Raw genomic sequence first — 72089 nt, forward strand, 5'->3', positions numbered from 1 at the left:
TTTTGCAGGCTTCACAGGTTAAGAACTCATGCAGGATTCTTTGAGTTAACACCTACATGTACATGTTTGGGGATTTGCAATTTACCTGTAGTTTAAATTACATGTATTTCTAACCCTAGTAATATTGTGGGCCTTTTCCTTATGTTGACTAAAAGTCCATGTGAGTTTACACCATAATTTGCATTAATTTAAATGTCAGGAAACTGAGACTAAGTTACTACTTTAAATAGGAAGGGAAAAAATCGTGGTTGTATAATGGTACATGTATGTTGCTGTTAAAGTCCATGTTGTCAACATTGTGTGTAGACACTTGATTTTCATTCGATAACTTGAATATTTCTTTATTGATCTTTATGACATTTTATAACAGAGTTCAGAATCTGTCTTTAGAACTTGGTTTTTGTGGGATAACTTGAGTATTAGTTGGTTGATTTTTATTTAATTTTATAATAAGGTCTTAGGTTTCAAACCACAAAGGAACGTTCTTATTGATTTTGAGGGTTATAGTCCTAACCATGGCCTTAAAGAAGCATATGAGTGCAGTCAATGATATTTTTTCACAATATTCTATACCACAATGGTCAGACGTGGATTGATTTTGGGGGTAAAGTCTTGAATTTTCAAGAAACTATGGGCCAGAAACATGGATTTTCCTGATGTCAAGAAAATATCTTGTTTATTTTTGGTTCAATTTTGAGACTTTTTTTTAATTGAATACCTAATAAAAAAGCCCTTCCTGTATTGTTTGATCAGATTCCAGGTATCTCTGATGGTTTCAAGTTATAAGGGGTCAAAGAAAGGGGCCACACCCGACAAAATGACATTTCAATATTTTGGCCTGATTTTGATTTTTTTCAGGTTTTGTGCCATAATATCTCTTCAAACTGAAACAAGTTGCTGTGTCTATAATGAATCGTAAGTTCCTATGATTATGTGTATCAAATCCCAATATTGTGTCCACACTTGCCCAAACTGCTCAAGGTTTGGCCGCTGCTGTTGTACCATGCTGCACTCAGGGAAGCATTTTATTAGCATTGTGACTTGAGCAAAGTAAGAATACCAGTAAAGGGTTTCAAAAGAGTCAGGAACACATATTTTTTTTCTGATTTCTGGACAATGATTTGAGTGGAAGTACATGGATTTCTTCGGAATTGTGCCACAAGGTACAAGGTAGGATTGATTATGCAGGTTTTGACTGGAATTATTTAGGGATAAATGGCTGAAGTGACCACTTTAGTTCTGATTACTTTTTTATTCTGTGTCAAATTTCTAATTGTAATCAAATTCAAAGCTTTGTTAAGTTAGTATAGTGTGTCCATACTTTCCCCAACTGTCAGATCAGGGTTCAACCTATGCGGTAGTATCAAGCTGACGGTCGCTATCATGTACATGTATGTAGATTTTTGGTCTGGTTCTTAAGTAGTGCGTGATTTGCTAAAATTTACATCTATAAGGTATTTGTTTTTACATTAGTCTTAGTTAATCAGTTCTCTAGCAAAAAAAAAATAAAATTGCATAATGGAAAAATTTTTCAGATACAGTCATGTACTCAACAGAAAACAGCTTTTAGTGGAGTGCGAGTTGCTCATTTGCTTTTGTTACTTTGTATGTATGATTTTAGTTACTTATGTTCTTCGTTGTGTATGTCTGTTTTCCATGTCTGGTCTTAGTCCCGGGATTACATACAAAATTTTAGAATGGTGATCGGAAGCATAACATTATATTTTCCACTGGAAAGTGTTGATCATATCCCAAATAGTATTTTTTCAAAGATTAAGCAAATGCTGTAGGCTGTACAGCGTACAGATTACAAATTGGATCACTAGGTCACGGATCGACATTAAATCACGTGCTTTTAATGAATTTAATGAATGAACGTGGTCACTTGACAGCTAATGTCCCCGAATACACCATGACCCACATTTACGGGTATGAATATGTCCGGGGACTATATAAACGCTTTGATGCTTTACTTCGTCCGTGATGTACACTTAATGATAGCCAAGGGCATCAGAAACCCCTCAGTGTCCGTCATGCATTACAAATACCACATATAAATGCCGACTGGGTCTAACAGTATTGAGTATATATGTTAGCACGAAAACGACAATTAAACCAAGTAAAGGAACAGTTAGATTCACTCATATCGTGCAGTTGGCTAAAACTGTGTTACGAAAGAATTTTTTGGGGGGTTTAGTGGTTTATGTCTTACAAAACAGTCAAATTATCTGCTCGAAGCCACGATATCTTAGCTTTGAAGGGTGTAACTGATATACGGAAATTGCTATCGTTTTCAACGTTATTGTTATAGTGTTATTTAATAATGTTGCACATAATTCCAAAGGGATATTCATTAATGGGGATATTTGACACCCCACATTCCCAGACCTGTGTGACATTGACGATATACATGCCATGCATGTACATGATACATACAGGACAATATGAAGAAGAGTGCAACAAAATGAAAATATGTGACACCCTTCCTTTTTTTAATCCTCCAGGGAAAGTATTTAAGCCATAAAAACGTGAAAAGTCATCTACACAGTCAATATCAAGGCACATAAACATAAAAATGTGTAGAATCTGGGTATATGTTGCATTGAAAATAAAACTCTCAATCCATCATGTCCTGTTAATTAGTTTATTTTACTTAACAGGAGAAAGCAAGTAAATTTAGATTTTGACGGAGAAATATAAGTTTTTTTATGGAGGATGAATTCAAATGGTAAGATTAATGACCTGCTAGAGTAAAATCTGTCAGGACAACCCCTTCTGTCATTAAGTTGCAGTCTAAAGACAGGTGGAGTTTGAAAAGAAGTGTTATTACATAGGAGAAATAATGCCAATATCAAATGGTCTCTCTAAAGAGGACAGTCTTGTTGGGAGTTTTCATTGTGTTTTGCCTTTATCAAGTCTGTAACCGAAACGAAATTATGCTTTGTTTACTATCCATTGTAAATCACCTTCTCTTTTCGAGAAACCTTGCATAATGAAGGAATTATGGATTAATTGAAATATATTTTAATGATGCATACATTGAGTTAAGCCATTTACTTACAATGCACTTACATTGCACAGTCAGTATCATTAAAGTTTTATGGTCGTCATCATGAACTCGTGGATTGTTATGGTGTATCCATCAGCACCATGAAAACTGATTTATTCAACGGGTCTTAGTTTTCCTTTCCTCGTTTGTCTACCCCGGACTTGACTTTTTATGAGCAACTCGGCGGGTGTTTCTAGAAAAGCAGAGGACGCTTACCCTACCGGTGCACCTGGTCCATGCTCCCAGTTTTTAGTGGAGTCCGGGTTGCTCATTTACTTTTGTTACTTTGTATGTATGATTTTAGTTACTTTATGTTCTTTGTTGTGTATGTCTGTTTTCCATGTCTAGTCTTTGTCCATGGATTACATTCTTTTGATTACAGCTATAACCACGGTTCCCTTGATTACTCTTGAACAATACTATTCAACTAAAAATGGCACCGATAGCTTTTCTATATTTCAGAATGTTTTTTTTTTCTTTTTGGACTTGCCGATAAAGAGTAAGGCTCACGAAGAGTTGATTGAACTAGTCAGATAATCTACTATTAGAGGTAAATATATCAAACAGTATGAATATGAGAACAATACATGAAAGTGTTTAAAAAGAGGGAATATTTTAACCTTTTAAATGATTTAAACTTTCAATTGATAGTTAGCAAAACAACTATATTTTAGGACAAATTAAATCATTTGATAAGTTTTAAATGTTTCCGTTATCATTTTCATGCTCAAATTCATAGTTCTCTGTGAATTTAATTTTATCTTCTAGGCTGACATTTTTTGGCAATTTTCAAATAAAATGTACATATAGTTATTTACATTTTGTTTCTAAATTTGTTTGGTTTAGACAAATTCTGACTTGGGGTTAAAATTCGGTATGATGTAATCTAATAAAATGTACACCTTAACTTTTGAGTCCACAAGAAGTGCTCTGATACGAATGAACGTCAGAATATTAGATTTATACTTAGCACGAATGCTGATTTAAAAGATTGTAATAACTTATTATATATTTACATCACAGACAAATTATAATTTTTTTATCTTGTCACTGGTGCATTTGTATTAGTTTAAATCATTAATAAATTAATTAAGTTATACTTTCAGATCAATTAATCAAGTGGATTTTTTATTGTTATATTTTTACTTCATTATATTATAACAATTGGTGTATTAAGTAATTCCCTTTCTATGAATCAGGCAAAATATGTATGGGTTGTGGCACATAAAGAAAGGATTTTGTTGCATTATCCAAGTATTTTCTCCTCATAACCCCCCCCCCCCCAAGAAATTACACTAAAATTGTTAATAAAGTTACATTCTTAAGCTATTGATTCGTACAGAGGTAGTATGCATAATATGTACAGTTTTACAAAATAGAGTATGTATTTAGCCAGGAGGGCACACATTCTTAATAATAACACGTATAAACTTATATATTTGGACCAATTGATTTTTGTTATGTGAAGACATCAATTCATTAAACAATAAAACATATGGTTTAGTATAAAACTTTCTATGGATAAACTTTTTTCGATACTCTAGAAAATAAGAACAAGTCATTCTATAATTTACAGCTTTAGCACTTTTATGAACCATATCATTCCACTCTTGTTGAAATTGATCTAATAAACATGTTTTAACCACCGCCTTTAACCAAGTTTCACTACGAAGTCTGAGTAATCCATACATAAGAAAGACCACACTCATCAAGTACCTTTTAAACATAAAGAAGCTATGGAAATGAAATACCACGGTTTGATTGTATCTTGTACAATAAGTCCAGTATGTTACCATTCTATTTTTACATTTAAAAGTAATGGATGGCGACCCAATCCACCATAAACCATAACATTTGGAGTTGAAGACTTTAAACGACTTTAAATTTTGCAAAATTTAAGATGAACCTTTTCTACTGATTCAGTATTTCTGAAGCCCAAAACTTCTGAACCATATAGTAATATAGGTTTTACAATCTTATCAAACAGATCTAGTTGACAAGAAATCGATAGGTTATGGCGTCTACCTCTTGAGTATCTCATACATAGCCTTCAGTCCCTTTTCTGTCTGTGATTGTATTGCTTTCGCGAATTTTCCTCTATTTAACAGGAGAACACCTAAATAATTGAAATCCTTGACAATATCGATATTTTGGTTATTGAAATTAAATGTTAGATTGTATTATATTTCACAGTACTGGAGAAAAATATCTAATTGATTTTGTAGGTCCACACTGGACAAATATGTTGTCGATTAAAAATTCCAGCATTTTGTAACATCTTCCTCTGTATACTTGGAAGATGATTGGGAATTATTTCTTACAAAGTATGAGGATTCTCTACCAAGAACGATATATTTGTATCTTGGTGTACCATCTTTTTTGGAAAAACAACGATGTACAATGTTTTAAGTCGGGATTTTAACTTAGTATGTGGAATAAAATATACAGTGTTGAAAAATCATAGGTTGTAATGCTATTATATTCAGATAATAGTCTTGAAGTGATTGTCTCCAAAATATCTTTCGAAATTTTCAGGATCCACATTAAATTGATACCACTACGGGAGTAACAAGTGTTGTGGTAGGACTGCAGACCCTCTTTGACAGTTGTGAGTATCGAAGTTATGAAAGAGGTTTGGTGGTACATTTTGCAGATCAAGCTATGAGACGTTGTTTGTGGATTCTCGTGGAGTTTAGAAATCCAGTACATAGACGGTAAAACACAATCATCGTCCTTGGTAGAGAGACCAAAAGAGGATATCACAGATTTATGGTTTTCCACAATCTCTTCTTTGGATAGAGTGGTGGCAGTAAAGGTCTTATCACTGCCATTATTTTCTACGTCTACCTCTGATAATAAACATTGGATGTAAAACATTTTGCAGACAAAAAATGTTGTTTTGGGCTTTGTCTGCTGGTACGACAACATATTTGTCATGTTTAGTAGACAATGCTTTTGCTACAATGGGGTCTTTGAAAACTGATGTAGCCTTGGCACTCATTGACCTACTTAAAACTTTCATTTGTTTCAAAATTAAAGAACTCAAGGCCTTTAACCACTCTGACAGAGAATCAATGTCTTCTTGTTCTCGTTTTATCCATTTTCTTCCATAGTCCTCGACGGCCTCCATAAGAACGTTCAAGTTATAATTCCAATTATGGAGCGTGGTTTACGGTACTTGGGACCTGTAGAAAGGATATTACGAGATTCGTTTTCGATAATGGTTAAATCTCCCGTAACGACGTGACCAGTAGGACCATATTTAAATGAAGAGGTTTTGCAAGAACAGTCAGGTGGTTTAGCCTCGAAGTCCTCAATCTCGAGGTTCTGCAATAGCCTTTTATAATTGAAAATAATTTTGGATGCAATGGGTGAAGTATAGGAATATGAAATAATTGGTATGGATTTGTCTTTGAAATATGGGGGAATTTTGTTGGTAACGTTTTTGTGATGGAGGATGTTAGCCAAATTAATTGCATCTATACCTTTGTTGACAAACGGTAGTGGAAGAAATGATCGTTTTTCTTTATCTTGACTTTTTACACAAACTAGTTTAAAGAGTCTGTAGAAACCAATATCCAAAATGATGGCAACAAGTCTGTATAATGATGAGGTGGTGTCAGAAACAGAAGTGTCAAGACTTGTTTTGTAAAGGGAGTGTAGTAGAATGGGAGGTATAGAATAAAGTTTGGTTCTAATGTGATGAAGTCTAAGAGGTTTTAGTATGAAAGGAAGGAGACCATCTATGGAGACATCAAGTAACTTAGGTGACGTATAGTGGCAATGGCCATGACTCCTTTCCCGTCTTGGAATTTTGTCAAATAAATTCATCACATAAAACTCGATATCATAATTTGAGACAGCACAGCAGGTCATTAGACCAAGATTAGATGTAAATAATATTACACTTTTATATTGTGTTTAGAACAAAAAGAAAAATGAGAAAAAAGGAAGATAACTGCTAAAAGATTTTAATTTTCTTTTTGTTTGCATTGCATGAAATTTCAAATTCGAGAATATTGACTTCTTTAATTTGTAAAAAAGTCTTTCAAAATCCTTTTTTTTAAATAACTTTAGATTTTGTTTTCAATTAAATTGAATGGTCTCTTAAATTGAGTATTGTATAGAAAAAAATATAATACATCAGCAGTGTCAATGACTTAAAAAATAAAAATTATATGTCCTTTTGTTTTCATTATTATCTTGTGTATATTCCATTTAACAGAAATGTAAACTTCACTTACAAGTAAAAAATTTTCACAAACACATTCATCATTTTCTACTTGTGACAAACTGTACATTCTTCACAGTTTTAAGGTTGTTTATCGAATACTACATAAGATCAAGTGCCACATTAACATCATAATTAGTGCTGCCATCTGGTAATTTTGCAGTAAAGAAGATTATCTTATAGCTAAGATGGCTGCCTCCTGTAACCATAGATTTAGAGCAATTATCCTCTCTAATTAAATAATTAAGCCCAATATAGGAAAATGAACTTCAGATTCTTCTTGTATTCCATAAAGACTATCAAAATATGTTGAAAGGGTTCCTATTCCCTGTAAATCGTTGCTAAATCTGAATGAATTCATCATTTTGAACATTTGCAAACAAGGGAATGGAAACCTCATTATTTTCAGATGGAACATAATTTAAATCTTTGAAATATTCATAGAGGGACTCAATACTGATATTTGGTTGTCTCTTTCTCCTTCCCTGATTAAGTACTTTTCAATATTCCTTAGGATTTTGTGATCTCATTGGCTTAAGTTTTCTGGTCATGTCAGCTATATATTGCTTCTGACAGGTACATGTATCAAGAGTCTTCTTATATAACTTTTCAGCATTTTTTAACTGTTCCTTGTTTGCCAGTGGTCTTGACGTTGTAAATCTACGTCTAAATTTTCGATAATTTGATCTTGCAAATTTGCAGTCTATATTGAACCAAGGCTTATCATTCACGGTACATCTATGGTTTGCCTTGTTAGTATGTCGAGGTATATAAGTCCCAAAAGTGTGCTTTGCACTGCCAATGAATACATCGCATATCTTTCCTACAGGATCATTTAAAATATTCAAGTTAACATTCTCTCTCGGTAATTATAAAATTTGGGTGATTTCATTCAGCTTAGCCTGATCCATATTACATATGAAATAATTTTCTTTATTTTCATTCCATTTCTTCGCTTTCTATGTTTCGTGTGACAGATCTTGTACATTTGTAACTTTCATTAAATTGTCTTTATACTATTATACATACTCATGGAAATACTCAAAGGACAATGCACATCTGAATATAGTTTCGAAAACTCTAGAACTTTGCAACTAAGAAAACTACTCAATAAATCAACAGAACGGGTGCAATACTCAACAAAGCTCGCATTTTTACAAGTAAATTTACCCTCTTGATCACCATTCACCTTTCCGTTAAGTATAAACATGCCGTTAGATTTACAAAAACTAAGTAACTGTTTGTCAAATCTGTTTTGCCTTTTGACTGTTAATTCTATCTGTGGGGATATTAAGCTCGTCTAAAAGAAACAAGATATCATCTACGTATTCTGAAAAATCGTTTGACGGATCCTTATCATCAAATTTGAAATATTCTAATTCACCTGAGGTTCTTGCATTGAAATTTCCTAATAAAGGGATATACTTATACCTGTAAAAAAGGGTCAAAAATTCATTTTCAATTTGACAAATTGCACGATACCAAAACTGCAACGCCATCTTCATTTACAAGTTTGGCATTTACTCTAAACCATAAAACATATTTACGATCAGTCTCAATGCATTCAATACAATCTTCATATTCTATTTTATATCTCAAAAATTTACCACCAGATTTAACTTTCGCCACTTTTTGTCTATTTTTCATGTCAACAATATATCTCAGAAATTCAACATTCTCAATACTATCTGTTTTTTTTTTCGTCTCAACAAGTCCGATAATATCATGATTATTTTAACCAAAACCAAACATTCAGGATAGTTCGACCGTTTTTTAACCGCGCAACAATTCAACATTAGAATATTTAATTCGTTATGAGAAGTTTAATCATTTGGACATGAAAATGAAATATTTACATCAATATCACTTTTATCACTATATTATAATCTACACCAGTATATCTATTACTACAATCTACATCACTGTTGCTATTGCTAGTATTGTAATCTACACCAGTATCATTTACATTATTAGAGCTATGTATAGTTACAATGACATTATGTTCTGTATCAGGAACGGCTGTCACTTCTGTCTGTATTCTCTCCATGGCATTCCTAGCTCGTGACGTGCTCTCTTTCCTGGTCTATAGCTCTACTCGGTGTAACCTCGTCTACAGTTCTACTTTGATGGTCATTTCGTGAACCACCAGCTGGGCTGCGAGCAGCTTCAGCTTCCATCATCTCATTTTATACCTCGGGTGGGAAATATTGTTCACCATAGATGTATAAACGATCTCTTGTCATAACCACATTTCTTCTCTCACTTTTAACTTAATTCGATATCTTACGTCTGGCTACAATTTGGGGAGGAAATTGCTCACTGATTCCAAACGGTTTCCCCTTAAGCTTATATGCATTGTTCAAGACTAGCTCAAGGTCTTCGTGGTAAATAAATCTGGCAACAATCGGACGAGCTCCATTTGTACCGGGCTTTCCGAATAGATGGACGTTACCAAATTCTACGAAGTGATTTAATGCCAAGTTCTTGATCAAGAAAACAACGTAATTTGTTTTCGAAAATTACATGAGCCTGGTGCCGAAGGCCTGAGAAGACTAAGTTGTTCTTCATACTTCTGCATTATAAATCAGTTACTTTTTCTTGTCGCGCACGTAATTCGTCTACTTTGTAATCTGATGTTGACAATGTTACGAGTTCTTGACGATTTTTCTTGATCACCTTCTCAAGTTCCTCTACTTTCCTGTTTGTCCTGCCAATGCTTGTGACTGTTTTCCCTTTCTCATTACACTCAGCATAGATATCGCTTAGAGCTTGAACACTTGTTTCCATGCTTACATTTTTCAAATTACATGCTTCAAGTCAGTTTTCATTGACCTTATGTCAGCAGATAACAGAGTAACGGAACTCTTTATTAGTTCTATACTTGCCATTCTGGCCTCTATCTTTTTAATACTTTTGTCAACGGACGTCATTACATTCAATAGACGTTGAATTATGCCAGAGCTTGTCGTAACTAAGCAGACTTTTTGTATCGCGCTAGACTTCTTACAATTAGGCTTCTGGAACAGGAAAAATCAAGGGTACCAAGGTTATAGAGGTACAATGTAATCAAAGGAATGTAATCCAGGGACAAGACCAGACATAGAAAACAGACATACACAATTAAGAACATGAAGTAACTAAAATCATATATACAAAGTAACAAAAGCAAATGAGTAACTCTGACTCCACTAAAAACTGAGAGCATGGACCAGGTGCACCTGGAGGGTAAGCGTCCTTTGCTTTTCTAGAAACACCTGCCGAGTTGCTTATAAAAGGTCAAGTCCGGAGTAGACGAAAGAGAAAAAGAAAACTATGACACGTTGAATAAGTCAGTTTTCATGGCGCATATGGATATGTTGCCATAGGAATGAAGTCATCATTACAGAAATTTTATTGTCGCCATCATGAACTCGTGGATCGTTACGAAGTATCCGTCTGCACCATGAAAACTGATTTGTTCAACGTGTCATAGTTTTCCTTTCCTCTTTCGGCTCCTCCGGACTTGACTCTTTCTGAGCGACTATATCCCCTACGAACCAACAGTTCAGTTAACATATTTGGTGGGTATCGAGCTTTCTGAGTTTTGTGAAAAATATTACCGTAAAACAAAAGATGGTAGTTACCAGCATGTATCAAGTACATCTGCATTTGAGAATGAGTTTTGTTTAGGATCGATTGAAATATTTTGTGAATATTTTAACGAACTCGTGATATCGAAAACCTTAATGCAGTAATTTCGCGGTTAAATAGATTCCTTTCGTTAAGATCCAAAAAAGTGTTACAAATACGAGCAAATCGTACCAAAGGATTTTTATTTATTCTAGCCATAAATTGATATTCGCAACAGTACAGAAAGAGGTCCACAATAAGTGGTGTACAATTGGTGCCAATGGGAATTCCAAGAATTTGACGATTATCGTCGCCAAAGCGAATATATTGAGTATAGTGTCTATATTTAGTATTTTGAATATACAAAAAAATGCCCGTTTTATATATTGTAAATTTCGATATGCTGTACAAGTGTTTCAAGGAGTAACCTCTCATCAGCAGCATTAAAATAAATATGTAGGAAGATCATAATCAAAATATGCTGAGGCACTCCATGTAGAGAACTTGTTGTATTATTCAGTGAAATTTATGCTTGGTTTGTTGTTTCATTTCATTTTTTACCTTACAAAACATGTACATTCAAGGGGTTGTTTTATGATAAAACTAATTTAACCCACCGCAGATTCCATGTGCCTATCTAGTCAGGAGATGTTGGTCATTAATGAGTCTGTCGTTATTTTACTTTTTTACTAGTTTTTTTTCAGAAATGTCATCGTTTTGTTACCGTGGATTAATTCATTGGTTTTTTTGTCGGTGCATTTCAGCGATTACTTAAAGGTGTATTTATAGAAGCTGAAAACCTACATTGATCTCGGAAAGTATTTATTATTTTGTTTTAAGACTATACTCTGGTGCATGTGTTACGTTTCATCACTGGGATATATAGTGCATATGTTGTGGTATTGCTTGTAAATATCAGTAAACTATTTATCAATGGTAATGGCAATTTGTATTCCATTTTAAATAAGCGACTGATGTGTATATGAGTAAATAATACATACCGAAATATAATTTTTTTATTGTTAATTTTCAAATCGTCCGTTAGGAGTGTATACTTTGTATATTATTTTTAAATTTCGTTTTGTATGGTATGCAATGAAAGACACAAAGATGATTACCGAATGCGCGTATTCCAGTCTGGAAAAAAGTAAAAAGAAAAAACAGAGGTTTTTGTAGACAAAAATCGAAACTCTCATCCCTAAATTATGACGAGAATGGAAATGGTGAATATATCAGGACAACAACCCATTCAGGATGAAAAATGTCAGCCTAATGCCATCCATCCCACCGGTGTTTTTTTTTATTATTATTATTTAGGCGACTCCAATCCAGTCTCGACTATTAAAACGTTAGTCCGCGTAACATAGATGTTTATCAGATAAACATGTCCCATCACTAACAGAGCTTATGGGACGGCAAGACAAATGATATGTCACTTTTATTCTGACATAAGGATTATACAAGGAAAAAATCAAAACATGGACCACAAAATAAATAACTTTACTTCATTACTCCATTATACACTCAACCATACTGTCAGTAACAAAACTATCCGGAACAAGTGGTAGTTCAAAAATAGCACCATTTCTGTGATTTACTCCACATTTGTGTAATACATATAGACAACATTTGATTTTCTTTGTAAGTCTCGAGTCAAACACTTCACCAACATATTCTAAAGCAAGAATACCACATCAGTCCCCAAAAACATAAATCAATAAAAACTTCATGGCCAATCTATCAACAAATATCTATCAATTTTCTAATTCACATTCTGAATGTTTTTGGAATGTTCTATTTTATATATCTATTCTAAACTTATGCTACAGATTAAATATTTAGGACCAGCAGAACTTCTTGATCGAAAATATCATTTATTTTGCTTTAATAAAATTGCTGTTTCACGGTAAAAGTTAAACATGATATTCCAGCAGTCCCTTACTGTATCAACTTCTTTTTCTCCTATAGGAGATTCAACAGGACAAAAATTCGGAATTCTGCCCTGATTTTATGTCTGATTATCATTCATCATAAGCCGACATCTTCTTAGATTCCTACTTCTGTGTTTGTTAATAACATAGCAGTAAGCATTAAGACAGCCCAAAAACATCTTGTTTTGACAAAACATGTAGCAATGATTTGAAAACAAGAACATAGTAGTGACAACTATAGAAAACCATTTTTGAAATACTCTACATTATTTAGTAATAAACATACAAGCTTCAAGACACAAATGTTTTTAAGAACAAATACAATCAAGAAAGTCAGTGACTTTTTAACAGCAACACTTCTATAGGAATAGTAGGTGAGAAGTAGTCCGAACAAACCAAACCCATTGGAAGAAATATCAACATCCCTTTCTTTAAATTGAAAAAAAAAATCAAAAAATAAAGCCATTAAAATCCACAACGGTTCATTTGTCAACAATAACATCATCTATATCTTTGCCATCTTGTATACAATTGTAAATTTCTTTCAGCACTTTAATGATCCGTCTATCCAGAGCGTAGAGATGGGGTTCAGTGAGGATGGGACTAATAGAATCTTTGGCTAATGATATCCTCATTAATGAACTCATTTTGTCAGGTCCTAGGTACAACTTAACTAGTTTTATAAAGGTAGAGTATCGTATTTGGCAGCACTGGTAAATTGGAGCTAATATTGACATTTCATCATGTATTGTTTTACCGAACCTGTAATAAAAAGAACAAAGTAATTGGAGTGTTACAAGATAAACAGTATAAATTTCTTCTCTATTGGGTACTTTTTTGAACTGAAATAACTACAGAATAGAGCACTTCTGTCCTCTTGAAATGCATCAGTTAATCGTGCTTCATAGGTAAGCTAACATGCCAAAAGTGTTAACGTCAGATGTGTAGTCCACTGTATTACAACTTAATATTGCTATACCTTGTCAGTATGTTCTATTAAGTCTTGATTAGTTACAACTTACCCTCTCCCATTATCAAGATGTAAATGGAATGTGTCATTACCAAAATCTTTTATGGTTTCGTAATGATGCCTATCCATATTACCTAAAAACATACACTTCATTTTAAAATAATGTTTACACACAAAGAGAGATAACTCCAATTTCTATTGTAATTACCATGCGCAATAGGTCTCAGTATCGTATTAATTTGCCCATAGACTTCTATAGGATACAAGAGCGCAATTATTCACAATGCAATTTCAGTATGGGGGGGGGGTCTTCACTTCCACTAAAATCTAGAAATAGATCCGGGTGAAATATCCATAGTCGAACGCAATGTTGCTAAAATACACCCATATAGCTTTTAATAAAAACCACCATGTCATCCGGCGTTTCTACCCGTAAATTAAGGTTCAAAAAGGGGGATTCTTTTTCAAACATCAATTTTTCAGTAGCCACTCTAAGCCTTAAGTGCTCCATGAAATAAGCATATATAGGCTGCAAGCTTTCAAATTCGAAACTTTTGGTTCCTTACTGTTCGTATAATTTTTTTTCACGAAAATATCTTTTTTTATTATCCACCAGTCGTGAACGTGTCTGTATTTTCCACTGGGCTGCATGTTGGGGTAAAGATCTCGCTGAATACCGAGGAGACATAATTGCGCTATTGTAACCTATAGGGAAGTGCTGGTCACCGTGAAATTTAAGGCGCCATTGGGGGCATCGGTGTCCGGAATAATCTTAACCACTTTTACATATTTTATAACCTTTTTTACATTGAATAATCGGAAACATCTTTTTCTTGAACCAATAAATTTGTTGAAGTACGAACAGTACATTGATCAAACAAAATAAAGATCACTAAATAAAGTCTAAATCAGATTTGTTTTAACATAGAGAGTAAATACGTCGTCTATCTTTTAAAGATAATACTTGTTTAAAAATATGTAACTTGAATCAATAAAACTTTCACCTAAGTAGTTTTTCTAAGAACATGTGAAAAAATAATATTCTGCAAAAAAAGTAGGGTGAGTCCATGACGATCGGACAGAAAAGTAGTCTTGACCAGTATGAGCCATTTTCTTTACTTTCACTTTCGTTTTGTACTCATCAAACAAACCTTTTCAGTGGTACATTTTTATGTTATAATGTCAAATTTTCTAAACAAAAAGTAAGTCATCTTATAGTGTTATGTTTGCTCCATTTTATAAGTCATTGTTCATATCTTTTGACAAAACATTAGTGCGTAAAGAAGCAAAAAATGCACTATATGTTTATACCCTCCATGTTTTGACGTGTACCCGCGTAGGGCTATGCAATACGATACTGGTACTACTACTCAGATAAAAGACAAGCCACAGATAAATAAAACACATTCATATTGGCCTCTATCATCAAAAATGAGATTTTCATAATTCCTGTGGTTGTTGACGACTTCATTAAGACTCACCCTGTAAAAAGTCAAATATGTGCATGTCAATGAGATCATTGAGTCGTCTCCCTTTATTGTAGGGCTGCCTTTGTCTGACCTTTTCACAAAGGTCATCATAGGCTTCCCAGTATGCCTTTCTGTGTTTACTATATGACCGTTTCCATGGATTTCGCCATGTTTTTCGGGAAGCCAATTTCTCAGGTGGAAGGAATGTTGCGAATGAGCCCTCTAACATATCTGGATTTCCACAGATAGCATGACTTGTATCACAATAATAAGAACAGGAACCATGAAAACACACGTTATTGGCTAAAAAAAGAAAAAGAACTAAAATAAGAACTTTATTATTCTAAGAGCTGCAAAGGGATTCACGATAACAAGTTCGGAAAGATTCAATAAAAATAAATAATGACAATATTGAGGAACAAAAAATAAATAATGACAATATTGAGGAACAATGGCCCCATGTAGCCTACTCTGAATTAAACAACACTATAGATGGGCCTAATACATGCATGAAGTGAGGCGTGCTTCATACATGTTTGTTGCTTTGTACTTGTTATTTTGTTATTTTATGTTCTTTGTTGTGTGTGTCTCTGTTTTATATGTCTGGATTTTATCCCTGGATTATATTCTTTTGATTTCCGCTAGAATCTTGCTAATTTGTTTAAAATCCCTTTGATCTTACTATACGATAATTTTCAATCTCACGCCAGTCGAGTGAGAATGAAAATTATCGCTAGTTTTTATGTCTTCGCGTGATATATAAGCAACAGCGTTGGAATATTTTGATTACTCTTATGCCATAATAGTCCGCGGCTTTTCTCGCCTGACCTAACAACCCCAAAGCGAAGGCTACCTCATTAAGCCACCTGGGGTATACACCTTAACTGCTGTGAGGGCTGACTTCCGACCCCTGTCCAACTTTAAAGAATCGTAGTCGTCTCCTGCGAATTATACTTTCTTGTTCAGACCTGTTCATTTGTAAGTACTCGAGCTCTGCATAGGCCAATACATATACATCATCGAAAAGGGTGTAAGATTATTAGATTATTTAATATTTTTTTTAAACGAGAGGGAGTTTCTCATGCTTATCTCGTTTAGTGGCTTTTCCGCGAGACGAGATAAATATGAAAAACTCCCGCGAGTTGAAAAAAATTAATAATCTCGTTATCGCTGTTTTGCTAAATTGTAAGGTATTAGTTTCCTTTTATTTTCAGTTTTCTTGACCTAAATATCTAAGTTTTATAAGCACTGCAAAATTTCTTTTCGGGACTATTTTTCAGCAACGTGCTACGTGACGTCACGTATGTTGTGCAGCTGTGATACACATTTTTTGAAAAAAAAATCGATTAACTATGACGATCGTGTTTAAAATTTGTTAAATAATTTGGGAATTTATTCATTCTAATCGGGGAAGTTACTGTTTTCAATCATTTTCCATTGTAGATTAAAAAATATTGCCACAAATCTGCCATTATTTCATACGCAGTAAACAGGTGGTTATTTGGGTAGTCAAATATTCAAACGCTGTTGCTTGTATGTCATGCGAAGACGTAGAAACTAGCGATAATTTTCATTCTCACTCGACTGGCGTGAGATCAAAAATTATCGTATAGTAAGATCAAAGGGATTTTAAACAAATTAGCAATAATTGATGATATCATTGGCAGTTTCTAAGTTGTGAGAATGAAAAAAAAATTACATGCTCGTAAAACGTTGTTATGGTAGTAGAAAGAACTTAAGTTGGACTCCTATTCTTACCTTATATAGCTAAATGGCGATTTATTTTCAGTGTGCAATACACATACATTTGAAAAAAAAATTATCAAATCAAAAGAAACATTTGTGTCATTTTTGTCTTAAACAATTCAAATGACGATTTTAAGGGTTAAGTGATGCATCTGTCTAACAACTTTCTGTTTGTGTTCAGTGTGTTTCATGTTAATAGACTGATGACAATTAACTTCATAATTTTATACATCTGGTTATACTTAATAATTCACTTTTTACGATTTTTATTATATGTGGTTTCATCAAAGTATAAACAATGATAAGTAACAATAGTACAATAATGTAAAAAACAAGCTAAAATAATCGTTTCTGTGTTAGAAATTCATTACTGAGTAATGGAATCAACCTCAGACAAAAATTTTCGACATTAAAATGGATGATAATATCCTTTAATATATTCTACATTTATGATAATTGGTATTTTATTTTCCTTTATATGTCATTTTTTTAATAATTTGACATGCATAAATGCTTTATCATTTGCATTTGTATAATGCATTGTTACAGTAGATAAGTAGATAATGTGTGAATGATCAAGTCTGTGTTTCTATAAGTGCCATAGGTATGATAAGACCGTTTGTTTTTAAGTGCTAAACTTTCCTTAAATTCATTTTTAAATTTCAAAGCAACTTGTTAACAATTATTTCCGATCATACATAAATGCTATGGCAACCTGACTTAAGGACCAACTTTCACATTGTCAACGTCGATTCAAATCGATGTTCTTTCAAAGATTCTATTATGATGCCTGAAAGTTTATTTTGCTGCAATCATAAGATATATTTATAACCAAGGTTTTGAGGTGCCTGGCATAGACTTCCAACACAAATAGCCTGTGCAATGATGAAATAACCGCATAAAATACAAAACTTCCTTGTGTGATGTAGGTCTGTGAGCGTTATTACAGCGTGTGGTATTTTAGCTTCACCTTATGATTTGATGCTAAATCTTTGGGCATTTCAAATGCAAACTTTATTGACTTTTAAAGCCTGACAGTTTTCAAACATAATAGTGCGATTTTCCTATTAAGAGACGGCCCCAGTCGACAGAATATAAATTTAAACTTCATTTTCCAGGTGTGAGAAATTCGGTTATTGTTGTTGAAACAATATTGCAATTTTCGGAACCTACTTTGATTAAATGCAATACACTTCCTTTTTTTCTCTATGAAAGTTGTTTCGCTCGGTCATCTCATTGTCTGGTTATGAAAGTTGAATAACGAAATCTATTCACTTCACTACTTTGAAATGTTTCAAAACATTATCGAACAACCATTTTGTCAGTTGTATCAACGACGGTAAAGTTGCTTTTAAATGAACATACAACACAGAATCTTTACACCGAGTTTTAACAAGACATTGGAAAAAAGACAACAGGATAGTTAAAAGTAGGACTCAGTACTTAATTCTTGTAATTATATACCTGGTGATTTGAAGAATGTTTTAGACAGCTTGTGGTCTGCTAACCGTTTTATTTCATAAGTCATATTCACTTTCCTGCCAATTGTTGGGGGAACTCTATAAAATCCTAATACTCTGAAATATAAATAAAGATTAATTTGAAGATAAACAGTATTGTAATGCAATCTGATGACGCAGTAAAATTATGTTCTTTTAACATCTATGTTTCCACATTTCTTTCAAGAAAATAACACATAACACGTAATTTCAAATTTTCTACATATTTTTTTCGAACGCCACAAAGTTATTAGTATATGGCCAATCGGAAAACAGAATTGCGATCAGGTGACTTGCGTTTCCATAGAAGAGCGTCATTTAAGTCAAAGGGTAGAAAGCGGAACTATACCGACTGCGTCGGGGAAAAAAACGGAAATTAGCATGATTTATGAGGCGGAAGTTAGGTATAGGTTTGGTTACCCCAGCTTGTAGTCTACATACCATGTATGAAATTACGTAGATAATGGTGTTATATTCCTCCTCATTTATGGGAGAAAGCTATACTAGACTACTTCATTTATTTCTTTAATGCCGTGGCTCGTATTTTAAAAAATAGAACAATGAATACCTTCATGAATATTTAGGAAGTTTTTAAGTCTTTTAAATGCTTTATTATACTATATACTTTATTTGTCATTAAGCATAACACATACAGCTTGTGAGACAAATAAAATGCAACATAAAACAAACAAACAACATATGGTTGAATAAATCAAAATCCCCCTGACCTCAAAGGACAGTTTAATAAAGAACAAGGCATTATCAAACCGAACTATATAGAAGCCAAAAATGTAGACTTCTATTTAATGTAACCAAGAGATGTATACGTAGTCAATCAACATTCAGAATATTGTTAATTATTTTCAAATCTATTCTTGAGATATATTTTGTTTTCTTTCATAACCATGTTTACACAAACGTGTTATATAACAAAATTACTTTTTTTTTACAATAAAAGTCAAAACTAGAAAATGATGGTAATAAATGCCAAAATCCATACAGATGTAAACATATTTTCCTGTTTTGATGAAAGTATAATAAGTTATATGATGTGACAATTTTATGTTTTGAAAAAATAAAACGTAAATCTTCAGGACGAGCTATTCAACGAGATCTGTTCTGTCCAAGAAGATTCGGAAAGCACCTTTAAAGAAAGTTAGGTTTCTTATGACTGTATGTAAATGTAATTTGCAGTCAAAGGACGATTTTAAAAAGCTGCAATTAACGCAGGTAATTTGCCGGGAATTACAGACCTTAAATATTGTAAGACATTTGGTCCCCGCTTATTCTTCCTACATGTATACCTTAGACTAAATTTGTCATTTAAATAAACGTCAAAGGTGACAATCTAATGTACCAAAATGTTAGGAGTAATAACAACCTTGAACCTAAAAACATTTACTGTATATAGAAAACGGGCGCAATGTTGAGACAAAAATGTATTAACTGAGGTTTCCTAATCTATATTATTTTTTTCAACACAGTAAATAGAGTTTCGTGAGGATAATAGAATTCAACATTCAGTAGTTACCCACTAAAATATGAATATTCATGAGTCTCAAGAGCGTCACCGTACAAGAACAATTACAGTACAGCTATTCACCCTCAGGGGACATATTAATATTTATGTTTGCAATTGTTCATTAGTATTTTACACACGTTACAACGAAAACTAATTAACCTTCCTGTCCTATGTTTTATAAATAGCCACATGACTTGTAGCTACCAAACACTGCACATGAAAATCGGTTAACAACGTGGTGTTGTATAGTTATATGAAAACTTCGATGAGCACATTTAGTATTCTTTGTAAGAACTCCGATGATAACATGAGTGTTCTTTATGTTTACTTCAAAAAAATTAAGAGAAAACCAACGTGAATCTGTATGAGGCACTTTGTCCCCAAACAACTCATTTAGCCTTGACTGACCACCACGGAATATCAGTTTCCAAAAGACAAATGATGTTCCCCCTCTTCCACCGGAAATGAATATTTATGGAACAGAGCAGCTGATGTGGCCCTTGTAGAAAGTACTAACTACTCGTCATACTCTCAAAACTTAAAGTCAAATCGTGTTTGATATCCTATCAGGCCTCTTATTTGGTGTAAAATAATTTCATCTTTGCCGGTAATCATGGAAGCATTTTATTTACTATATTATAATTACAAACCTGTCTAAGTGAAAGGCACCAATTTCTGCATTATGGCGTTCAAAATCTGTGAAGTAAAAATGATCTGGCAATGTTTCGTGGTCTCTGGAATGTCTGAAATATATAACGAGAATATGTATGGTGTATATGTCAGAGAGTATTAGGAAACAAAATCTACCATAGACAGGATAACAAGAAATATGCATGCTGACTGAAATTGTAAGTGAATACCGTATTTGAGAAATCGTAAGGTTCTTCTACAGTGATTTATATGCAGTTCATGGCCAAAAACGCTTAATCGATCGGTATTATGTAATTGTGCAGTCATTAATGGTCTATATTGCAGTTATTGTACAGTTTTTTTTTACTATTATTTTCACTCGGTTCTTTTTTTTATTTTCTTTGTATTCAATCTGTCCAGATGTCAATTACCCATTCGAACTAATATAGTCCAAAGTTCATTGGGGTCAGGCATCACTTTCCGTAATAAATACGCCTAGTATAGGGCCTGACTTAACGTATTTGACAAAATGGTTAAAAAAGGTCAGAACTGATACGAATACCATCAGTATTAAAGGTACATGTAAGTACTACGCTAGATCCTGCATGTTAAATTAAATGGTGCTTACCTCATCGGTTTGAACAAGGCCTGTCCTTCGTCACTAAAGGTAATAATCAGCTTTAATTGTGTACCACCCTCCTTCATTTCTAAAAAAAAATAAGTCAGAAATGGTGTAATGATTTCGTTATAATTTCTGCACAGCTAAATATTGTTCAAAATTCATATCAAATTCCGTCTCAGATTAATCCATCTAGTGCAATAAAATGTTTCAGCTATTGACCTTCGAGACTTTAAATACAGTTTAGAACAGATTAGTCTATCTGCACACATATATACATGTAAATAAGAATGTATAGAAATTGTTAAATAGAAATAGAAGATTTTGTTTCTCTCCAAACACTTATAAAACGTCATTTTTATTGCTTTTAAAATGTAAAGTACAAAGCTATATATGGCATCACTCTGTACACATTCAAACGCATGTAAAACAAGATTTCACATAAGTTTGCCCATAGTTTATGAGCTAGGGTCTGCAGGAAGTTACTAATAATATGTCTCAGGTCGCTTCTCCTTCAGACTTTCGGCTCGGTGTAAGAATAATGACATACAATTCTGCCTATGGAGACTTTTGTCTATGTAGCAGGAAAATGGTAACCACAAAGGGCTATTCAGTTACTGTAATTAAAAAGACTTGACCAATATCATATTTAACATCACACACTTAAGGGTGATCATACGTGTTGCAAACGCTGTTGTTGGTCATGACACACATTTTTCATATGTTACTATTGACACAAAGCCAAAGCGACCATTTTATGCTTGAATTGCAAATATAACAGACCTCACGAATTGCTTATAGTAGGATTGCCTCAAACTATTGCCTTGAAGGTGAGTTCCAAATGAAACAGTAAAACTTCTGTCATTTACAGGGAAGAATAATTACATGTATCACGTGTAAGCTTGGTAACATGGTGCAGGCTTGAACATATGTTGTCATTATACATATACGGCTCGGAAAGGCATCCGAGATCATTTAAGATTGCAGTTCATTTATGTAAAAATTATAAGGAAAGGGAGGTGATGTGTCAACAAAGAATGTAAAACTGCTTAAGATACACTGTTGTACAACAATGTTGGTAGTTTCTGGTTGCTATTAAAACCTCTTCTTCCACATTACATGTACATGAATTCAAACTCCATACGAAAAATGACTGATTGGTTGATTGTTAAATGATATGCACCAATCGACAGTTTAAAACCATGAAAACTGGCGAATATGAATACATGTTTACAGCCGTCATATATCAAATTTATTTGACGAGCTTTAGGAACAGTCAGATCGCCAGGGTTCCCCGAGCTAATCTAGCTGAGTGTTTCGAAGCGAGTACAAATAAAACATAGTAATATTTTTGGCAATGTTCATGTATTTTTTTTATCGTACAAACTTATTTTCTAAATAAAACATGCGAAATTTGTCCAAAATAGTACATTTCTTTCAGCAATCTTCTGAGCGCTGCGCTTTAAACTTGTTACTTGTTTCAAGTCCCGTTTTTGACGTTATTATACAGTGGAGAAGTAAAGCTTTGCGTAAAGCTTTATTTGAGACAATCTTAGTTTATGTGTATAGTAGGAAGCTTAGTTGCAGGATAAAGTTGTATAAAATAACCGCGAATGTATTTAATGAAGCCCGCTAGGGTCACTTGAAAAAAAATGTTTTGTGGTTATTACCGCATCCTATGTCAAAATTACGACATCGAATAAACTACATAGAGTATATAGTACGGGTATGCTAAACTAACTCGACAGCCGTAATAAAACTCTGTTGTGTGACAAGACGAAAAAAGTGTCCGACTTAAAACGTGGTATCGATTTTCTCTGTTTCTTGACACTTTACAAATGCCACTTACTCTACATTCAATAAATAAACTAGCACATCTGTCTAATTTTCCATAACCGCACCGAGTTACCTTACTTGATAATCCAAAAATGGATTTTAATGTAATAATGCTGTTAATTCAAACGAAGCTTATAAAGTCTTAGCGCAGATGGACGAATTTTATGACGTGGTAACCGGAGCGTAGAGATGCGAAAGGCATGGATGATTATAATTACTACAATTTAATCAAACTGCAAATAGATGATCGAATAGGCTTAATCTAATATCCACTGCATCGAAAATGCGAGTCGAAATTTCTAAGTTTTGACTTATTCACATGTGAATACATGCAAGATAATAGATGCCAAAAATACGTTGAAAAAAAAAACACAAAAAAGTTAAGTTAATATACTAAACGCAAATTTAAATAGCAGAAAACAAGACAAATTGACAGTGTGTCGATACACCAGTGTATGAATTTACGGTTTGGTACATCGGTCGTTTCAATAGGAATATGCCAAATTTTAAACAATGGTATGCAGTCTGACCTTCGATTTCTGTGATGAAGAAAAAGGGTACAGTTTTGGCTTATTCTGCCTTCCATCAGTCTGTTAACCCCAAACAGCATAAGATAATAACACATGTAACTATGCGTTACATGTATCACAATAATCGAAACGATAAAATACTTAGGTTAGATTCACACACAGTGTACAGTATCCGTGTGTTATGATATAATTTAACTGTTTGTGATGTTATCATCCACGTGTTATTCAAAGTTTGACAATGTTTATGTTTAATTTGTCCGTGGTTCAATTTTTAGATTGTTGGAACAGCGCAAATCTCAGTTATAGACAAGTTATTTCTGAGATGATGTCACTTTTAAATCGTGTATTTATCATTTTTCTATAACAAAGTTTGGTCTTAAACGAGAGAAGTAATGAAGTTTTCTGAAGCCTATGTTAAATCAGGTAGCACGGACATCGCGCTAAGTTTCCTTACATTAACAGTTTTAATACTATCAAAATGCTATGAATGACTTTTAATTTAATTTCCCGAAAGGCAATTAGTTTGGGGAGGGTGTTACATTGCATACTTTAAACTGATTTCAATGGCTTTAGAGAACATTCAATTGTTGTGCTTCAATTTGCGATCGTTTATTATGTCTTGTATTGTTAGCAAACATCATCAACTAAAATTCTACTTCATAATCTACTTCTGTATGGACAAAAACATTATATGTACGAAACATTGGGAAATGCTTAAAAGTAGGTATTCGAAACAGTGTAAAATATCCCTAAATACCAAAACTGATTTGTTAATTGTACAGTCAAGTGCAAAACAATTATAGTAATTTATTACCCACAACTGACTTCGCAAATAGTTACATATAAATCTGGCCTGTACAGTTGCATGAAGTCTAAAAGGAAATGCTTTGAATTTCCTACTTTGCAATTAGCATGCTAATAATAACAAGATTTTCACCCGTAAGTCGCTTATTATGGTAGCTTGTGTTGCGCTAAAATTTCGACGTGGACGTACTATCTGATAAAGGAGACAACCTATTCTTACCAACATCGACGATTGGTTCGTTTGTCATATCCTTTATAAGGCCCTCAATGCTGCTATCGTCAGGATCGTACAACGCCGTCTGGTGGATACCTTTATGAAATCTCTCCCAATTTGTCATATAAGCACTGAAAAAGGGAGCGGCATTGTAAATTTTGTTAGAACAGATAAATTATTAATATTTTCAGAGGTTAAATCTTTCAGATTATATACTTCTATTAAATCCAAACACTCTGCCTCCGATTATATACATATAGTCAAAAAGCGAGTTCAGCGAACAAAATTACATGTTAGAGGTACATGTATAAACATTTCATTTTGTATATGTACCGGAGAAATGCAAGCATGACTATTGCATAAATATCCCTACCAAAAGTCCTACTAAAGAACGAACACTTGTCAAAGATAGAGTTTTGAGGTCCGTCATGGCATTCCAAGAGCAACAAGATACTAATTAACGCATATAAGGCGTAAGAACAAACAGCTGGGATGGCATGCGTTATTTACCCTTTGGTAAATACATATCACTTACAAACAATGCAGTTGTTATTCGTTTCTAACACTTAATTTTCTGCGAGGCATAAGGGATTATAAATCATAGCAAAATAATAACAAGAGGTCCCCAGGAGCCTGAATCGCCAGGTTAAGTTTGTATTTCAAGGGCAAGAAATTTAACAAGGAGTTGTCCAACAATTTTGACTCAAGAACACTTTGGTAGGACTATCATAAGGATCATTTCTGTGATTGAAAGTTTCTTTCTATCTATTTGGCTGAAAACTGTAAAAAAGAACGCCATTTTTCATATTTCAAGAGCAATAACTCTTACAAGGAGTCGCCTGATCCCTGTAGACTTTTGAAGGCCTTATAATAAGGGACCTTTCAGCAATTGAAATAATTTTGCTAAACCTAACGAATATGGAGATATATGCCAAAAGCTACTGTCTGACCTCTAGGTTCTATTCTTAGTAACGGCTGCCATGTTTTTCCACGAGTCAAAAATCCCCACATCAGTTCTATGCATGATACCCCAAGAAACATTCACACCAAGTTTGGTTCCAATTAATAAAGTAGTGTCAGAGGAGAAGAGTTTGAAAAATTGTTAACGACGATGACGGACGCCAAATGATGACTATAGCTCTCATGGCCTTCGGCCAGGTAAGCTAAAAAGGAAATAAGAAAGTTCTAGCTATCTAGAGGTTTGACAAAAGCTTCTTTCTTTGACATTTTTTGTGTTTTTTTTAGTTTAAGGTATATGCATACATCGATGAGTATTGTAGCACAAGATCAAAAATGATTGAAAGGAAATTGAAGTTCAAGTTGTTGTAAGAAAATTCCTTTCCTACACCTATTATTATGATTTAAATTCGCTTCGCGTGACTTTCATACGCAAATTTCTATTCATATCATTTTCACGTAACAAAATTTTTAAATTGCTCAATTCATGTGAAAATTGTAAGTTAAAGTATTGATTGTACGTGTGAACCGACAACATATATGTACATGTATATCGGAACGTTGTCACCCCCGTGTAACTCTTGACTTATTTAGCATCCGATAACCACAGTTCCGTTTGCTCAATATTTTAAAACATTCTTACATCATATTCAATTGTAACAACAACAAAAAATTATGCAATTATTTCTTACACAACAATTGATTTTATATTTCTGTTTACTCCTTATATCGCCTACACGGTATTACTCTTATTTCACAAGCCTTTACAAACCTTATTTCTATGCTCTTTTTTATAATTCAATTGACAATTACACTCTGTGTGAATTTTAATACCGAGATATCAACTATAATACCATGTGTTTATCTTGATTATACGTAAGACTTTTGTTTTCGATTTTGATATTAGAGTAATTTTTTAAGCAATTCAAACGTAAACTTCCTTAATCGTTCAGCTGGTGAAAATCTAAACAACATAAAAATATTTACTGCGAATTGACTGTTACATTCCTAAGAGCAAACTCTGCCCTTTGAAACAATTGTTAATATTACGGTAGATTGCATTAAGCATTACGTATATGCCTGTATATAAAAGACTGAAAATCTTCTAAACTACGAAGGAGATTCTTACGTATAAAAATCTTGTGCTCTTAAAAGAACTAACCCTTGGTTTTCATATATTTTAGCGTAGTTTGCTACATGTACTTTTAAATATTTTAAGTCCATTATTTTGAAAATAAGAAAGTTACAATGGATCCGCTGTAACACCTTTGTGAAACTCAAATCTTATTAAAAGATCCTTGCACTGATATCAGCGATCGTTGGTAATTATTTCTGCTGCAACTGATCGAAGTTTTCAATGCATAACTGATTTCTTCGCAATGCATGTTGCACGAGGTGTGAGGTAAAGATTTGCACCGGAAGACACTCGTCTGTAAAAATAATTCAAAAGCACGATTTGCATAATTTGCTTACGTTGGTTTTTATGAAAATGCATAATCGGAATCAATGAATCAGACGACATTTCCTTTGATAAAAAAACAGCCGCAGGAATTGTTTAAAAAGGGGGCTTCTGTATTACATTTCTACGTAGATTCAACAACTGAAATTAAATTAATTGATAATAAAAACATAAAATTAACCGAAGAAGATTCTAAAATCGCTTCAAGTGCTAGGTTTGTTCTATTCCGAGAAGTTGGATCTGCTGGTAAATATGTACCAAAAGATTATTATGAAAGCTGTAGTTTCATTCGTTCTCTTATTTTTTTTCGAGTTTAACAGTCAGACTTCCTTTTTAGCTCACCTGGCCGAAGACTCCTGGGAGCCTCTTGTTTCTTTTCAAGTATCCTATGCCTGTGGTGTCGTGATGACAGAGACTAATAATCATTAATAATACATAAATACGGAATAAATTTTCAAAAGGGCAGTAATTAAACGGCCACAGGGGTATACTGAAATATTGTATTATCAATTCTGGTCATTCATACCATATTCAGAGTAACCATGCTCGTCAGCATCTACTGTCTAGTGTGCTTATCAATAATATCGATTTTTCTGTGTCGATTTGAAATATTTGACACGAAAATCGTATAATTTTCTTTTTATATCTTTATTACTTCTAATAAATTAATGACTTTAAAAATAATGTATCTTTCAATTGAATTTATTACGTATGTGCAATGTATCAAATTCCTTCACTGGATATGGGTTGACTGTCTGATCAGTTCAAAACAGATAAAAGTCTTAATTCTTATTGAAATTAAAACGGTCAATGCATGTGAATCTGCTCCCCCCCCCCCACACACACACACACACAATTACAAGATATAAAATTATAGAGAATTCCTGGTAGATTATTCGAAAAATTGACCAATGTGGTTACCCACGTTATATCTTCGAGGAAAGGGGTGTGATTCTCTTACAGTCAAATGTACTGTAACAGTTCAGGTCAAGAACTTTTAGATACCATAGACAAATGAAATTGATATGAAAATGAACAAATGACGAAAAAAGTAAAAAACAATTACCATGCAGGTGTGGATCTGGAAATGTTAAGAGGTTCAAGAAAACGGATGTTCCAAACTATTTCGGACATTTTCCCAAGATAATGCACGAAATTAGATGTAACAAGCTTTCAAACAAAATGTAACACTTAAATGAGAAGACTACGTTATTGTTCAAGTCATATATATAGAAACCAATCTTTTAAATATTCATGAAAATTAAACTGAAATAAAATAATTTCCTTTTCTTAACTAATTACATGTAATCACAAATTATAATTAGGGAATTTGAATTTCCCGCGCCACCATGATTGGTTGTGCTGTGACGTCACGATGCAATTTGACAGATACAATTTTCCAGCTAGGTAACGTATGATATTCATAATATTCCGAAATTTCATCTTAAATAAAGGAACTGTTATAAATAATGTGACTTTCGTCCATAAATGGCCTTCCTTGGCTCCTATCAGTGGGATCCTTAGTCAGTTTTTATAGCAGTCCGTCCCGTCCGTCCGTCTGGATTCACCGGATCAACTTGAGCTGCATAAATTTAATCAGAAGATGCAGATTATATATTTGAAGCTTCCATGTTTATTTTGGAATTTAAATGAACATTTTTGTTTGTTATTTTTCACTCAAATGTAGAACGCAAAGAATTAATTATTTTGCCGAAAATATTTGGTTGAATACTTCGGAAGGGTATTAGGTGACTGATGTTTGCATCATAATTTGCGATATAGAACCCTGCTTTCTCTAGGAGCATCTGACCACATTAACGAAATAATAAGGAGTTCTAGTAGTTTTTGCGTGTTTCCGAAGTTTTCAGCATTTCTCTTTTTAATGTTCTTCTTTTCTGCATTTTGTACTCTGATTTTGTTTATTGATCAATAAAAACAGAACACAAAATCCTGTTATTTTTTTTCTATTTCATTTTTATGATATGCAATTTCCTTTGACCAAATGTGATGAAGGTTTCAAACGTCTTTTTTAAATTTTTCTACCAACAAAATAATTTTTGGCTTACAGCTTCATTTTACTAAGTTTTATGTGATTATTTAAGAAAGACTAGAATATGCAATAGCTGGGCCTCCATCCATTAAAAACAGTACATAAAAATTCTATAATCTAGCATATCATTGCTTTATTACATAAACTATACATGTACATTTTTGGCGTTCGCTACTAGTTATATATAAAGCTAGTTATAAGTTAACGCAAATAATTCTGCTTTATAAAGCAAAACTTTGCGTTATAATACAAAGAAATGTGTGACACCAATACGGCTAACGCTTCAGTAGAACACTGTTTAGATCATTGATGTTTACTCGATAGTAAATAGATATCATCTAGTTTTAATTTTGCCAAAATAAACAAATGATCTTTTTGCTGAATTTTATTTCATTAAAATGGGATTAAACCGGTCCTGAACAAATAGCTTTCCAAAAATGTTTGTTCGGTTGCCCGTCTTAAATTCTGTACAGTATAGGAGATCACCAATAAGGAAACCACCAGTGGCGGAAGATACAATGTGTAACGTTTTTATGCCCCGTCTTTAGGCGACGGGGGCATTACGTGTTACTCTTGTCTTTCCGTCCGTGGTACGTCCGTCCGTACGTACGTCCGCTAATGATTTCTGTTGAAGATGCCTCTGAGCTTGTGTATGAAGGAATGATTTGATATTTGGTCTAAATCATTGCCGTGGTCCGTCACACATCTAATTCCTGTTTACCGATTGCCTGACTGATATTTTATGGACAATTTACTACAAAAGTTTCGTCAAAGATTTCTCGGCTTGTGTATGAAGAAATGATTTGATATTTATTCTGAAGCATTGTTATGGTCAGTTGTACCGTGCATCCCTATTCCCGGTCTGTCACTTTAAATCTTAACTACTTCCTGTTTGCTGATCCGAATATATGTGTTATATATCAACTTTGTTGAAACTATGGGACTATAAAGATCTTGTGTGTCAAATTTGTGGACAGCACGGGTGGGGTGGAACACGTTCACCAAGGTTCTTCAGTATGTGTGTACCGAGAAAGAGTTGTGGGAGTGGAGATTTTTAATACAGCCACATATCTGTACATGTCGGTACCCATCCTAAAATAGATGAGATAATGTAACTGTCGTATCCCTTCCTTAAAAGTTTCCTTGATATTTGTTGAAGGATTATGTTATCCTTTCTATGTCCATTCGTGTATGCAAATTAAGTCGCTAGAGTCTACATCTTTCGTGTGTCTTAATATTTTGTTTGAATGATGCAAATAATCACATCTTTGCTTTTTGTCTTTTGTTCCCACCGCAACGCGAGTCAAAAAAGGACCTTAGTATTATGATCTCCGTCCGGTCTTCTGGCCGTCTGTCACATTTAAATTATTATTTTTTTTGTGGATGCTTTGTCTAAGATTTTATGACGAGGTCAAAGAATGCATCCGAGAGGAATTTATTGGGTTTGCTGAATGCAAATCGACGACCGGTGAAGCACTCACAGATTCGTTTTTAGATGAACGCACGAAAGGCGTTATTATAGACATAATGCGGGGACAGGGATATGACGGTGCTGCCAACATGTCGGGCAAATATCGCGGAGTGCAGGCGAGAATTCGAGAGGTGGTACCAGGTGCGGTGTACACCCACTGTAAGGCGCATAACCTTAATTTGTCTATTGTACATGCATGTAAGGAGCCCATAGTAAGAAACCTTATGAATACTCTACAAGAAATTGCATTCGTGTTCGATTATTCAGGTAAAAAACTTGGAATATTTAAGGAACAGCTTTCAGATGATGACGCAGCTCGAGCGAATATGGAAGGTCGTCAAAAACTCAAAACTCTGTGTGAAACGCGATGGGCTTCACGATGGGATGCTTTGTATACGTTCAAGGCAGCTTATTCGACCGTCCATTCTGCCCTAGACGAGCTCTCGACAGAACACAATGATGCAAAAGCCAGTCCATACAAAACAGCTATTGAACAATTTAGTTATATTGTAACACTTGTAGCAACAGAGCACATACTATCGTCTTTGGTGCCATTGTCAAATCTTCTGCAGAAAAAAGACCGTGACCTTTAAGAGGCATTAGATGAATCCAAAGTTGTAATTCGTCTTATGAACGACGAAAGAAATGATATAGAAGTATGGAACGCACTGTACAACGTAGCTGTTGATTTTGCTGGAACCGTGGAAGTTGAGGCCAGTATGCCCAGAAATCGTGGTCGACAACGGCATAGGCCAAATGCACCAGCCGAAAATCCGTCGGAGTACTGGAGGCTAAATATGTACATTCCCTTTATTGATCACCTAATTGCAGAACTAAATGTCCGATTAATTACAGCTGAACCTCGATTCTGTGCACAGCATCTTTTGCCGACTAAAGCTAATAATCTTAATCGAGCACTTGTGGATACGATATTTGATACTTACTCCGACGACATCACATTATCCAAAGATGAATTCAGATCAGAACTTATTCGTTGGAAGACGAAGTGGTCTGAACCAGTAGATAAGATACGCTAAATGTGACCAATAAGGATCTGTATCCAGCTGTATATGTTATTCTTAACATATTTGCATGCATGCCTGTATCAACAGCAACGGCCGAGCGCTCGTTTAGCACCATGCGCCGAGTTAAAACTTACTTGCGGAACACCTGACAAGAAGGCGGTTGTCGGGACTTGGTTTACTAAACGTTTACAGGGAACGTGAAATTAATACAGATCGAGTCTCGGATGTCTTTTCGAGAAAGAAGGAGAGAAAATGGGCATTGATGTTTAAGTGACAGGATTGAATAATACAAAAAATATGTATCTGTTAAGAATAGAGTTGTTTTTTTTATTTAATTGAACATGTGGTGTCTGATTTGTCTTTGGATTGCTAGACTGACTCTCTGAACATTCAGAAATGTAATTTGAACACTTTGAATCAGCCTTTAACTTGATCTAATAGCATAGATGTCACACCGTGGCAAGTTATGATGAAAAATTCAATTTTTCAAAATTTCATTCCATTTGTTATTGACACAAGGGATACGTTCAGCAAGAACTTATAGTTTTTTTTTCAAGTCTTTATTTGTGTACTGACCGTATTTTCCCCAATTGAAAAGTAAATTGGATTTTCCTTATCCCAAAATTTATCATATATGTATGATCGTAGTATAGGCTCTGAAAAACTGGATCCAAAATCGTTAAAATTCAGGAGTTTCCCTCAGGGGTTTGCATTGCCGGACTCACTGGGGGCCTTGAGCGACCCCCCCCCCTCCCCCCAACCCCTCGCCGTAATTTTGCGTGTAACTAAAACAGGCCTAGCTACCCCCTGACGATGTTCGACGAAATCGCAAATTTGAGATTTTCCCCCTATAATTTCAACCCAAAATAAAAATGAGAAGAGATTGAAGTATGTAACATGTAAGCAAATAACAGACAACATTGACGAACAACGGGTTTAGCAGCCAGAAGACTAGTATGTCAGAGGAAAATCTTACGGCTACTTCCAAAGAATGTTCGTGTTGCCGGTCAAAAAACTTTTATAATATTTCTCTTTTATCATTCGTGCAATCGTTAGCTTGACACACAACATGTTTTGGTGATTAGATAAACAGGATCGTATAAATATTTACGGAACATTCGTTGTTTTCATATTATTTGCAGTACTTGTATCGGTACCAAACCGACTTGGTGACGTCACAAGACAATCGGAAGCTATCGGTAAAAATTAATAAAGTCTGCTTATGATCTTCCTTCAGATAGGAGACTTCTGCAAGATGGCTATCTACATATATTTCAAAGATTTCGAACTGAGCATTGAGCATTTTATAAAAGCGCATTTTGCATTAAAGGTTATTTATTTTTATTTACGTGGTTATGATTTATCATAAGAGCCTAAACTTAATGCAAAGGCGGTCTTTCCCTTTAAGTGTTTAACGGCGTGTGAACGTTTTCAACTTTCAGAATTAAGGGTTAAAAGCAACATTTTTCTCCTTTTTAGCTCAACTGGCCAAAGGCCATGTGAGCTATTGCCATTACTTGGCGTCCGTCGTCGTCGTCGTCAACATTTATACAAAACTCTTCTCCTCTGAAACCACTTGACCAATTGAAACCAAACACAGTATGAATGTTCCTTGGGGTATCCTGCATAGAACTAATGAGGAGATTTTTGATTCGTCGAAAAACATGGCCTCCTTTACTAAAAATAGAACATAGGGGTCAGACAGTAGTTTTTCAAATATATCTCCTAAACCGTTAGATTTAGCTATATTCTGACCGGATAAAAGTGTTCAGCATGATGAGATCTATCTCTGGTCAAATTTTGGATTTAATATGTTAAGCCATGTTGGAGTTACTGCCCTTTTTCAACGATTTTTGCCATTTTTAATGTTATTTCTTTCAAAAAATTTTCCTCTGACACTACTTTACTAATTGAAACCAAAATTGGTATGAATATCCTGCATAGAACTGATGTGTGGATTTTCGATTCGTCGAAAAACATGGCCGCCCTTACTAAAAATAGGGGTCAGTAGTTTTTTTTTTTTCACATATATCTCCTAAATCGTTAGGTTTATCTAAATTCTTACGTGAAAAAACTGTTCAGCATGATAAGATCTATCTGTGGTCAAATTTTGGTTTTAATCCGCTTAGACATGTTGGAGTTATTGCCCTTTTTTTAACGATTTTTGCTATTTTTAATGTTATTTCTTTCAAAAATCTTCTCCTCTGAAACTACCTGATCAATTGAAACCAAACTTGGTGTGAATGTTCTTTAGGGTATTCTGCATAGAACTGATGTAGAGATTTTTGATCCATTAAAAAAACATGGCAGCTGTTACTAAAATAGAACATAGGGGTCAGAGAGTACTTTTTCGCATACATCTCCAAAACCGTTAGGTTTAGCAAAATTCTTTCAATAGCTGAAATGATCCATATTAGGACTACAAAAGTCTACAGTGATAAAAGTAGTCAGATAACTCCTTGTAAGAGTTACTGTACTTGAAAAAGGAAAAATGATTCCTTTTTTTAACAGTTTTCTGTCAATATCTTGAAAACTATGATATATTAAAAGAAACTCTCAATTGTTGAGAAGATTGTGATAAGTCTTAAAGATAAAGACTTCTTGAGTCAAAATTGGTGGACAACTTCTCGTCAAATTTATTGCCTCTGAAAGGCAAAATTCAATCAGGTGAGCGATCCTTTTGTTTCATATACAGAATTGGACTAGGTACTGATAAATCGTAAAACGGGCAGTGTACATGAGTATATTTACTTTCATTTCCAACGTAGTCCGCAATTTATCTTTCATTATCTGGAAAAGGAAGACTCAACGCAAAACTTTTCAACCTGTTGAAGTGGGGAGATATGTATGTTAGTAGCTGACAAGCCTAAACCATAGATTAATATGCATGCATTCGTTGATGAACATATAGAAATTTCACCCAAGTGTATAATTTTACATGTTTACGATTGTGCATCTTCTTTCATTCAAGCTTAATATCCATAATAAACAAAGGATAACAATAAAACTATAAAAAAAATATACATTTTTTTTCACATCGAAATTCGAAGAACTGTGAAAGTTAATCCTCTTTCGTGAACATTTTCCCCAGGATTATGAAGAATTTACAAGTTTATTATATCTATATTAAGATGTTGATACATAAGAGAATGTTAGACAATTCCAAGATCGTAACCTTTTCTTTGTAAAGATTAATATCAACCTCCGTACATACATAGAGATTAAAAACAGGAAAGATATCTAGACTATCTTAAACAGAAATTTAATTTTGGGGAAACCTTCCAATAAAACGTATGTAATGGTAAAACGTACAGATGTTAAAATCTCGTCGTTCCTCTGTGGTAGAATAATTCCAGTGAGATCCTATCCATTATTCATTATTGTCAATGTTTCCACGACATTGATAGTTTCTATGATATTCTTTTTCTTATTTCACAAGGTTCATTTTTTCAGTGTTGAAGTAATGGTCAGTAGTATAAATATAACAATTATAACACTTAACAACACAGTAGCATTTGTTTGCTTTGCCCCTACCCAGAGATACGTGTAAATAGACAAAATTCAGAATATCACAACGAAGTAGGGAAATGACCAAATTTCATAATTAAGTAGGGAATAGACTGGATTTCACAACAAAGTAGTGAAATGACCTTTGACAAAGAGTAATCAAGGGAACCAAGGTTATAGCGGTAATCAAAAGAATGTAATCCAGGGACAAAGACCAGACATGGAAAACAGACATACACAACAAAGAACATAAAGTACCTAAAATCATACATACAATGTAACCAAAGCAAATGAGCACCTCGGACTCCACTAAAAACTGGGAGCATGGACCAGGTGCACCGGTAGGATAAGAGTCCTCTGCTTTTCTATAAACATCCGCCGAGTTGCTCATAAAAGTAAAGTCCGGGGTAGACAAACCAGGAACCGTTGAATAAATCAGTTTTCATGGTACAGATGGATACACCATAAGGATCCACGAGTTCATGATGACGACCATAAAACTTCTGTAGTGATGACTTCAATCTTGTAGCAACATAACTCTGTTCCAGAAGCCTGTATGTTAGAGTTCTAACGCGATACAACAAAATAATTAAATGACCTTTGACAACTGAGTAGCGACAACAAAGTAGGGAATATACTGGATTTAACAACAAAGTGGTGAAATGAGAGGATTTGACAACAAAGAAGGGAAATAGAAATGACATGATTAAAAAAACGTAGTGAAATGACAACAACGTATGGAAAGTACGCATTTGACAACTAAGCAACAGAATGACATATAGGGAGATGACAGGATTTCGCAAGAAAGTAACTATGGGAAAATGACAGGATTTTATAACATAAGGAATGACAGCATTTGACAAAATAAGTAGCGAAATGACAGGATTTGTCAACGAAGTAGAGAAATTACAGGATTTCACAACAAAATAGAGAAATAATACAATTATAAACTAAACGACATGTAGCTTTACACGCTGTACATCTGCATTAATACAAAAAAGAGGGATAAGTTAATGTTGGTACATGTGCTGTTAACATGCCTTCTGTACAACTATAGTGTCATATCTTATGTTTTATTTACATTAGCAAGTGCAAACATAATAGGTACGAATTTTCACAATATTTGACAGTATTAATCTTCTGCAAGATCTCAAGTCTCATAGCATTATTAAGTAAGGTAAAGTGGAGATACTTGATTTTCAGCTGTTAGTAATATCTCAAACTACATGAAGATCACTTCATAGGAATACAAGGCAAAATGAAAGAAAATATCAAAAACTACTTCTAAAGGGTTCTTCCTTCAAGATAGGGCTACACATCATGTTTAAAGTTGCACCACGTGTCGATATGACTAAAAAAGCTAAGAATTCCTGATACAAGTATACTTTAGAATTCGGTATAGATTTCACTTTACTTTCTCCATAAAATTCTCACCAATTTGTATCATTTGCCTTATAGTAAGCTCTTAAACATTAATTTAACTTTGTATATATTTAAATGGGGGTAGGAATTTCTACATTTTATTGTGATGTTTCATAGAGGTTAAAGTACTTCGCCCTTCTATACAACCTATCTTTCAAAAGTAACTTGGTATGTAACTTATCATTTCGTCTTTATCTCGTTGTGTATTTTTATTTAATTTTTTGTGGGGGTAAACATAATTATCATATGTTTACAACACGTGCAAATGACAAATCAGACTGCAAACGCAATTTCAGAGCAATGGTATATAAATGGTACATTCCCACAAATGCATATGAATGTCTAAAGCATTCTGTCTGAATTAAGATTTTCCTAACAACAATGTCATAATGTTTAACATTAATACATTGTATGAGAAAATATATTTCACAAAAAAACTGTTAGTTTATTCAGCTCAGACTTCGTACTGACTTTGGATGATTAAGAAGAGCTGTACTTGAAATCACAGCATCGTTTTACTGCAGCTATATCAAACAATTTATTTTATGAACTTGAAAATGGGAAACATTAGTGTGTTTATGATATATAATATCGTTTGAAGTTGCCGAATAAAATAAGCTCTTAGACTATGAAATAGCCATAAATTGATTAGTCTTTGCGTGTGTTTCTACAAGAGTTGAATAACATTCCTGTAATAAAATTCGTGTTTATGCTGTTATATAACAGAAAATGAACTTGATGAACGAAATGACTATTTTTAAGCAATGAAAATTTATTGAATAGCTCAAGTTTCTATGGTATAAGAATGATGTCAAATACATTGTAGATGATGCTGTTGACAAAGTTTCTTTCAACCCTCAGTACATACATGTAGCCAGATACTGAAGATGAATTACATTCAGTAAAGAAATTGACATACTTTATTGAAGAGCAAATAAGCCAGTTTTTAGGTTGATTCAAAGGAGAAACGAAATGAGGATATTGGCTGCAGAAGATGTAATCAATGATCATACTAACGGAAGGGATACACTGTCATTTTCGAAATAAATCAGAGTCAAGAAACTATGATTTCCGCGGGGAAAACACGTTTGCGCACAATATCACGACTTACGGTTGCGCACATGTGATGTTTGCGCAAGAAAAATGAATACGTTTGCGCACACTTATATTTTGGATTCTATACTACGTTTGCGCACAGTGTAAATTATTAAGATTATCAAATAATAGAGAAGGAAACTTTTAACGATATGAAGAAATTTGCGAATACCACAACATATTGAAAAGGGCACAATAATGAATTATAATCGAAAATCACTACCTGATATAATTTGGCGATTGGCAGGTTTTTGTATGCCATCTTTCTTACGTAGTCACCTCTTTCTAATATCTGGTTGTAGAATTGTTCTTGGATTTCGCGCATTTTCATCACTTTTTCCTATTCCCGTTTTTCAGATAGTGACTCACTTTGAGATGCCCGAATTTTCGAATAGCTGTACGTCTGTATACATTTAAGATTGTCCATAAAGTCAAAAATATTTGGATGGCTATGATAAAACAAAGTATTCAATTGTTTGTGAAAACTTTCACAGCCATTTGTAGTGCGTCTGGTGTTCAAATCTGCCCAAATAGCACTAGGAAAGTTGGCAGTTTCGTCAACATACATTTTTAGAACATAACCTGCGAACTCCATAGCTTTTTCATCTTCTGGAGCCACTTGCAAAAGGTCAAACGCAAAGCACACAGTAATAGCGGCTCCAGCTTAACTATACAATGAATGAACTCAGTATCATATAAACGTATTATGAAAGCAAAATTTATTATGTTATTGTGCGCAACCGTATAACATCTTCTGAACAATGACTGTGCGCAACCGTAGAACAATTTCTCAGGTAAATTTGGCACAAGTGTGCAATCTTTCTGACAAGTGCGCAAAACGTAATTCACCCGATTGCAAATTTAGACCATGATCGACACTTTATGGTGCATGTGTATATACATGTATACATTGTAATTTCAATACTATCTTCAAAGAAAAATTGTATTAATTCCAAAAATATGATGTACCGCTAAGGGACATAGACCAGGATTGAAATTTACCCGAACCTTGGTGCCGGGGCACAATAACAGGCACGTACAAATATTGTTTTTTTTTTTAATTATTTTTGGGGCGGTATTTTAAAATACCGAGTGAAGAGAAAAATCAGGCCTGAAGCTATATGTATAGTATTTTTGACATTGTTGGTTAAATATAATGATACACATGTAACTTGTATTTTTTTACCTACACCTGCATGCAATAAGAATTATTACAACAATTTATAAGTTAAAAATAAACGTGCCTGTGTCGACATGTTGCATATACATTTTTGGATTTATTTCCTCAGTGCGAAGATCTAGATATTATTTGCATGTAAGCTCATTGCTAAATATAGATCTGAAATAAAAACTAAGAAATTTATTTTGCACCAGCAGTTTTAAAATATATTTACCTATAAATCAAAACAGAGTTATAAGTACACATGTGTTTGTAATTATTCTGTTTCTAAGGTTTTAAAAAATGTAAATAGATAACTCCCACTTTTCAAATATAATAATTATGACGATAATCTCAGACTGACTTAATACAACTTATTTTCATGTGTTGCTAAAACTAAAAAAGAAAAAAAGCAAAAGTAATAGTAAGTTAGGGTGGACAATAAATAAATGGTTGAAAAAAAAACCACCCAAAATGTCTGTGAATAAGTGTATATATACACAGTACTTATGATAATAAAAAATGGTGTGAAATCTGTGTCCTGATATTTAATTATTAAAAGCAAATTTAAATGTACTTTTTAGTTTCAAGGATAATTTTTCATCAGATTTACTGTGATTTTATTATAAATTTTGATGAAGTTCTACCATGTACTGTTGATAACCCAACTACATGAATACATGCACATACTAAATAAGATTCAATTTAACAGTATTGTCATTTTCTAAATGATGCTTTCATGACTTTGGTGTAGACTTATTTAAATGGGGACTTAAACACTTTTAAATGGTAAAATATTAAAACCCCCTTAGAACTACATGCACATGTGTATTTAAATTCTTTCAAAATACATTTGTAGGAAAGGGCCTTTTTATCAATGTATTTCTAATCTTACTAAAAGTAAACAAATACGGTGAAAAAATAAAAGTGGTATTATCACAGAAAATCAATGCATCCAAAAGTGGAGTTTGGTGGATAACGAAGTGCTATTCACATTCTAATTTTATTGAGTTTTCAATATCTCTATTCCGAACAACATTCAAATTATGTTCACTTCTTGTCTACGTTTCCAAATTTCGTTTACAAAATGACTGTCTTCCTCAAAACTACAAATGCACATAAAACACAAATTAGCAGTTGTAACATCATAATTTTTGTCGGTTAAGTCACCCAACCTTCCGGCGCTGTTATAGTATGTAATTCACTTATTGTTATTTACCACGCATAAGTAGACGTGTAAACACGTGAAATTGACATGATTAATTGAAGCTATTAAAGACTTGAATAATGTGAGGGAGAGAGAGAAAAATCGTTCAAACGGACAAACATGTCAAAATTAAACAATGTTCAACGCTCCAGGTCAACACATAATTTCATTTTAAAAAGAGAAGGAAATGCGGTGTAAATGTACAAGGCATATCGCCCTAAAATTCAAGATTCGTTGTCCATTTCTTTTGAAATGAAATGTTAAACACATGCATACACAGTACTATAGCCCTTGAAATGATCAAAACTTTTAACATAAAAATACCTGCATCGCTCTGAAAGAAGAATAACTATGCTGGACAAAGCATTCCAAGATATGTATACCAAGACTTAAAGGATTCGTCATGGTTTCGTAATTTAAGGGTTCGTTATGGTGGTTTGGTTATTTAGGGGTTCGTCAAAGTATGTACAAAATGTACCAAATACTTTAAGGGTTCGTCACGGTATGTATCAAAGACTTTAAGGGTTCATCAAGATATTACCAAAGACTTTAATGTTTCGTCAAGGTATGTACAAAAGATCTTATGGATACCTCTAAGTATGTAACAAGAGTTCTAAGGGTTCATCTGGGTATGTATCTTGGTCTCATTAGTGTGATAAGAATTCATATTTCCACTCATTCTTTGTATGTAAAATATAGACATTTAATAATCTAGTTGTTTACTTAAATTATATATTTTTATGATAAACTAATAAGGTTGGACAATGATAAAATCTGACAATCCTGGCCAAAGAAAATCTGACAATTATGGCCCATGAAAATCAGACAATCCTGGCCTATGAAAATCTGACAATTCTGGCCCAAGGTAATCTGACAATCCTGGCCCATGAAAATCTGATAATCCAGGGCTACGATAAACTGAAAATATTGGGCAAAAGGGGTTTCATTTTTGATTTTTAAGGACTATAAGCTCATGATAGAGAAATGTAGTCATCTAAAATCAGAGACGAAAAAAGATTATGCAATATATGTAACCAAAATAGATGACGAAAAACAATGGAATGTCAGCAAAATTCATATATTTGACCTTTATTTTTAAATTTGATTATAAAAGAATTTCACACTGAAAAATAATGGTTGATGTCAACTCAGTAAAAAATGATTTAAAAAAGTCCATCAACGTCACCACAATTAAATAGGGTACATGTAGGTTCCCCTATCCAAAAGTCATTGGCACAGAGGGCAGGATTTTTTTTTTTTTTTTTGTTTGTTGTTTGCTTGTTTGTTCATTTTTACATGTTTTGTCACAAAAAAAAACCTTTTTTTATATGGCAATACAGATCTGAATTTGAATTTAGCTAAGCATAGATAAATTTTAGGGTTTTTGAGTTGCATTTTATATGGATCTGAGGGTCGATTAACACTTCTTGAACATTCTTGAAAGTTTACCAAGTGGATTGTTTTACACCAGTACTTGTTTCTATGCTAATGACCATCGATCACAATTAAGATGATATTACATGTAGCTTAAATAGTCATATTACTTGTTAAGGAAATGAAGATACATACGGTATACATGTATAACTCACCCTTCATACGTCCGGTAAGCCGCTAAATATTTCCCCTTCTTAATCCCAGCGTTGTAGTTTTCTATCAGCTGTTGATAGCTCATCTTTTTCAATTTATTAAAATTGTAAATTTCACTGTTTAGCATTTGTAGTTTCTTCAAGAGTTGATCAACATCACTGTCAGTGTAGTTAACGAATTCTGACGAATAAGATTTCAATGGTTCCACATTTATCCTTGCTGGTTTGTTTTGTCCATTATGGAATCCACTAATTAGCTCAGGATCCCACTTTTCAGGGCTAAAGTCGTCGCTAGTATAGTTACTTTTATTCAACCGTTTTCGAACTGCTGACATGTGTGCAGTGTTTTCACCATATTGCAGAAATCTTCCATTACTTCCTAAACCTAGAGAGCTAACCTTTACTTGCGGAAGAGCTTGTAGAAGGAACACGACACTACACACAAATAAAGCAGTAATTCCACAAAATATTACCCGCTGTTTCCACTTCATACTATATTACGTTTTAAAAAATATATCACATCCATATTTTGAATAAAGATTTCAAAATTGTTCAAGACTGTAGTTTCTAACAATGTAGTCGTCAGCACGACACATAATTTCGTAGAGAAATTAACCACTCTGACGTTGAAAATGACAACTGGCTGTCACCTACTGTAATTAATTATTTACCTGAAAACGAAAGAAAAAAATCCACGTACATATTAATTCAAAATTAAACACACGAGTGAACAATTCATGAAATTAACTACATTATTACTACCGCGTCTACTTACTCCGTGCACTACTGTTGCTGAAATGAACACGACTTTCTTGATTGACAGGCGTAGATATCAAAACAAAATAACAACATAAGGTTAATCATAGCCCTTACCTGTGTATGATCTGTCTCCCAATGTTGACAGTCTAATGAAGCGAATACAATCTATTACCTGAAGATAATTGTAGACACGATCATTATCCCTATGTGATTATTGTCCACAAAAGCCATAGTTTCGTTAAGCAGTATTGGTTACAAACGCATTTACGCAAGTATATATTCCATGGTTCAAAAATCAGTACCCAAAGTCAGACCACGCGTAAAATTATTTATAGTTAGAAAACTCTTATTAATCAAAACCAGTCGAGGATGTCAATAGAATTTAAAGTATAAAATTGCGCTAAGATTTTTGAGTGATTTATATAGTTCGTATTTAAATGTTTGATCTTATCAGCACAGTTCGCGTATACGACTAAGAAAATCTATACAACTACATGTAGTTATGCAAACAAAATAATCAATAAGTCTTGGGTTAAACATTCTGTTTATTCTTAATGAAATTTTATTTCGTTTTAATATTAACAATGTGTTGCAAATTATAACTGTATATTGGATAATATAAAGTCCCTGTTGTAACACAACTTCGACTCCTATTTCACAATCCTAAAATTACCGTCTTTATTTTATAATACCAACCCGTGAACATTTGGGTTCATAAACTATGCATCTTGAGACATACATAATGTTATTTGAGTTCGAAATATATGTCATTTTTTGCTGAATGATCGGCTCATTTGGATTGTCACGAGGAATTATTTTTTGTTAAATATGTTGTCATTTGTTATGGTTGTATAATTGGTAGACATATAAACGGGAACTTACAATGTTCGAAGCGAAGTAACTTTTATACTCTGCCAAACGAAGTGGAGGGGTTTTATGGGATTCCCTCCGAAAAGTTGTATACCCGTCCGTCCGTATCTCCACCCCGACGGCTTTCAGATGATAACTTGAGAACCGAACAACGCATTTTTAGGTACACTTTGCATAGTTGTTTAGTGCTACAACATATGCATTGTAGGCTAATTTCAATTTTCATCAAAATTCCAAATGTTGTATTCCAGTTAGGTCATTTTGAACATTTTGCCATCCCCTTTTTTACTATCTAGGCTGGGTATCATTTAATGTTCCATTAATGCCCTATTTTTTTAAATATAAAAATGTAGTCATCATTTTTGCTCTTTCTCATCTTTAAGTTTTAAGAGTGTGTTGATAACGAATCTAAATTGATATTATAAGTATATGTACATATACTTAACATGCTTAAACAATTACATCAACACTTAATTCCACTCAGCCTAAGAATCAGGTTCATTGTATACTATTCATCATGTGATATTTGTACAGTAGATAATAAAATCACATCTCCACTACGAGAAGTCATTGACTTCATAATGTGAAAAGGGAAAATTGCAATTATGATAATAAAAGTATGCAGTTGGTGACTTTCGTGGATTTCAACTCATTCGTTTTATTATCCTTTTTATTATATTCAGTAAAATAAATAATCATCGAATTGAATAAATAACCGATCAGAATACGGAAACCAAAAAAGTTCAAAGGAAAACTCTGTTGAATCTCCACAAAATCTCCTGAAATGCAAAAAGGAGTAAAAACACAGAAAATAATAATAAATAAACAAATAATGGAAAACGATCTTGTCATGTTCAATCTTCGAATCAGGTCAGCCGTACTGTAAAATAATAGAAAGGCTCCAAAATAATTGGAAACTGTATCCTTATATGTGTTGTAAACTGTCTTTACTCAATCATTATAAGCAAATTATCATGGGGTGATTAGAAGTGATTTTCTCTTGAATTGACAATGGATTGTACGCTTGTATTATGAAATATGGATTGATCTCGACAGATGGTAGTCTGAAATGTACAGCGATGTCAATTTTATGTTTGTACAGATATTGATCGGATTACACGTTGTGTTTTTTTTTAATTTGATTTAACATATTTCTTTGAGCCCTTAACAATGCATATTAGGTGCATTTTCAAAAACACGAATTAATCACGTAGGTTTTATTTTTTTTCAATCAATCAGAATACATTTGAGATACCTGTTGTTTTAGGCCCTATAGCAGATACAATTAGTTCGATAATGTCCAACTTTGAACAAAAATGTATTTCTTAACTATATTTTATAAATACTTTCTGGTATGAAACTAATATTTATGGTTCTGATTCGCTACTAAAATTTTCCGTATGGAACCTTAAGTTACATTAGCCATAATGTACATGCTATTCATGCTAAACTATATAGGTTGTTTTAGTTTCGTTTCGTTTTTTTTTGTTGTTGTTTTTTTTGTTTTTTGTTTGTTTGTTTTTTAATTTTTTTTTTGCATTAATATCTAACTTTTTGATTGTCCATTGATTTTTACTTGTTAGTCTCTTTGTTGTGAAATCTGATTACTTTGGAATGGTTTACAATATCCATTCAAGTTTTGTGGCAAACTTTATATAATTGTCAAATTGATATTTGACATATTTTTTGACTTCACTTATCAAGTTAAATTGAGTGTGTGTGTGTCTGTGTTTTTTTTTGTTTTTTTTTATTTGTTTGATTTTTTGTTTGTTTGTTTGTTTGTTTTTTTTTGTTTGTGCGAATTAAAACTGATTTACTCCCAGTGTGTACACTTTTAGGGGCATATATTAAGTTTGTCATAGCTTCGGACCATAATTTCATACACTAACCTGTTAACCTCTGTCGCAAATACGTATATTTAACACTGATTCATTCGACTTTTATGGAGTCATTCTAATTTTACTCCTGAATGAATGAAATTAACAATATCTATACAAGATGTTGCACATGTAATTATCAAATTAATACTCGGTCGTTTTTTTTTGTTTGTTTTCAAATGTATAAATTAGAAAATTTCTACATAGTTCAATCAAACTATCTTCGAGTCTGATCCTATCTATAACATATGTTACTGTCAGTAATTCATATGAAGAAGGTCAAGTAGATGAACATAATAAAATATTTTTTTTACCCTCGATGTAGTTCATATATAAATTTTCATCAAACTTTGAGTATGTACGTTTTAAGCAAAGTCGGCACCGATCTTGGCGAATACACTGTCTTAGGTTTGGTTAGGAAGATTAACATGTGAATTTGAACATCGCAGAGTAAAGATTCGAATCTAATGCTTTTACTAGTCAGAAATCAAGTACCTGGAATATATCAAATAGAATTAACAAAAAGAAAACTTTGTTAGCACATCTCTGACGACCCCAAAGGAGAGGGTGGTGAGCCTCTTATCGAAATTAGAAAAACATATCAAGTAGCTATATTAAGCATGCAGTTGCAGAGAAAACGGTAACGAAATGTTTGATTTCAAACCATTTACTGTCCACAAAAGAAATAAAAGTTGCTAAACAGGAAGTTGACTTTGGCAGAGTTTAAAATCGAATCCCACGATATGTGTACGTTTGTACCTATGTAAAGCTTAGATGTCAAAATAGCAAGTGTCCGTGATAAGTAGTTGTAGTGAAAAATGTAACGATAATGTGCAGATAGGCGAAATTAAGGATCAAAGATGGACACTTTAATCTGTATACACCTCCCGCTTTCAAAAAGGATCACGATGCACGACGGTCAAATCTGGTGTAGCTGTCACAAGTTGGGACTCTTCGGGACAGAAGCAGATATGTCGATTTTGACCGGATCAGTTGACAAGAATATATTACAGTGGTCTATGCGACGATGTATTCATATGAAAAATATCCTAACACAGTTTTGAAGATAAACCTCTTCAATCTTCCAGATGATCGTTTTATTTAACTATAATATGCCACTAAATGTACAATATAAATTACTAGGGCATTTCGGCAGCACAAAATAAATAAATTATACTGTTCATCGGAAATATTAAGATCTGTAAGCCAATTAATTTGAGTTGTTCCCTTTGCTAGGGGACGATAATATTAAGTCAGATATCACAACAGGAACTCCGTAAACGGAAAGAACATAGAGCAACAAAGCAGTACTCGTGATAACAAACAAGAAACTATACAAAATCCTCACTGCAATATTCAAAATAGCAAGGAGTTGGAAAGGGTGAGATTGAAAATTTACGATTTGAAATAGAACCATCGATAGTTACAATTGTTTGTCTAGTTTTAATCTTATTTTTTGTTTTGTTTTGTTTTGTTTTTGTTTTTGAAGAGAAAGTCCTTTTAAAACCGGTTTTCTCCGACATCGGTTGTACCAGGATTCCCTTTTAATACACATAGTTTGATGTTCAGTCTTACAGAACAGATACACGTAGACTTGATACAATGACAAAAGAGGTTAAACTATCAATATTCATCTGAAAATTCACATATTTTAGCAGTTTCCTACATTTGGTTGTTCTAAATATTTTTTCAATCTTTTAAACCTATTAATGTTACGCAAAGTATTCTCAAATATATTCCTGAAAAGAGTATGAAGATTAAAATGAAATGTGTTAATCATCTTGGTATCAATACACAAAATATTTATCCTTCTGTATCATTACTTCTTTCATCGATAAAACATTGAATAAACAATAATCAGCATTACATTTGTTCTATGTAACTATTTGTGCTATTTTAAATTTCGATTTTTTACTGCAAACACAATGTACATAGTAGAAATAAACCTTGCTTACCTTGGCCAATAGAAACGATGCAGGGTTTGACCAACAGTAAGTTTTCTTTCACATAAGAATGATAAATGGCCAATAGATAAACTCCCATCTAACTAGCTATCTCTCAGTTGTAATTTCTGCGAGAAATGATTGCAATACCAGTCACCAGTCAAACTGCTTCGTGTGCGATGCATTAAACAGTTACACGGTATGTTTGATATTACTCCAGTGTGATTTGTTTTAATTGCACCATCAAACGATTATTCTTAATTTCTACGACCCTTCTGCTCAATAGGAATGCGTCCTGAAAATGTAAATATGTCTAGTTAGCTGTCAAAATAAAACAAACTTGATTAATGTATTTTTCCTGATATTTCCAAAATGTAGATTATATGAATGTTGATTAAATTTTAGTATCGAGTTTAAAAGGGTTTTGATCAATATTTGCATAACCACAATATTCTCTCTTTCACAAACAAAACATAAAATTCTTTAAAATTGACATCGATCTTCTGAAATTATACGATAAAGTATAATTTGTTTACCATTATCGATTACTCGCTGAAAAAGATCGAATTTCTCTGAAAAAAAAAATGCAGCCTAGATTTTATTCTGTCTAAATGGTCTAACATAGATAATTAAAAAACATCAATAGGGGAATAATCAGACAACCATTATGATAGAATAAATTATTTTATTCACCCACTATAAACTCACGCCAACATCAGATTTCTCCCATAAGTATAGAGGTTTCCTCCTTTAATGGTCGTGCTGTTTAATTAATTGATAAATATTCCTGAACTTCCGAGCTAGACACCGGATTTTTATAAGCGGGTCAATACTGTTTAGTAGATAAACATTGCTGATCTTTCTGATATTCATTCATATATTACTATTTTGTTTCGATTAATCACGTGGATTAATATTAATGGAATAATGTTTTGTTGCATAAGCGTCTGAATGATTTCTTCCGGCATAAACCCCAATCATCATAGCATTTAGAAAGATTGGTACATCGATGTACTGGTTACCTTCTTACTGCTGAGTATTTCAGGTTGCATCTCTCGTTTGCATTGTATGGTCGATTGCATTCAAATTAGTTCGTTATCCTGGCAATATCATGGCAGTTAACATTTAACTACCGTATTAAATGACTTTCTGGATATCATAAGTAAATCTACATAAAGCAATAGTACGATATACATGTACCAAAAGGTATTGATTAAATACTGTCTATAAGTTTGAATATTTTTTTTTCCTGTCAAGAAATTGTTGTTTTAAAATTGAAAGTAAATGGTTTATAAGACGTCAGTCAAGAGCAAGATGCCACACGCTAAGAATACTCAGACTCAAACATTTCTATCACATTAAGTCGTGTGGTGAAAGGAAGTAGACAAGCAAGTAACCAGGGAAAGGAGAGACATGACCAGATATTGTTATCATCCAAAAATACGTACCAAATGAGAAATCTTTTACAGAAAATTGTTAAGGAGAGACAGACGGATTGGTGTACGGACAAGGGGGGTCGCAATATAGTCCCACTGATTATGTAGTTGTATGTTTTAATGAATTACAAGGTATATTGGTCATATTTTGAGATATGTAGACAAACATGAGAATTCTTTAATACATTCTCGTGTTTATAGTTTAGAAATATCAATTTCGAATATTCTACCATACTAGACAACAAGCCAGTTAAATAGTATTACTTTACCCAGCGCTTTCAGATAGGTAACTCGGAGGAAAAATGCAAAACAAAAATGATAATAAAATGTCTACAAAGAGAATACGTAGCACGCGGAAACCACTAGGATCCTATATGAGTAACTTTTGAATAAATAAGCAAGTCGTATTTTCTCTGCTGAATTACTACATGCATCAACATTAATGACAATCCTACTGTAATTCTCAGAATTTATATCGCATCAACCACATTTTCTATAATTATTCATGAACGACATATTTCAAAGAACAAATGTATTTCAAAGAAAAGACCACACAAAATGATACAGGAGACCTATTTAATAAGATGCTAAAATAACTTATCAATCAGGGTAAATTTAGTGGTTCCTGTATGGCTCTACTCACATCTACATTCATTCAGGTTTTTAGGAATAAAACAATAAACCAATATTAAGTCATATAAAGAGAATTGTTATCTTTTATATAATTAATATTCTTTGCAAATTGTTGAGAAAAATAAATGTCAATTCAATATCAGAGATAATGAAAAATACACTTAAAAGTGATCCACGCAAAACAAATAACGTTACGAAACAAACAAAAAACAAAGACAGAATCGATCGTTTTGAGGTTTTTTTGACGAGACAAGATTCTAAGTGTTCAGTGTTAAATACCATATTCTAAATTGACCCAACAAAGAGTTCAATTTGAAGTAGCTTAATTGGCTTTTATTCGAATAAGCAATAGCTATCTTATCCCTTTAATCTTTTGGTTCAGACTACTTAAAGAACCATTTTTATTGCCTCTGTTAATTCAGTAAATGATCGAAGCCCTCCTAGGAACCTGTTCAGCAATATTGCTCTCATGTTTCTTCAATTTTAACGTCTTGTAGAAAATTTGGCCTTGAATTGTTGCAACTAACCTGTACACAAACCTGAATACATTATACACTGGGAAAGATACTTGTACTTCAGAGATGGGATTAGATAAATAGAGTTTTCTACAACCGGAAGTAACTATTTCAGTACTGGTGCATATTATATTAATTGCTTTCTATTTTGGAATATTCATTCTCCCGGACTGGTCCACCAGTCTGTTGATTATCTAGTTAGCTATTTCTACTGGCTATTGTGTAAAACGTTGTCAGTGAATATATCGTTGAGTTCCTTCTATACACGGTGCTTTCCAAACAAAATGATTGTAAAAATACAGTTTTCGTATCACAACTCGTGGTAGTACGTTATGCCAGAGCCTCTCGTAACTACACAGACTTTTCGCTAGAATACTTACAATTAGGCGTCTGGAACAGTTATGTTGATACAAGATTGAAGACATCACTACAGACAGAAGTTTCATGGTCGCCATCATGAACTCGGGGATCGTTACGGTGAATCTATCTACACCATGAAAACTGATTTGCTCATCGTGTCATGGTTTTCCTTTCCTGTCGTGTACCCCGGACTTGACTTTTTACGATCAACTCGGTGGATGTTTCTAGAAAAGCAGAGGCGCTTACCCTACCGGTGCACCTGGGCCATGCTCCCAGTTTTTAGTGGAGTCCGAGTTGCTCATTTACTTTTGTTTTTTTTTGTATGTATTGTTTTAGTTACTTTTTGTTCTTTGTTGTATTTGTCGGTTTTCCATGTCGGTCTTTGTTCCGGTATTACATTCCTTTGATGACTGCTGGAATCTTGGTTCCCTTGATTACTCTGTAACAAATGTATTTCCTCCTTGTTATTATACTTAGAGATGTGAACGCATCTGGATGTACAGAACTCGTTTGATTCAAATAATGAAATAAATCTTAAGAGGAGTAATACATGTACCTAGAAATATACGATAACACCTACATACACATCTACATATAAATGTGTTTCCTTTCAATGAGGATCTGTTAAAATGCTGTAGTTTTGACGTTTAACACTGGTGGCTAGTCCTAGAAACGACATAAAGCAAATCTTTTAATTAATTCTAACTGCTTCTTAATAGCAAGTGAAATATTAAATAAAACAAATTATCACATTTATTTGAGTTCCCTACAAAAAAAAAAAAAAAAAAAAAAAAAAATGTAACTCGCATAATTAGACATTTCAGTATTACAGAGAACGTCGAAGTCTTTGTAATATTTGACGAACTGTAAGGCATAATATACAATTGTTTGTTGCATGCACACAGTATTATTTTGATAGTTACTGAGGTTTCAATTATCTCCAGGCTCCATTTCAAAGAAAAATCTAATTTCTCTTTCGTTTACTATAAAATATAATTAGAGCCATCCTGTGTCACATAATTTAATTAGTGAAGTCAATATAATAGAAGTTACAAGGTAATTGGTGACAGTCTCTATACTAGTCTTGGATCCGAAAAGGTAATATATATTCATCAGAAGAATAAGGGTGAAGCCGTTTGGTCTCTGTGTAATAAGTTTCAATTAACATTCATCCTGAAAATAACAAGACAAGTTCTTTACAACAATCCCCAAAATCCTCAAAAAATCTATAATTTAAGAAAAAATGGTATTAATGGAAATTCACAGAAACAGATGAGCCAGGCAAAAACTACATAATTAATGTCAATCAAAATTTGCATTTATGTTTGTCGTTTCTTAGTGGAAATACCAATATCTGCAGCCTTTGGAGAATAGTAATACACAGTTGATCCGCCACTGTCGAGTATGTGATTTGCACACACAACGGTTATCGATTTCTATCCACTTCCAATGTCACTGGTGGAGCATGACAGTCAATGCTTACCATCTGGAGCACCCATAATGCTAATCTCGACTTCTTGTTTTTTTTTGTTTTTTTTTCTAAACTTTACTTTATATGTTTACTTATGTATCTTATACTACGTTGTGTATATATCAGCGTTGTGTCTTGCTTTCATGTTTAGGCAATGTTATGATTGATAGATTGATTGATTATAGTTCAACGTCCTATGCCAGATTTCTCACGTATGTCAGGACGAGAATGTTTGACCAATCGAATACACATGTACCGTACACTGTATACATGAACCGTACACTGCTTCGTATTAGTTCGACACGCTGAGTAAGATCTTAATTGTGCTAGCTAGCTCACAGAAGCAACAATCTGCAGGTAGGCATCCAACTCGGACACATTTTTTTTTCTGACTCCAAACCTAACAGTTTCAATCTATCCCCTAAATACCGCGATATCGCCGGAGAAGCATTGATTCCAATATTAAAGTCTTTGTGAAGACTCGACCGGAGAGCCTTGTTATGAATTGTCCTACTATTTTCATGCTTCGGTGTTTATTTTACCGATGCCACTATACATTTATTCTACAAACGAAATCAGAGTATATAGAGAAAAGGTCCTCAGCTTAGTTATCCTAAAACTTATGTGCCAACACCAAAACGTGGAAAGAGAATCATAGTTTTGATCCTAAGATTTGATTGTCAATGTTGGTATGCTTGCCTGGTTACTAATAGTATTGTGGCTGCTCTAATTTGCTTGTATACTATATTGGATGTTGATATGTCGGGTCGTGAGACAAAACGATGTGCTATACACAAAGTTGGAGATTTAGCGGTATGCCTGAGTACCGCATATCAAACGCTTCTAACGACAAATTTGAAATAAGGCTAATGTTGCTGTTCTGTAAAAGTTGCCCATGTGTTTTCGTCAAACTACTGATGACATTTTCCCTACCGTTATAATGACTGGAATTCACCTGTCCTTGATCCCAGCAGTTGGTATCATCATTACTGTACGATATACCCCAAACCTACAGCTGACTTATACATTTCCATTAATTAGTGAAAGTATATTACTTAATGAAGGTGTATGCTACAAATGAACCGTACAACTAAAGTTCTATCAGTGACACAATTTTGAGTCGTGCTGAAGATACAGGTACATGTACATGTGTGTTGTTCTGGAATGATATGCAATGTATAAGTTCTATGTAGGATTCGGGTTAATTCAATTTAAATCGACGGTAAACGTGACACATATTATACGAAGAAAAGTAAATTTTACGTATATTTCATGTAAGTTAATTTTATGCGAATCACTATTGGAATCCTTAACTTGACAATGAATTGGGCAATTGTATTTATCTTTAATTTCACGCTTCATATCACATGCTACACTCAAATAGTGCACATCAGACATTCTAATCTTTTTGCTCGTTCACTCTCCACAACATGTGCTACTCATACTTTGAATGTACTCGTTCACACTCCACACCATATGCTACTCATACATTTGGTTGTACTCTTTCACACTCCACACAATATGGTACTCATACATTTAGTTATACTCGTTCCATTCCATAATATATGCTACTCTTACAATTAGTTATACTTCCACTTCAGAGCATATGCTAATCATACATTTGGTTGTACTCGTTCACGATCCACAACATATGCTACTAGTACATTTAGTTATACTCGTTCCACTCCACACCATATGCTACTCGTACATTTGGTTGTACTCTTTCACGCTCTACACAATATGGTACTCATACATTTGGATGTACTCGTTCACACCCCACAACATATGCTACTCGTACATTCGGTTGTACTCGTTCACACCCTACATCGTACACTTAGTTTTACTCGTTCACGCTCCCCAATATATGCTTCTCATACATTTGGTTGTACTCGTTCACATTCCACAACATATGCTACTAGTACATTTAGTCATACTCGTTCACATTCCACAACATATGCTACTCATGCATTTAGTTTTACTCGTTCATGCTCCACATTAAATACTACTCATACATTTTGTACTATTTTCCGCTCCACAACATATGCTACTCATACATTTGCTTGTACTCGTTCATGCTCCACAACATGTGCTACTCATATGCTCATACATCTGATCGCTTTCATACATGTACTTCATTTTGTTTTCAATGGATGGAAATATTATTGAACATTCTGCATTACATGTACGAAGTGATGCACTCAAAGGTTTGATTGCCTTTAAATTTGGTATTTGTTGACTGAAAGTTTTCCTTGTTCACATTCACATAAGTACATATATAAGACTGCACGTGATATGATTACAATGTATATGATAGATGTTGGACATAAATGGTGGGTGTTAATCAAATGATCTGAGGGAATTACGTCAGAAAAGTATTAAAAGTATACTTAAATATTTTCCAGTTAAATAAACACTAAAAGAAAATGTACCCTAACGAAGTAAGATTTAGAATCTTGATAGAACATGTAAATAAGTTAATAATTCATAACTAAAGAAAGTATATAGACCAGAATACGTATATATTGAAGCAAAACTGTCATGTGGTAATGGTGAAACATACCTGCATACTTTTTCATTTTCATTAGACAAAGGGGTTAATGTAGAATTATAGTAAGGAAAATTGAAGCTTTTTGTCAAATTATATAACTCTCCCCAGAGCGTTTCTTGTTGTCAGGAAAAAATGTTTCACATTTTCATGCCGTATTACATCAATAGAAGAATGGAGGGGATTTCACGTACGACTAAGGTCACGACCAGTCGATACAATATAACTTGTGTTGTCAAATTCATATTTCTATAGAAGTCCTTTTATATGATCATTCCATTTTAAGTTGCTAATATTGTTAGCGACTTCTTAGACAGTAATGTCAGTACTGTACATTCGTATGATTTGCATAATCACATATTTCTACTCCACCTAATGTTGCAAATAGGTGCCATTGAACCGTCATTTCTAGCTTCATTCGAGATCAAAATGTACATCTTAAATACAATACACGTGTTCTGAGTGTGTGTGTGTGTGTTTTTTTTTTATGAAAGCGAGACGTTTAAATTCACATTAAAAGATGAAATAATCGGTTAGCATTGAACTTTCTGTAATACAGCTGAGAAACTCCTCTTCGAGATGTTTTGATAGAGAGACATTTGAGAAACGCTCGAGTTCGTACCATTTCACAACGAAGTTCAAAGTTCAAATTAAAGCTTCATTTAAAGTCGTTATATATAACACGTTCTAATGAGGTGTTCTAAAATGTAAAATATATATTTTCGAAAAAGGAAAACTTATTTTGGTAGTTATGTACAAATGTACGATGTAAAAAGATATGAAATGGAAATGAAAATAAATGTATATCTTATCAATCATCTTTGCATAGTCTTCCCAAATTTACCTAAAATCTTCAAGTTTTTGTGATTTTTTAAAAATTCTGAACTTGAAAAAAATCCATATATAGATAAATATATCTACGCCAGGTTTTATGGTGAAAATGAGAAAATCACTGATTGATTGGGAGTATAGTAGAGCATTAAATCCACCTGTCGAATGTTGAAAGCGACCCAAAATTAATGGTATAGAATATTTGAACTATTAGCGACTTTAAAGTGTTCAGTCTTTGATTTATAACTACTATCATAATCATAGAATTTCCTTGTCTTTATGTCGTTTTGGAGTTAAAACTTATTACATGTACCGGTACACATATATGGCTGCCGGTCAATAAGAACCAAACCTAAACTATCTAAATCAAATGATTTTGTCTCATCAAGGGCTTGTATTTCGTTTTCTCGGGTTTAGTGTCGCTAGAATTGAAGTTGGAATTAAAATTTTTGGAAAGCAAAGGTAATTAATCAATTTTCTAGTAAAACATCTTCCTAAATAAGCAAGACAATTACTCTTGCAACATATGTGCCTGTTCGTAAGGAAGTGATGCTAGTATGTCAGTTCACAAGCACCCGTAAGTGTGTTGTCGGTCGCTGAGAATTGCCTGTTAGTTTCACGCCAATACTGAATTGTTGTTGACTCAAAAGCATGAGCACTGTATTTATGCAAAGTTCATACGTGTCACATGAAAGAACAAATAAAACAAACACACAAATCACTACGTTGATACCTAGATAGAAACTATACTTCATTTTCATTCTATTGAAATATGCCTTTGAATAAATCAATTTTAGAGCACTCATAGGACTTTGCACCTGTCAGCGCAAAAATATTAACTTTTTGTTTTGCTTTAGATAAGACACTTTTTTTACCATTGAAATTCATGTCTTTGTTATAACGATCGAGGGTTTAAGCCGAATTTCCCCAACCTATAGGTCTTGATTATTGTTTAAAACTGCAATATACGCGATCCACTCTTGAAAAAAAAACCAAATTAATTTTTCATCATAATTAAAAAAGGCATGCTATCTAAATGCTACTAAAACATGAAGTGTTTGCAAACAGTCTTACCAACAGTAGGGCATCCAAGTGCTAAACGCGACAGTGGAACTAATAACTAAATCAAACCCACGGCGATGCAAGAAAGAGTTTGTTGTGAGTGAGATAATAAGCCTATTATCCGCATACGAAGTTGTCGAATGAGATAGCGCGTGGTTTTAATAGCTTTACCGATCATATTAGTAGTTAATTAAATATTTTATATGACGCAACATTTCGTGCCAAAATTAATTGTGGCAGAAATTTAGGGCCATTCGAGTGCAAATTTGTTCCAATCATTTAGCTATTAGCAATTATATGCGTTTAATAAAAAGTTAAAATCCTAAGAGTCGTCCCTTCGTCACATTTCAAAAGGCAATATCATATCATCTTAGACAATGATACTCGTAATAAAGTTTAAGAACAGAGGGTACGTCTAGTTTTAGTGAGACTGCCTTTGTATATAGCCTACCAACTACCAATGTGTCATTTCTTAGCAATGGTAAGTTAATTACTATCTTTCCTACATGTATTTTTGTTTCCTCCATCTAAGTACTAATTCGTTACCAGCAAGTTTTTGAAAATAAAAAAAATGTTAGTACTTAATAACAGCTTTGCCAATATAACAATGGCATACAGCAATAAAAACCCTGAGAAAGACAATCTACTGAAAAGTTATACCCTTAGACCTGTAAAACTTGTAAGCATTGGTGATGGAAATCTCCACTCAGTTGGTGCGATCAACATTAGCAATATTCTTAATCGAAAAAAAAGTTATGAAAGAGTGATCAAGCGAACCAAGATGCAAGCGAAAATCAAAAGAATATATTCCAAGGACAATGACAAAACAGGAAAAATACACACATGAAATAACCAAAATGATGTGTATGAAGAAACAAAAATACATTTTTTTGTAAACGAGAAACCCTGATTCTACTAAACACTGGGAGCATGGACCAGGTGCACTGGTAGGGTAAGCGTCCTTTGCTTTTCTACAAACACCCACTGAGTAGCTCATAGCATGTGTGACCTTATTTCAAACACCAATTTCTTTCCACTATCACATTCAGTTACATGTACAGCAAGTATATACAAGCATTTCAGATCCTAAGCGTAGAATTGTACCCCAAAAAACATCTGAATTGTGACTATTCCGAATCTCCCTTTATCATCCATTTGGTGCAATTTTGTGATACCTGTTATACCGGAAACAAATTTTGGTTTTACTCTTTATTTAATATCAGACAAAGCAACAAATATATAACATCACTATAGCATTTAATAATCGTATATTCCAATAAAAATAAATAACCATCACAGAATTTGAGTAACTGTTACAATTTTGTATAGCAAAAAAGCAGCAAAGACTCCGAAAGAATGGAATCCTCTATATGTAAGAGTCATCACTGTACTTTTAAGTTCAAAACACATAAAGTGCTATGCCCCAAACACGAGGCAGATGGAGAGGTGAAAGATAAATTTTACTGACAATTAATTTCTTTTCAAAATGTACTTCAATATCCTTTACCATGAAAGATAGGCCGGGATGGACTTCAGTCATTTAGGAATTTGGGGTCACAAAGGGGCAAGAAACAGGCATTTGTCTGATCCCTAAATAACAACTTGAGTTAAAGTAAATTGATCGCTATAGTCTTGGGACATTTTATCAGGTGATATGAGGAATTTGATGGTCTTTTAGTCCCTACAGATCAATTTCCAAGTTTAAAATGCAGTTTGGATAGCTCGTTTGTTTTTTTTCACTATGAATGTAATTCTTGAAGGTGCTTTCTGTAAGTTTTTGATACAATCGACAAAAAAAGGAGAGGCATAAAGTTTTGGCGAAAGCATCCTTCTACGTATTAAGTCGTCGTTCATAAGTACAGCATATATGAAATTTGCCATATGTATGTTAGGTATTCTTGTATTTTATGTACCTTAGGTTTCTCGACAATAACTATATGTAATGGTAACGATTTCTTTTCGCCAGACGTAAGAAATAATTGATTTACTTTGGGCTGGGGACACTACTATTTAAGAACATTATGTCAAATGGGGCAAAAGTGAACATTTTACTCGGAAGTCATGTAACTTCTGAGTCTTAAAAACATCTGATGTTAATCAAAAAGACTTCCGGTTGATAACCGCCTTAAAAGTACTTCCACCGCGAAATAGAACTGGGAGACGAATATTAAAATGTTTCAAATTGATTATTTCATATAAATACATTACCCGTTTTTACAGTATTAGATTGAAATTATGTTTTACATGATTGATTGTTAAAGAAAATCAAATACATATGTAGAAATTTGAACAATATTTTATTAATGCTCTTGATATCCATTTATGGATTCCACGTGATTGGCTACAATTAAAACTAAAAATAAGTTGTCTAGATTACACTGAGAAACAAATTAAGAACGAAATGAAACGAAACACAAAAACTAAAAAGAAAAAAAAAACGAAATTTAAATTGAAATTTTGAATCATCAGTATTGTATGGATGTGTAGTTCTAGTAGCGTTGAAAGCGCTGATCCCGTTGTAAATAATTTATCATTTATCTTTTTTGGAAATACAGATAGAATTACCATCAGCGGATTATTAAGTTTTCGCTCGGCATTTTATCCTATTAACGCCCCACCTTAAATCCTGGATTTACCAATTTTGACTGGAGTCATTTAAATTATATTTGATCATATTTTATAACAGTATTCTTGAATCCTTTGTAGAGAAGCATGTGAAATAGACTAATGACTTTTAGCCCTATTTATGCCTGTTGAAACAAATTATACTAAAAGTTGTATTTTTATGTTCACTCTTTTTTATTAAAAAGGCATATGTCATTGCCCGTGAACGCACTTTTCGTCATTGCCCGTGCACACACTTTTCATGGTTGTGAGATCTAATCGTTTCTCCAATGGGAATGATTTGTATACAGCTCTGACCTCTGGAATACACAATTGATTTCAAACTACACTGTAACTTTGTATCACAGACACTTAGGGTGCGTATTTGGTCCCTCTTTTTTCTTTAACTTATTAATTAACGTCTCCATTATTTCGTTTGCGATTTAATTGATATATATCTTTCTTTATTTCGTTTTAGATTTCATTAAATAAATACATTTTTTATCACTTCATGACAACAAGTACAGTTGAAGTTTATGGCGCTCGTCAAAGAATGCTCGTCTGGAAGACACCATAGCAAAGGGTCTAGAGAAACAAGTTGTCAAGCTCCAGGACGTCAATACGAGGTAACGATGTGATCGGTGTACTATTCTTATGTGATGTTTTTACAAGATAGCAATTTCAAAATTTCACAAGTGAAATTAATTCTGTATTTTCAATCTCTTACATCTACAAAACGTTACAATACTTTTTTTTTATATGGGAAATGTTATTTTATGATACCAGACTGAGGATTATTTCACATCAAGTAATCTTTGAAAGAGTAATCAAGGGAACCAAGGTTATAGCAGTCATCAAAAGAATGTAATCCAGGGAAAAAGACCAGACATGGAAAACAGACATACACAACAAAGAACATAAAGTCACTAAAATCACACATACAAAGTAACAAAAGCAAATCATCAACTCGGACTCCACTAAAAACCGGGAGCATGGACCAGGTGCACCGGTAGGGTAAGCGTCCTCTGCTTTTCTAGAAACACCCGCCGAGTTGCTCATAAAAAGTCAAGTACGTGGTAGACGAAAGAGGAAAGGAAAACTATGACACGTTGAACAAATCAGTTTTCATGGCGCAGATGAATACACCGTAACGATCCACGAGTTCATGACGACCATAAAACTTCTGTAGTGATGACTTCAATCTTGTACATAACCCTGTTCCAGAAGCCTATTTGTTAGAATTCTAGCGCGATACAAAAAGTCTGCGTAAATTCGGCAAGCTCTGGCATAACGTATGCGTTGTGATATGAACACTCCATACACAAAAGCTGAAGGGATGTTGCCACAGATGAAAGGAAAGTTGACAATTCTGAATGAAATATCATCACGTTTGTCGTAAAGTTTGGTCAATAGTTTTCCTTTACCATCGATTTCTAATCACAATCATCGTCATTGGTAGAGAGACCAAAAGATGATAGCACATATTTATGGTTTTCCACAATCTCTTCTTTGGATTAGATGTCTTATCACTGCTATCATTTTCTACGTTTACCTTTGATAATAAACATTGTATGTAAAACGTTTTGCAGACAAAAATAATGTTGTTTTGGGCTTTGTCTGCTGGTACGACAACATATTTGTCATGTATAGTAGACAATGTTTTTTCTAAATCGGGGTCTTTGAAAACTGATGTAGCATTGGCATTCATTAATCAACTTAAAACTTTCATTCATTTAAAAATCAAAGACCTCACGGCCTTAAACTAACCTGACAGAGAATCAATGTCTTCTTGTTCTCGCTTTATCTATTTTTTGTGTAGTCCTCCAAGTCATCCATAAGAACTTTTAAGTTATAATTCCAACTTATGGAGGGTGGTTCATGGTACTTGGGACCTTTAGAAAGGATATTACACAGAGATTCGTTTTGGATAATGGACAAATCAAATTATGCTCATGCTAAAATTTTCACAAGGATCAAAAACCTCAAGTGATAACAGCACTTTGATTTCTTTACTCAACAACAAAAAAATTTAAAAATGTAAAATGTCTAGAATGGTAAAATCTTTCTGCATGAAAGAGTAATTAAGGGAACCAAGATTCTAGCGGAAATCAAAAGAACGTAATACAATTTATTCCTACAGATGTAGTTAATAGAACATTTTACAATAAATCAAATGTTATATCATAAATTTCCTTGAAATTTCACACATTCAAATCACATTGGTTTACAGTATGTTCCAAGCTCAAACTAATAAATTGCTGAAGTGTCTGTATTCTCTGCTCCCTGAAATATAAAAGTTTCATTACAGTAGATTTTATGTACTAGGTAAACAGAATGATTTTCATCTTGGAAGTTCTATTGGATATATAGTATTATATGACTATTTTTAGTTGGCATCCCTCCAAGACAGGTGAAGTTGGGAAATGCTACTGTAAGGTCTGGGGGTATACCAAAACAGCCAAGTGGCTTGTAGCTCATACTCCTCTGATCTACTTATACAGTCAGGTATCACAAGGCTGGGCTCTGCCACCAACATCTTATGGTTTCAATAGTATATGTGCGAAATTGAAGATCAACCATCATTTTACATAACAAAACTGCGATCAGATCGATCACCGGTCTTCTGTTATCGATCCATCAGTGATCAATCAGTTCTGTGGTCATCGATCCGTCAAATCGTTGCACGGATCAGTTCAGGGACTATATTTTCCAATTTGTCTTTAGTGGCTGCATATAAAACTAATCATGTGCAATTGACCATTCACATGATACCTTACTACTGCGTCAAGTTATGTGAAAATCCCCCAGATATTGTCCTATATAAACTCTTTTTCTTGACACTCAATTATTTAGTATCAATTTTCATCTTACCTTTTTTACACTATTATCTGTCAGGGTTTTCACTCTTAACATCACCAGTCTTTGCTTTTGTCTATCATAATAGAAATCATAATACAATAGTTTAACAGAAAAAAGAAAAACTCATTAAAGATACAATACAAAATCAGGTTTCATAAAATGAGGTCCAAAAGGACTTATCTCCACAGGCCGGAAAACTACTTCCTGATTAGCAGTATCAGTCCAATAGGTCTGGCTATGCAGGATGCAAACAAGAAGTCCACAAAGTCTATTTTAAAAGGTATCAGCACTACCTATTACAAATACTCAATGTGCTGACTTACATAAAGAGACAGATTTTTAGACTGGATTTTGACAAAGTGTTAAGGCTTAAAATGTATCAGCTAAGTATATATCTCTGTGCTGAAAATCAAATCTGGACAACTTATTTTTTTTTCATAAAATACTACATTTTGCTATTAATAACATTATACATGTATCCTCGGTTTTGGAAAACAACCTTTTAACATTACTTTAACAACTATGACTATGAGCAACACACTGAAAAAAAAACAAGATGCACACATTGCTATGCTTTATAACACTTAAGTTGAAACCAATTCCTCCATATGGAGACAAGATTTGTGTGAAGAAATAATTTTTTTATATCCATAAACAGAAAAAAAAGTCCCACAAAACAAGGAGTTGATAATCAACAGCACAGAAAATTGCCAACACCATATGCCTCATTAAGATAAAGTAGCACATTAAAGGAGATGGCGCAAAAGGCTCTCAATGGCCTAAAATACAACTGAAATGATTAGGAGACTTGAATCAATAAATAAGAAGCTCCTAACGGCCTGAATTGATCACCTCTCTAAATTTTTACCTTTCAAAGGCAATTACTCTAACAAGGAATTGTACAACAATTTGAACTCAAGACTTCGGAAGGACTTATTACAAGGATAATTTCTACAATTGAAAGTTTCTTTTCAATGAATAAAAAATCCCCACAGATCTATGCAGAATACCCTAAAGAATATTCAGAGGAGAAAATTTTTGAAAGAAATAACATTAAAAATATGGAGAAAATGTTGAAAAGGGGCTAAACAGATTAAAAACGAAAATTTGACCACAGATTGACCTTATCCTGTTAAACAATTTTTTCCGCCCAAATTTGGTTAAATCTAACAGTTATGGAGATAAATATGAAAAGCTTCTGTGTGACTACTTTGTTTTATTTTTACTAACAGTGGTCATGTTCTTCGATGGATAAAAAATTCCCACATCAGTTCTCATTCATACCAAATTTGGTTTCAAATGGTCAAAGGAGAAGATTTTTTAAAGAAAAAACATTAAAAAAAATATTTGAAAAGGGCAATAACTCCAACATGGCTTAATAAATTAAAGTGAAAATATGACTACAAATAGATCTCATCATGCTGAACACTTTAATCCAAATCAGAACTGGCTTAACCCCACATCAGTTCTAGGCAGGACACATTCCAAGTTTGGTTCTTATTGGTGTAGTAGTGTCAGAGGAGAAAAATTTTGAAAGTTTCAGGCAATTAGCCTCCTGCAGAAGCGTGCAAAGGTTCCTACTCTAATGGAATACCACAGCAGGGTTCTTTAACATATAACAATTATAAGGCATCTTTCCCAACACAGTGCACCACTGTGGTTTTGGGTCAGGTTTTCTGTATTATGGCCTGAAGACCCCATCATGTAGCATGCCAGGGGTATCCCATTCCACCACATGGATCACATAACCAAGTAGCTCTGTGGGAACAATGCCCTAGCCCCTGGCCAGGATTCTGAGCACTATTCAGTCGCCTTCTACAATAAGCTTAGTGCTGCTGCATGCCTATTCTTTTGACTTCTGGACAAATCTTGTCAATAGTATATGTTGATTATATTAAAATATTTATCATGCATGAGATAAGGTCCATAGTTGGAATAGCACAACATACAAATTGTTCTATTTTAAATGTCTTACTCAATGTAGCTGCGTATTAACTGTTTAATGGTTTTAAACATCTTTATCTTTTGGGGTATAGTGAGGTAAGCATATTGTAATATGCTTAAAGGGTATATCGAAATCAATATAAGTGTTTTATACTAATGTATTGTTATCTATGTGGTGAGAAATTTAATGATTTTAAAATTTCAATGACCAGCTGAATAACTAACAAATTTAAATAAATAAGAAAGGTTCAATGTAAGAGTTTTTGGGGACTTACATTAATTATTCACTTTTTATTACTAGGTACATATTCACAGGTGGATCCATGGGAAGGGGTAGGGTGGCATTAGTCCACCTATGTTGCTACAAGATTGAAGTCATCACTACAGAAGTTTTATGGTCGTTATCATGAACTTGTGGATCTTTATGATGTATCCATCAGCATCATGAAAACTGATTTATTCAACGGGTCATAGTTTACTTTTCCTCGTTTGTCTACCCTGGACTTGACTTTTTATGAGCAACTTGGCGGGTGTTTCTAGAAAAGCAGAGGACGCTTACCCTACCAGTGCACCTGGTCCATGCTCCCAGTTTTTAGTGGAGTCCGAGTTGCTCATTTACTTTTGTTACTTTGTATGATTTTAGTTACTTTATGTTCTTTTGTGTGTGTGTCTGTTTTCCATGTCTGGTCTTTGTCCCTGGATTATATTCTTTTGATTACCACTATAACCTTGGTGCCCTTGATTACTCTTCCACCTCTTAGGAAACTAAAAATTCAGTGTTATATGTTTTATGTCAAAACCTGAAAAATACTCTGAAAAGAAATATATCATGTATATAGTTCAATACATTTATTTATTTAACAGTATTATAAACACTGTTAAGTGTTCACTGATATTATAATAATATCAAAGTTTTGTCCTTGTGGTCTTACATAAATGTAACTACAGGTATTCTTTGACATGTTTAATCTTAGTTATGGATATTGGGTCAAATTAAGGACATGTTTACATGGGAATTTTAAAGTTTTTTGAACAGTTTTGTTCTGTGTTAGAATCTTATTATGTGTGAAACATTTAATCACAATCCAAACTCTGAACCATATTAAGCTTGAATGCTCGAATATTGTGTCAAAAACTGCCCTAACTATTCTGAGTTCTATGCAGAATACCCTCAGGAACATTAATACCAAGTTTGGTTCGAATTGTTCCAGTAGTATCAGAGAAGAAAAATACCATATCTACACTTTGCTTCCTGAATTTACCTTTAGTATTGGTCTTGGTACACCAACCATATCACATAGTTGGTTCCTTATTGGTCTTACTTCATCCAAATCATTGTCCCTGCAAGTTTACAAGTTAAAGTTAATTATTGTAAATGATTTCTAATACTTAGTCATACTACTAGTAGTGTAAATTAGAGGTAATGATATTCATCCACCACCCACATACCCCATCCCACTTTTCTTGTAACAAAGTTAGGGGTATCATGTTTCAATATTCATTGCACCCATTTTTTTTAACACAATAAATGTTTCAGAATATGGGGGTGTGATTAATACAATGTACATACCTACATTGTTTGACCACATGGTTTTCTTACCTTTGTATGTTTCAATTTTAAATAAAACTAGAAATACTGTGAGCAAGCTCACAAAAAGAAATCCTCCACTTCAGATAAGCTAATTGTGTAACCATGAGTACAATTATCTTTGAAGTTCTCTGAATGTAACTATGTCCTTTCATGCCCATCTAAATATGATACCCAACCTTCCTATAAAATGCAATTATATTCCCTTAAGTGGTTAAGGAGGAATTGCACTTACAAGGAATTGAAATTTAAGACTTACGATACCTTACATTTCTATCAAATTTCACCAAAATCCCTTGAGCAGTTTAAGAGGAGTGTACTTACCAAGTTTTAAAATGGAAAACCTTCAAGTTGGATTATCTCCCCTTGGAGTTCTTCAACAGTAACCATATTACTTAATGTACATCAACATGAGATACTTAACATTCCAACAAAATTTGAGGCAAATACTTTGAGAAGTTTAGGAGGAGTCTTGGCATGTAAAACATTTAAGTTGGATTTTCTCCCTTTGAAGTCCTTCCACAGTAACAATATTCCTTTATGCATTTCTACATATGATACCCAGCCTTCCCATAAAATGTCATTAAAATCCCTTTAACGGTTGATAAGGAAGTCCACTTATGAGGTTTTAAAACACAAAACCCTGAAGTTGGATTATCTCCTTTCAGAGTGCATCTACCAGTTATTATAGGCTGATAGTAATGGTAGCCATGTTTTTCAACAGACCAAAAATCCTCAAACCAGTTCTGTGTATAACACCTGTTGAAACGGGCTAACTAAGTTTTATAAGAAATTGTTCGATAGTTTCAGCCAAGATGATCTTAAAAATAATAATGTGCAATAAGCATAAAAACTTCGAACTAGAGGCTCTAGAAATCCTGTATTGCTCACCTGATCAAAAATAGTCTTTTTAGCCTTCTAATGCAATAACTCAAAATTGGACTCTTGATTCTATTGTCATAATAATCATTTAAAAAACATTTTAAGTTTTCCATAAATATTAAATATGGCCGCCAAGGTGTTGACAGCCTGAAGATCAGCTCCTCAGTTTTTTTTGCAAATTTAAGCTGTATTCTTGAAGTGCTTTATATGAAATTTATAACATATGAGAGATAATTTGATGTAGATTATGGATATATGGAAGTTTGAGGAATTCATGGATCTATAAATGAATTACGACTGCAAATTTTCTTGTTTGGGATTCATCTTCAGTTGAAGTATTGATTTTCTAGTGATCAGTTTTCTACCTGACATTTAGAGAGATGCCTGGAGGTAATTCTTCACAAAGTGGAAATAAAACTACACAGACCAAAACAGGGAAACACTGTTCAGACATTGCTTGCAGCAAAGAAAGACTCTAACAGTGGTGTTAGTGGTAGTAATAAACATCAGGAAAAATCACATAGGGGAAACCATTCTGAATTGTCAAGTGAATCAGATCAAAGTATGGATTTAAGAGGAAAAAAAAAAGGATATTGACGAAATTGAGTTAAATCTTCAGAGTTTAACAAAGAGAGAAGACCTTGATAGAGCTACAAAAGATCTTGTTACCACCAATGATATGGAGATATTTGTGACAGCAATTGTGAGGAACAATTTGAGTCATCTATGGATAAGAAACTGCATGCAAAAGTAACTCAGTTGAAAACTGAAATGCAAGAGCAAATAGATGCTGTGGCTGTAGAGAATGATGACTTGAAGAGACATGTTGAACAAGTGAAAAATTCCAGCAATAAAACCAAACACGAATTGCATGAGAATGCTAAGCTTGTGAGAGATGCATTTATTACCAGCAATTTTAATGAACAATATTCGAGAAAAAACAACATTAAAGTGATGAATTTTCCTAGAGAGGAAAAACAGAATTTAAGAGCTGACTTCATAGAAACCGTCAAGGATTTAAATGTGGAGCTTCAAGACAGAGACACAGTGGCAATACATCGTAAACCATCAAAAAACCAGGACCAAAACCTGTTTTAGTTAAACTTTTTATTAGTGATGCTAAAAGAACAGTGATGAGGGAAAAAAAGAACTTAACAAACATTATCAGATTTGTTGATGATGTCATTAGGAAAAATTTGGAACTTATTAAAACCCTGATGAAACGGAATGGTTTGAATCAGTTTGGTACTATAATTGTGGAATTTATGGTAGAACAGAAGATGGGCTGCAGTTGAAGTTTGGACTGTTTGATGACATTCAACTGAGATTACGTCAAAGGAGATAAAATGAACTTATGTATGTACATTTAGTCCTCAATTTACACATTTAAGCATTTTTTGACAGTGTAATTTATTTTTGCCTATCTGTTTGATATAATTTGATATACATTGTATATACTTTATACATAAAAATTATTCATACTTATTTTAGGAAAAAAGTATAATATACATATAAGAATTCAACAGTAATATATGAAAATTTTGTGAAAACTGAAAATTTAAATTATACACGTAAAGAAATGATATACATGTATCACTGCCATATTGAATCCCTTCAAAATAGTTTTAAAGTCTTGTCCCCCATTTTTTTATACACGAGTGGAAAAAAAATTGCCCTGTTTTATATATGTACATATGTTGTGTATGTGTACTGGCTTGAAATTTATTACTCTTACATGAATTATTTGTATCAATGCTTCTTTCATTTTGACAAAATTAATTATATTGCATGTTTTTGCTAGAATGAAATACCTAATATGGGTTCTTTAAAAATTATGTCTGTTAATTGTCAGGGATTGAGAAACACTGCAAAAACAAAAGATGTTTTTAACATGTTGAAATCAAAACACTAATATTTATTGCCTTCAAGACACACATTTTTCACCTGAAAGCAAGAGTAATGTTCGATCTATGTGGGGCTATAAATGCTACTTTACCTCCCTGAATTGGAACTCCAGAGAGAGTCTTTATAGGAAAAGAGAGATGTAAGTGGAAACTATTTAATCCTAGATATTGTAGTTCAAAACTAAAAAATGACTGGATATATGGACCAAATACAGACTCCCCTGATTTTTATGATATGATTATTTCTGTAATAGATGACTGATAATGAAAATTTTATTATTTGTTGTGATTTTAATCTTGTTCACAACCCTAATTTAGATTATTATAATTATTTACATATCAACAATCCTAATGTCAGAAATAGGGTTCTTGAGTTAATAGAAGAAAGAGGTCTATTTGATCCTTTATGGGAACTTTTTCCGAGTCTACGAAGGTACACTTAGCGAAAAAGAACACCTTTCAAACAGGCTAGACCAGACTTTTTTCTTCTCTCAGAGAATACATTAATTTATTTGAAAACCTATTCTGTTGAACCTAGCTATAGGTCTGACCATTCTTTAGTAGTTCTAGACTTAAAATTCCATCCATTTATTTGTGGCAAGTGGTTATGGAAATTCAATAATTCTTTATTGTATGATTCAGAATATATGAAAAATGCCAAAAACAAAATTTATGATATTAAAAAACAGTATGCTGCTCTTGTTTACAACTTTGACAATATTGATAGTATGAATAATGAGGATATTCACTTTAGGATAAATATGCAGCTATTTCTTGAAACTTTACTGATGGAAATTTGTGGCAAAACCATATCCTATTCTAGTTTTAAAAAAAGGGAATCTGAGAAAAAAGAGCATGACTTGAAAAATAGAATTATGCAGTTAGAAGCAGGAATAGATGAACATTCTATAGACCAATTAGAAAGCAAGAAGCATGAACTTGAAAATCTACATAAAGAAAAGATGGAAGGGAAACTAATTAGGTCAAGGCTACAATGGGTGGAAGAAGGTGAAAAGCCTTCAGGATATTTTTGTGGACTGGAATAAAAAAAAAATTGTAAGTAAAATTATTCCAGAAGTAGAAAAAGATGCTGGTCAAGTTATAACAGATCAGTTTGAAATATTAAAAGAAGCTAAGTTATTTTATGAAAACTTATATCAACGTAAAGATTCTTATACTGGTTGTAATTTGAATGATTTAAAAAAAGATTTATATCAAACACAACATAGCATTTTAACTGGTGATGAACAAAACAATAAGGTAAAATTACCATCCATGACGCAGGTGTTAATTGATTTGGAAAAGCTTTTGATTCGATTTTATGGGAATTTTTACATTGTGTTTTGAAGTTGTTTAATTTTGGTTAATCTATTATTAAATGGGTTAAAGTGTTAAATCTCTTAGTGAATCTCTAATTGAACTTGATTGGTATGCTAAAATATCTGGCTTGAATATTAATTTTTCTAAAACCCAAGTAATTTGGATTGGGAGTAAAAAAAATAGTTGTGATATATTGTGTTCTGATCTTTCTTGGGGTGAAACATCTTTTAAACTACTTGGTGTGAATTTTGACATTGATCCAAACAAAGTAGTTAAAATAAATTATTTTGACAGAATTATGCAGATCAAATCATTGTTAAAACAGTGGTCAAAAAGAAACCTTACTGTTATTGGTAGAATTACAGTTATAAAGTCTCTAGTTCTGCCAATACTAAACCACTTGATAATTTCTTTACCAAATCCTGATGAAGAAACTATCAAGAAAATAAATGACCTCATGTTTACATTTATTTGGAACTCACCACTCAATAAGGTTAGAAAAAGATAATTTATGTAAAGAATACTCAGAAGGTGGACTGAAAATGATTAATTTAAATGTATTTATAAATGCACTGAAATCAATTTGGATCAGAAGAGTCAGTCAAAAAAATTGTAAATGGCAAAACATTTTTATGTCTTATGTTGACAAAAAAAAATTGTTTAGTTGCGGTGGTGCCTACATAAAAAAGTTATATCTTAAGATAAAAAATTATTTTTGGAAAAATGTTTTAAGATCTTCGGAAATGTTAATTGACAGAGAAAGAAACACGAATTGGGAATATTTTCTTTCAAACCCTATATGGTTAAACAATATAATTAAAATAGATTATGAGCCACCACGTTTCAAAGATTGGTTTGAACATGGTATTATTTATATTTATGATTTGTATAATGCTGATGGTTCATTTTTTACTGTAGAACAGTTACAACAAAAGTGTGGAATAAATATTGATGTTATGATATACAATAGTTTGAGAGCAGCTGTAAAATCAGCAGCGAAATATTTTATAAAAGGTACCACTATTCTATGTAGACCATTTATCCCTTCTGCATTTCAAAACCTTATTAGAAGTAAGAAAGGGTCAAAAGATATGTACAATATATTAGTGAAAAATGATATCGAAATGGACAAAAAAAAATGGAGTGAACTACTAAGTGAACATAATTTAGAATGAAATTGTATTCTTAAACTTCCATTTGTAGTCACTAAGAATACTAAACTCCAGTGGCTTCAGTATAGAATAAACCATTATATACTTACTACAAATAAGCATCTTTTTAAAATGAAAATTGTTGATGATCCTTATTGTACATTTTGTCATACAGAAAATGAAACAATGGAACATTTGCAATGGTATTGTAACATAGTTCAAGATTTCTTACATAATGTTGAATATTGGTTTCTTTCACATGGCTTAAGTATTCCAATTACAAAACTGAGTTTTATTTTTGGTTAAGTTTCAAAACTTTCTAAAAATGAACCCCAAAACAATTATATTTTTTAATATCAAGAAAAATATTTATGATACAAGGTGTTTTAAAAATAATTTATTTATAGTAGCATTAAAATGTAAGTTGCAAGATATGTATAAGATAGAAAAAATGTTAACAGTAAAAAATAAGTATATTACTAAGTTCAATATTAAGTGGAGTAAATTCCAAAATATATTTAATGTCTAGGACTGACAATGTGTATAAGTGAAATGAATGATTTATTAATGTATTTCAGATTAGAAAACAGGACTTCTCTTTTTTTTGTTTGTTTGTTTTTTTTTTCTCTGATTTATTTCTCCTTTATTTTTATTATTTTTTTTATATATATACACTCTGATTTTTTTTGTAAAAACCCCCATTATTTACAAAAATATTTTTCGACAGTAGTTTTTTCAACAATATATATATTTCTTATTGACTATATGTATTCTTCGTACACTAAATCATGCTGTGATATTTGTGAACAATATAAGTTATGTGCTTTATGTAATGATGATTGTATATGACTGTTGGAGAATTTAGAAAAAATAAAAAAACAGTTTTCCACCCAGTTTTCAAATTTTAAAATAAATCTCTCATAGTAATTCATGGCCAGACGAATTTAACAGAAAAAAATATACAAAACATGCTAAACCATAATAGTAATGTGATTAGGGTTACATAGGGCAACAGAATCAAACATAACGCCAGCAGTGGTGGATGTATCTTACTGAAAATCTAGGTCCATCTCAATATACACACTTCAGACCTGGATTGTTAAAGATATCCTAAAAAACATTCATGTAAGTTCAGGCAAGAAGATTTTCAATGTAAGGAGTGTAAAAATTGGCTAACATTTAAGGGACAATAATACCTACCTCAGTTAATATATCTTTATGAAAATTCTGGCATAGGTCTGTCTCACCAAGCTGATCAATTTTAACCGTCAGATTAAGCTAAACCTATTGGTTTTCAAGTTATTTACAAAAATCTTCAATTGGACCTCTATGGTCTATTTTGGATCTACATCTTGAATTTGAAAACAGTGGTAATCTCAGCACTAAGATTTAAGATAAAAGAGATGACTTTAATTTTAATATCATAAATTTTTGTTACCTAAGCAGCAATATCTCTTCACCTCCTGCATATGATGTTTATATTTCACATTTGATTTACTACTACGCTAGAGTAAGTACTAACTACCATGATTTCCTTGAACACCATATATATCTACTTAACAGACTCCTGAATCAGGAATGAGGAAATGCGTCTCAAAAGGTCTCTTACCAAATTCTTTTTTAGACATCAGTCCTTAGTTGGAAAATACTCCGTTTCTTCTAAAATAATGAGTAATGATTGTTTTTTTGTGAATTGTTCTTTGTGCTGATTATGATGCAATAGCATTGCAAATGCTACTTCTATCACACTGGTATTTTCACGCCGCAATGGTAGAGGGAGGTTTGGTAGGCTGTAAAACCTACCATTTCAATTGAAATGCCTGTACTAGGTAAACCCCATTGTGGTATCAGCTGCTCTGGTGGTGTAATATCTATTTTGCCAGATTTGTTTTGGACTTGACTTGATTATGAATTGGATTAGTGTTAGGTAATTTTGTT

The 72089-nt window shown here is 33.2% G+C and overlaps 2 protein-coding genes across 9 annotated transcripts in view; both read right to left on the reverse strand.

The window, feature by feature from the left end:
• Window positions 1-12373: 12373 nt before the first annotated feature.
• Window positions 12374-47323, reverse strand: LOC148620301 (extracellular serine/threonine protein kinase FAM20C-like). 4 transcript variants are annotated; one of them, XM_088581058.1, is made up of 9 exons: window positions 47059-47323; window positions 41601-42268; window positions 24666-24790; window positions 21285-21363; window positions 20677-20769; window positions 18470-18582; window positions 15272-15562; window positions 13843-13924; window positions 12374-13582 (listed from the first exon to the last, which is right to left on the reverse strand). In XM_088581058.1, the coding sequence occupies exons 2-9, from the start codon at window positions 42086-42088 to the stop codon at window positions 13303-13305; spliced, it is 1551 nt and encodes a 516-aa protein (XP_088437184.1). In that variant the 5' UTR covers window positions 42089-42268; window positions 47059-47323; the 3' UTR covers window positions 12374-13302. The 4 variants fall into 4 exon arrangements, with proteins under 4 accessions (XP_088437184.1, XP_088437183.1, XP_088437181.1 ...); XM_088581057.1 differs by lacking the exon at window positions 47059-47323 and adding an exon at window positions 42529-42763; XM_088581055.1 differs by lacking the exon at window positions 47059-47323 and adding an exon at window positions 42471-42763.
• A 13294-nt stretch (window positions 47324-60617) lies between these two features.
• LOC148620302 (tubulin-specific chaperone D-like) overlaps window positions 60618-72089 on the reverse strand; it is a 92323-nt gene continuing 80851 nt past the window's right edge. For 4 of the 5 annotated variants that reach the window (XM_088581064.1, XM_088581061.1, XM_088581060.1 and 1 more), the window contains 3 exons: window positions 64569-64647; window positions 61375-61435; window positions 60618-60786 (listed from right to left, as the gene is read on the reverse strand). In XM_088581064.1, the coding sequence (XP_088437190.1) occupies window positions 61388-61435; window positions 64569-64647 (127 nt within the window). In that variant the 3' untranslated portion in view covers window positions 60618-60786; window positions 61375-61387. Of the gene's footprint in view, window positions 60787-61374; window positions 61436-64568; window positions 64648-72089 lie in introns of those variants that run through there. The other variant, XR_015921774.1, reaches the window with a different exon arrangement.

Source organism: Perna viridis, chromosome 4 (genome assembly GCF_037379345.1).
Source record: "Perna viridis isolate PV_CMFRI_1.1 ecotype Kerala chromosome 4, ASM3737934v1, whole genome shotgun sequence".
In the NCBI taxonomy this organism is placed as follows: domain Eukaryota; kingdom Metazoa; phylum Mollusca; class Bivalvia; order Mytilida; family Mytilidae; genus Perna; species Perna viridis.

Coding starts and splice junctions, on each gene's coding strand:
- LOC148620301 (XM_088581058.1), bottom strand. CDS start 42,088: ATGAAGTGGAAACAGCGGGTAATATTTTGTGGAATTACTGCTTTATTT. Junction 21,364..24,665: donor CGAACCAATCGTCGATGTTG/GTAAGAATAGGT, acceptor ATTTTTTTTTAG/AAATGAAGGAGGGTGGTACA. Junction 13,925..15,271: donor CATATTTGACTTTTTACAGG/GTGAGTCTTAAT, acceptor GTATGTTTTTAG/GTAATATGGATAGGCATCAT.